This window comes from Heterocephalus glaber, unplaced genomic scaffold (genome assembly GCF_053883595.1).
Source record: "Heterocephalus glaber isolate CG9 unplaced genomic scaffold, H.glaber_assembly_v1.0 deba00000546, whole genome shotgun sequence".
Classification (NCBI taxonomy): Eukaryota; Metazoa; Chordata; class Mammalia; order Rodentia; family Bathyergidae; genus Heterocephalus; species Heterocephalus glaber.
The window spans coordinates 33094651-33166739 of NW_028258147.1; the positions used below are offsets into that span (position 1 = coordinate 33094651).

Consider the following 72089-nt stretch of genomic DNA (forward strand, 5'->3'; position numbering starts at 1 on the left):
ACATATTAATTCCATTCCCTTCTTTCCTTTCCCCTAGCCCTCCCACTTCCCTTTTGCCCCTTTTCTTCCTATTTGACATTATCTATTATACCTTTTAGTCCTTATTTACACTTTCAGTTTCTCACACCAGAGAAACTATTTGGTATTTATACATGTGTGTCATACTTATTTCACTTAAGAGTATCGCCTCAACGTGCATCCATTTAGCAATGAATGTCTCTAATTTCTCATTTTTGATGGCTGAGTAGTACTCCATTTTATTAAAAAACCACATTTTCTTTATCCAGTATCCAGTTGATGGGCATTTGGGCTGTTGCCAAGTTTTAGCTATTACAAATTGTGCTGTTATGAACACGGGTGCACATACATCACTGTGGTATGATTCTTTTAATTCTTTGAGGAAGATCCCCAGCAGTGGAATAGCTGGGTCAAATGGGACTTCCAGTCCTAGTTCTTTGAGGTTTCTCCATGCTGATTTCCACAGTGGTTGCACCAGTCTACACTCCCACCAGCAGTGGAACAGGGTTCCTCTTTCCCCACAGCCCCGCCAACATTTGTTATTGGTTGATTTCATGATAGCAGCCATTCTTTCTGGAGTGAAGTGGAATCTCAGTGTTGTTTTCATTTGCATCTCTCAAATGACCAGTGATGTTGAACATTTTTTCATGTATTTATTTGCTATTTCTACTTCTTTGTCTGAGAACTGTCTGTTCATTTCAGATGCCCATTTTTTGATTGGGTCTTTAAATTTTGGAGGTCTGATCTTTTTAAGTTCTTTATAGATTCGAGATAGTAGACCTTTGTCTGAGGAAGAGCAGGTGAAGAGTTTTTCCCACATTGTGGGTTGTCTCTTCACACTGTTGGTGGTTTCTCTTGCTGTGCAGAAGGTTTTTAGTAAGAAGAGATCCCACTTATTGATTGTTTGTGCTAGTTCATGGGCAACTGAGGTTTTGTTCATAAAGTCTTTTCCTACACCAATGTCTTCAAGAGTTCTACCTAACCTCTGTTCCAGCCAGTTCAGGGTTTCTGTTTTTATATTTAGATCTTTAATCCATTTCGATTTTAGTTGAGTGCATGGTGAGAGATATAGGACTAGTTTTAATCTTTGGCAAGTTGAAACCCAATTTTTCTAGCACCATTTATTAAAGAGGCTATCTTTCCTCTAGTGAAGGTGTTTGGCACCTTTAGCGAAGAAGAGATGGCTGAGTGTGTCTGGAGTTCTTTCTGCATCTTCTACTCTGTTCCACTGGTCCTCAGGTCGGTTTCTTTGACAGTACCATGCTGTTTTTAATCACAGTAGCTTTGTAGTATAGTTTCAAGTTGGGAATTGTGATACCCCCTGTTGTGTCTCTGTTACCTAGAATTGCTTTTGCTATTCTGGGTCTCTTCTTGTTCCAAATGAATTTTTGGATTGTTTTCCCAGGGTCCATGAAGTATGGTGCTGGGATTTCAATTGGAATTGCATTGAATCTATTGAGCAATTTTGGAAGTATGGCCATTTTCACTATGTTGATCCCTCCTACCCAGGAACAGGAGATGTCTTTCGATTTTCTGATATTCACCTCAATCTCTTTTTTCAAAGTGCTATAGTTTTCAGAGTAGAGGTCTTTGATTTCTTTTGTTAGGTTGATTCCTAGGTATTTCAGTTTTTTGTATGCTATAGTGAAAGGAATGGTTTGCCCTATTTCTCTCTCAGTGAGTCTGTTGTTCATGTAGAGGAAAACTATTGATTTTTGTGTGTTGACCTTGTAACCAGCTACTTGACTGAATTTGGTTATTAAGTCTAGAAGACTTTTGGTGGAGTTCTTGGAGTCTTTGATATAGAGTATCATGTCATCTACAAATAATGACAATTTGACTTATTCATTTCCTATCTTTATTCTTTTTATTTCTTTCTCTTGTCTAATTGCTGTGGCTAATGTTTCCAAAACTATATTGAACAGGAGTAGTGATAGTGGACATCCTTGTCTTGTTCCTGATTTTAGTGTGAAGGCTTTCAGTTTTGGACCATTTAGTATGATACTGGCTGTTGGTTTTACATAGATGGCTTTTATCAGATTGAGGTAGAGACCATCTATTCCAATTTTTTGTAGGGTTTTTATCATAAATGCATGTTGGATTTTGTCGAATGCTTTTTCTGCATCTATTGAGATGATCATATGGTTTTTGACCCTGGCTCTGTTGATATAGTGTATTACATTGATTGATTTGCATATGTTAAGCCATTCCTGCATCCCTGGGATGAATCACAGTTGGTCAGGGTGCATGATCTTCTTGATGATCTTCTGCATTCTGTTTGCCAGTATCTTATTAAGGATTTTTGCATCTATGTTCATTAGTGAGATTGGCCTATAGTTCTCCTTTTCGGTTGGGTCTTTCTCTGCTTTGGGGATCAAGGTGATGCTTGCTTCCAGGAATGATTTCTGGAGTATTGTCTCCCTTTCAATTAGGTTGAAGAGTTTAAACAGTAGTGGCAGTAGCTCCTCTCTAAATGTCATAGAATTCAGCAGTGAAACGATCAGGACCCAGGCTTTTCTTGGTTGGCAAGTTTTTAATTGCATTTTCAATTTCATTGATTGATATTGGGTTGTTTAGAATTTTTAGGTCTTCTTCATTCAACTTTGGTAACTCATACGTGTCTAGGAATCTGTCCATTTCTTCTGTGTTGTCCATCTTATTGGCATATAGGTTCTGGAAGTAGGTATTGATGATCGTCTGGATTTCTGCTGGGTCTGTTGTAATTTCACCCTTTTCATTCCTAATTGCATGGATTTGGGCCTTTTCTTTCCTTTTTCTGATAAGGTTCACTAAGGGTTTGTCAATTTTATTGATTCTTTCGAAGAACCAACTCTTGGCTTCATTGATTTTTTGTATTGTTCTCTTAGTCTCCATTGCATTGATTTCTGCCCTGTTCATTATAATTTCCTCCTTTGTATGAGCTTTGGGTTTGTTCTGCTCTTCCCTTTTTAGAAGCTTAAGGTTCAGCATCAGGTTGTTTAATTGGCCTCACTCTGTTTTCCTAATATAGTATTCACTGCTCTGAATTTCCCTCATAAGACTGCTTTCATTGTGTCTCATAGATTCTGATATGTTGTGTTGTCATTGTTATTAATTTGAAGGAACTGTCTGATTTCTTCTTTAATTTCCTCTGTGACCCACTGGTTATTCAGAAGTGTGTTCAATTTCCATGTGTTTGTGAAGTTTTTGAGTTTCTTTTGCTATTGATCTCCAGTTTCATTGCACTATGGTCTGATAATATACAGGGGATAACTTCAATTCCTTCGCACTTACCCAAATATGTTCTATGAGCAAGTATGTGGTCTATTTTGCACAATGACCTGTGTGCAGCTGAAAAGAATGTGTATTCTGATTTTGCAGGGTGAAACATTCTGTAAACATCTGTTAAGTTCATATGTTCAAGAGTTTGATTGAGTTCTAGTATTTCATTTCTTGTTTTTTGTCTAGTTGATCTATTTGTAACAATGGGGTATTGAGGTCCCCCACTACTATTGTATTAGAGCTTATATGCTTTTTCAAGTCCATTAGTATTTGTTTTATATAGCTGAGTGCACTCGTGTTTGGTGTATAGATATTTATGATTGTCATCTCTTCCTCTTGGATTCTTCCCTTTACAAGGATACAGTGTACTTCTTTGTATCTCTTAATCAGTGTGGGTTTGAAAGCGACTTGTCTGCAAAGAGGATAGCTACTCCTGTTTTTTTTCGGGTTCCCATCTCATGAAGTCTTGTTTTCTACCCATTAAATTTCAGTCTATGGGTTTCTTTTTGAATTAAGTGTGTTTCTTGTATGCAGCATATTGTTGGATCTTGCTTCTTGATCCATTCTGTCAGTCTATTTCTTTTGATTGGTGAGTTGAGACATTAACATTGATGGTTATAACTGATATGTATTGACTTCTCATTGTCATGACTTTTTTTTTTGTTTGATCCTCCCTCTTTGCTTTTAATTTCTTGTCATACCCAGTGGATTCATTCTGCTGGGCTTTCTGGAGTTGTGATCCTCATTGTCTTTTCCTAGGACTTCACCTAAAATTTTTTGGAGTGCTGGTTTGGTATTCATGATGTAACTCAGGTGTTCTTTGTCATGAAAGTATCTTATTTCTCCATCCATTTTGAAAGATAGTTTTGCAGGGCACATCAATCTGGGTTGGAGGTTGTTTTCCTTTAGGGTTTGAAACACATCACTCCAAGCTCTTCTTTCCTTGAGGGTTTGCATTGAGAAGTCTGCTGTGATTCTGATGGGCTTTCCTTTGTATGTGATTTGTTTCTTTTCTCTGACTGCTTGTAGAATTTTGTTCTTCTGTTGGGTTTCTGGAATCTTAACAGTTATATGCCTATGTGTAGATATTTTTATCAAGGCTAGTTGGAGTCCTATATGCCTCACTTTTCTGTATGTCAAATTCTTTTCCCCTGCTTTGGACATTTTCTGCTATCATTTCTGAGAACAGGTATTTTTTTATGTCATCTGCACGCTCTCCTGTTTCTTCATTGACTCTAATCAGTCTTATGTTATTTTTCTTTGCATCATCTAGCAGCTGCTGGATTGATTTCTCATGGTCCCTTATAATTTTGAAGTAATTTTTCTTTTCCTGGTCACTAATTGCAATCTTATCTTCTATATCTGAAATTCTATCTTCACATTGGCTTATTCTGCTGCATAGACTTCCAATAGAGTTTTTAATCTCCTGGAAATCTGTTTGCATCTGTTGTATGGAATCCATTTGTTTCCTATGTTGGGATTCCATCATGTTCCTCAGCTCCTCTATTTTTTTTATCTGTATCCTCTCTAGATTTATTTTGCTTTGTTTTTTTGTTTTTGGTACTGGGGATCAAACTCGGGACCTTGCACTTGTGAGGCAGGCGGCAGAACCACTGAGCTAAATCCCTGGCCCCCTCTCTAGATTTATTAATCATGTCTTGTAGTATGGGCACAATCTTTGCTGTTATGTGAAAAGTTATTTCTGGTTTCATTTTTTCCACATCCTCTTTCATTGCTAGTTCAGGGAGTACAGGTGGTTGAGTATCAGACTGTTCCATTGTGTTTCCCTTTGAGGTTGCTGTAGGTGATCTGGAAGTCTGGATCTAAGGCTTGTTTACCTGTCTTCTCATTTTGAAGGGGCGGGGGGGTTCCTGGTGCCCAGTTCACCTCCTCTGTGCTGGGAGCTCTGGCATACCTACCAGGCTGGGAGCCATGGCACATCTACCCAGAAGCCTCCTACACCCTCTGAAATATAATCAATTCTTAACTGCTGCAGGAGGTGCCCTTATCTGAAAGAAATGAAGCTTAGAACAACTGAAGCAGACCAAGTTAATGACACTGACACTTAAAAGAAACAGGACAAATTTTTGGAGCCAAGCGCAGTGGCACATGTCTGAAATCCCAGTTATTTTGGAGACTGAAGTCAGAGGATCACAAGTTTGAGGCCAACCTGGGTACATTAGGGAGACTGTCTCAGAATCAAAAAAGTTTCAGGGTGAAGCTCTGTGGTAGAACACTTTACTAGAATGAGTGACATGGTGAGTTCAGTTGACAGAGAGAGAGGAGAGAGAAGTGAGAAGAGAGGAAGAAGGAAGAGCAGGAATAAAATTTTATGGATGTATTAAATTTTGATTTATATTTTGTTGTACAGATAGAGAATAGAACTATCGAGAAAATATTTGCAAACATTAAAAATATATTAGGATAAAACTGTGGAGTGGAAAGGAAATGTGAGTTCAAGAATCAAAAAGAGGGTGACTCAGTTCTGGGGCCCTCACTCCCCAGAGTGCCTTTATATTTCTTTCTTCTGCAAAAAAACTTTATTTTACTCTGACTTTGAAAGAAAAAGAATAAATAGGAATAATGGAAAATTTCAGATTTATGACTTATCTTCATTTTCTTTATATTCACTGTGGTGCCTATCAACCTGCTTTGACACTTGAACTGTTGTATTTTAAAAATTTAAAATTTACAGCCAGATGTGGTGGTATATGTCCATAATCTCAGCACTCAGTAGGCTGAGGCAGGAGGGTGGCTGTGAGTTTGAGGCCAGGCTGGGCTATCTAGTGAGTACAAAGCCATCCTAAACTACAAAGTGAGACCCTGTCACACACACACAAAAAATAACCAGTTACAATTAGCTCAAAACCACATAATTTACCATTATTCAAATTAAAATGAAAATTTTAGCTGTTATCTTAAAAAATGTGCAAGAAACATATAGTTTTCCAAAATTACTTTAGAAGGGTCATAAAAAAGTTGCTATAGATGAATTTTCTTGTGTGTAGATAAAGAAATATAAAAGAGCCCAGTCGCATGGAAGATGCTGAATCACCCTGCTGCAGACAGGCAGCCACCTGGTTCCACACTACAAAGATGCAGAGGACACCAGACCACCAGACCAAGGTACTGAGTCCGGCTGCTCCCAGTCCACAGGTAGGGGCTGCTGAGCAGCCGTCCCACTGTTCCTGGTCCAGAGGAAGGGGCTCCCAGGTCACCATCCCTCCTGCTGCTCCCAGCCCAGAGGAAAGGGCTTTTGGGCCACCATCCCTCCCAACACTCCTGGCCCAGAGGTAGGGGCTTTTGAGCCGCCATCCCACTGCTCCTGGTCTAGAGGAAGGGGATTCCCAGCCACCATCCCTCCCGCTGCTCCCAGTCCACAGGAAAAGGCTTTTGGGTCACCATCCCTACCCTTGCTCCCAGCCCCTGTCCCACCTCTCCCAGCTCAGAGGAGGTAACCTGTGCAGGCACTAACAGCCCCCTGCCCCAGTCGAAATGAGAAAACATGTAAATAAGTCTCAAAACCAGACTTCCAGATCACATACAGCAACCCCAAAGGGAAATGAGATGGAACACTCTGATACTCAACCACCTGGACCCACTGAACTGGCAACAAAAGGGGATCTGGAAAAAATGAATTCAGAAATAATTTCTCAGATAACAGGAGAAATTGTGCCCCTAGTGCAAGACATGATTAAAAAATCTAGAGAGGAGCTCAGGAACATGATGGAATCCCAACATAAGAAACAAATGGAATCCATAAAACAGATGCAAATAGATTTCCAAAACATGAAAACCTCCATTGAAAGTCTACACAGCAGAATGAGCCAATGTGAGGACAGAATTTCAGCTATAGAAGATAAGATTGCAAATAGTGACCGGGAAAAGAAAAATTGCTTCAGAATTATAAGGGAACATGAGAAATCAATCCAGCAACTGCTAGATGATGCAAAAAAGAATAACATAAGACTGATTGGGCTCAATGAAGAAATAGGAGAGTGCAGATGACATAAAAAATCTCTTCACAGAAATAATGGCAGAAAACTTCCCAAGCAGGGGAAAAGAGCTTGACATACAGATAAGAGAGGCATATAGGACTCCAAAGAGCCTTGATCAAAAAAAATCTACACATCGGCATATAATTGTTAAGATTCCAGAAACCCAACAGAAGAACAAAGTTCTACAAGCAGTCAGAGAAAAAAAACAAATCACATACAAAGGAAAGCCCATCAGAATCACAGCAGACTTCTCAACACAAACCATCAAGGCAAGAAGAGCTTGGACTGACATATTCCAAGCCCTAAAGGAAAACAATCTCCAACCCAGATTGATGTATCCTGCAAAACTATCTTTCAAAATGGATGGAGAAATAAGATACTTTCATGACAAAGAGCACCTTAGGAACTTCGTGAATACCAAACCAGCACTCCAAAGAATTTTACACAATAGCCTAGGAACAGACATTGAGGATCACAACCCCAGGAAGCAAAGCAGAATGAACCCATCTGAATGACAAGAAATTAAATGTAAAGGGGGAGAACCCAACAAAAAGAAAAAGTCATGGCAATGACAAGTCAATACGTTTCAGTTATAACCATCAAAGTTAATGGTCTCAATTCACCAATCAAAAGAAATAGACTGGCAGAATGGGTCAAGAAGCAAAATCTAAAAATATGCTGCATACAAGAAACACACTTAATTCAAAAGGAAACTCATAGACTGAAAGTTAAAGGGTAGAAAACAATACTCCATGTGACAGGAAACAGAAACAAAGCAGGAGTAGCTATCCTCTTGTCAGATCAAGTAGATTTCAAACCAACACTGATTAAGAGAGATGAAAAAGGACACTACATCCTTGTAAAGGGAAGAATCCAAGAGGAAGAGATGACAATCATAAATATCTATGCACCAAACACTAGTGCACCCAACTATATAAAACAAATACTAACAGACATGAAAAGTCATATATGCACTAATACAATTGTAGTGGGGGACCTCAACACCCCACTGTCACAAATAGATAGATCAACTAGACTAAAAATAAGTAATGAAATACTAGAACTCAATCGAACTCTTGAACAAATGAACTTAACAGATGTTTACAGAGTCTTCCACCCCACAAAATCAGAATACACATTCTTCTCAGCTGCACATGGGTCATTCTCCAAAATAGACCACATACTCACACATAGAACATGTTTAAGTAAGTGCAAAGGAATTGAAGTTCTCCCGTGTATATTATCAGACCATAGTGCGATGAAATTGGAGATCCATAACTAAAGAAACTCAAAAAATTTCATAAACATGAAAATTGAACAACACACTTCTGAATAAAAAATGGGTCACAGAGGAAATTAAAGAAGAAATCAGATAGTTCCTTCAATTAAATGACAATGACAATACAACACATCAGAATCTATGGGTCACAATGAAAGCAGTCTTACGAGGGAAATTCATAGCAGTGAATACGCATATTAGGAAAACAGAATGAGCCCAATTAAACAACCTGATACTGCAAATCAAGCTTCTAGAAAAAGAAGAGCAGGACAACCCCAGAGCTCATACAAGGGAGGAAATTATAAAGATCAGAGGAGAAATCAATGCAATGGAGACTAAGAATGATACAAAAATCAATGAAGCCAAGAGTTGGTTCTTCAAAAGAATCAACAAAATTGACAAACCCTTAGCCAACCTTGTCAGAAAAAGGAAAGAAAAGGCCCAAATCCATGCAATTAGGAATGAAAAGGGTGAAATTACAACAGACCCAACAGAAATCCAGAGGATCATCAATACCTACTTCCAGAACCTATACACCAATAAGATGGACAACACAGAAAAAAATGGACAGATTCCTAGATACATATGAATTACCAAAGTTGAACGAAGAATACCTAAAAATTCTAAACAACCCAATATCAACCAATGAAATTGAAAATGTAATTAAAAATTTATCAACTAAGAAAAGCCCAGGCCCCGATGGCTTCACTGCTGAATTCTACAAGACATTTAGACAGGAACTGCTGCCACTACTGTTTAAACTCTTCAATGAAATTGAAAGGGAAGCAATACTCCCAAATTCATTCCTGGAAGCAAGCATCACCTTGATCCGCAAAGCAGAGAAAGACCCAATCAAAAAGGAGAACTATAGGCCAATCTCACTAATGAACATAGATGCAAAAATCCTTAATGAGATACTGGCAAACAGAATGCAGAAGATCATCAAGAAGATCATACACCCTGATCAAGTGGGATTCATCCCAGGGATGCAGGGATGGTTCAATATATGCAAATCAATCAATGTAATACACTATATCAATAGAACCAAGGACGAAAACCATATGATCATGTAACCGTCCCTCAACCCCGGATGAACCTAGCCAATCAGAAATGTACACTTCATGCTTGCTAAACGCTAACCAGTCATGTAACTGCTAAGTGAAAAATCTCCAAACCTTGCTGTAATAGCTATAAAAACCCTGGGGAAAGAGGAACCCTGCTCCACTGCTGGTGGGAGTGTAGACTGGTGCAAGCACTGTGGAAATCAGTATGGAGATACCTCAAAGAACTAGGACTGGAAGTCCCATTTGACCCCGCTATTCCACTGCTGGGGATCTTCCCCAAAGAATTAAAAGAATCATACCACAGTGATATATGTGCGCCTATGTTCATAGCAGCACAGTTTGTGATAGTTAAAACTTTTAAACAGCCCAAATGCCCATCAACTGGAGACTGGATAAAGGAAATGTGGGGTTTTTATAAAATGGAGTACTACTCAACCATAAAAAATGAGAAATTAGAGACATTTATAGCTAAATGGTTGCACATTGAAGCAATACTCTTAAGTGAAATAAATAGGACACACATGGATAAATACTGAATAGTTTCTCTGGTGTGAGAAACTGAAAGTGTAAATAAGGACTAAAATGTATAATAGGTAATGTGAAATAGGGAGAAAAGGGGCAAAGGGAAAGGAAGTGGGATGGTTATGGGAAAGGTAAGAAGGGAATGGAATTAATATGAGAGAATGCAAAAATAGGAACAAAATCTTTGTAAACAGGGAGGAATGGAGGGGTTGAAGGGAGGGCTGGGCAATGGTGAAAAACAAGAACCAAGAGAGATTATGTGAAGTTGCAAATTTCCAATGATGAATGTCATTATACCTAAAATGTACCGATGATTAGAATGAATAATCAATAATGCAAAATAGGTAGAAAAGGTCCAAAGGTGGTAGGGGTAGTGGGAGGAGCAGGGGAAAGGAAAGAAGGGAAAGGAAAAGTGATGAGAAATGGAAAAAATGGAAATAAAGTCTTTGTAAACAGGGAAGGGTGGAAGGGGTGAAGGGAGGGCTAGGAATGGGGAAAAAATAAGAACCAAGATGCATCATGTAAAGGTACAAGTTCCCAATGAGAAATGTAATTGTGTTGTATACCTACAATGTACCAATAAAAGAATTTAAGAAGAAAAAAAAAAGATTAAGGAGGGGATATTGCAGCTTCAACTCCATCTATTTTTTTTCTTATTATAAAATCCTGAAGCAATTATACTAGAATGGTGGATTTATTAAAACTTTATAAAGGTGAGTGGTAGACACATAAATCATCATAGGCTGACCAGTAAATTTATATGATTTCATAATTAAATTATCTAAAATTAAAAGGAAAAATGTAAAAAAAAGAGCAACAATAACAAAATCCAATAATCCAATATATTCTAAATAACAGAGAAAAGAATTTTTAAAACCCAACAGATCATATGAGAAAGAAAAATGGTAAACTAAAAACACAAAATACAATGGTAGGTTATTAAATATGTCTGTAATCATAGTATATGTAAAGAAGTTAAGCTCATATATTCCAAGACAGCCTCAGATTTTTTCTAAGTCATGTACAGCTTACAAGAGACACATTTCAACTGAAATAGTATAGAAAGTGTAAATATGAAGGGACTTAAGAATTATCAGCCAAATTCTTTCTTAAGGAAAGCTACAATAGCAATATTAGCATCACATAAAAGAGAACTGAAGGCAAGATGCAATCATAGCAATAAGGAGAAAAATCATATTAAAAATTTGGGTCATTTCATTAAGAAGATACAACTGTGGCTTTGTGTGCATTGAAAAAGGTTCATCCAAAATCAAAAACCTGACAAAATTACAATGAGACATTGACAAATCAAAATCACAGAGAAAGATTTTATGTCCTTTGTATATGGAGTCAAATAGTTTCTACACTTGATCTTAGCCCAAAGGCCGAGAAGCAATTGGAGTCAAATAATTTCTGCACCCTCAAACCTTTAGATTACAGAAAATTTGGACAAATTAATATTTGGACACTATATATAAATATATATATATATAGAGAGAGAGAGAGAGAGAGAGTTTATATACATAGAGAGAGAAATGTCCAAGAAAAGAGAGTATATGATCTTTCAAGTGCACAAAAAACAAGGACAAAAATCCAAAACAGGGTAATGTTCAAAAGAAGTCTGGACAAATTCCAAATCATCAATACCACTTAGATCACATTCCATTACCACTATAAAATTAAAGTAGAAAAAAATGAAAGAACGCTGTACAAGCACTAACATATGTTTTAATATTTCTTTTAATGTACTGTTAAGAAAAATGAACTTACTCTCAGGTCCTGTCCAGTTCAACTACAATTTGCATAATATGGAGTTAGAGCTGACTTTAGCCACTTCAAATAGTAGCAGTAACACATAAGATCCCCTAGGTGTCAATGTTACTTTATTTCCTCTTGTTTGTCCCATGGTGGCATCAAGAGATAGTTTAAATTCAATGAATTAGATTTCATACCCACTTCCAATGCCACTGTAGGTTTGGTGCACATATCTAATGATGAAAAAAATAATATTTATAGTAAGTACTTTTAATATGCAATACAAATGTAAAACTCAGCACGCAATAATTTCCAAAATCTCTTTCTGCTTATTTTCTATTAATTTTTTTTAGCTTGCTAAGGCAATTTTGTATGATTCTTTAGGCCATTTAAGAGATAGAGGCAACATAGAAAGTATTTCCTATAGCTTTGGAAAAAAATACTAAAGCGCTCTAAATTATTTCTAATTTGTATAGGTAATAAGCTGTTCCTGTTAGAAATACAGCTCTGTGATGTAAGTAATATGACAGAATTGAAAGGAATCTTGAAAAGCCATCTAGTCTAATATCTTTCTTCTTAAAAACTGACAAATGGGAAACTATTGTATTTTTAGACTCCAGGGAAGGAAATCATCAGTCAGGAAGTTCTTCTTCCTGTCTAATCTAAATCCCTCCTGATAAAATTTAATCCTGTTTCCTCCAGCATGAGGCTTCCCAGTGAGGATGAAGAACATCTGCAGAGGGAGAATAACCCTTCATATCCTGGCCCTTATATATACAAGGCTGTCCAAGGACAAAATGGATCTCAACCAGGAAGGTAGATGTTAGCACCTGTGGAGCAAATTAATAACAGCCCAAAGTTATCTTTAAAAGAAACTCCCAACAGAAGCCTGTTGTCAGGAGATCCAACCATGAAGTATAAAGATATGACCTTGAAGGAAAGATACAAATTTTTAAATCCACTCTATTCCACTAGCATTTGGTGTTACTTTAGGGTAGTCTGTTGAATAGAATAATTGAGCGCCTACTGTGGGTGAGGTGCTCTTATTAACCCTTGCCAATCCACACAGCAGGCCTGCAAAGTAGAAACAAATATTTTATTTTTGTTATTGTTGTTGTTGTTGTTGTTGTTGTTGTTATGATTATAGCTCCTTTCCAATTAAGGCAACTGAGGCTCAGGAAATTTAATTAATTTGCCCAAGGGCACACAGCTGGTGGAAAACCAGCCTTCCTTCCTTCTTTCCTTCTCTCCTTCCTTTCTTTCCTTGCACCTGTTTTTCTTTTCTTTTCTTGCTTCCCTTTTCCTCCTTTTCTCTTTCTTATTCTCTTTCCTTCTTTCTTTTTTTACAGAACAACCACACATTCATAGAGAAGAGAAATCAAACATAAATAAATCATATAGAGAATTTAAAATATTGAAGTTTTCACTTACTGTCCCTGCACACCCTCTCTCTGAATGGTAACCACCAATCATAGTCTGATGTGCATTTGTAAAGAAAAGAGAAGGGAAGGAGTGAAGGAAGGGAGAAAAGAAAAGTTATTTCTGAAAAACTGGAAAAATCTACACTGCAATCTGCTCCTTTCTCGAACCATCTCATACAGTCAATGTTTCTTTCTCTAACAGCTGCAGTCTCTGTTAACGTGGATGTGCCATCGCTTGTTATGCATTCTCTCATCCATAGATATTAAACTATTTCCAGTTTATTTTTATTCCCAGCCATGCTGCAGTGAAGTTTTTGCCCACGGATCTTAATGTATTTGGTGTGAATGTTTCTGCGAGACAGGTTTCAACAGGGGGCTTGTTAGGACCAAGGGAAAAGCAGTAAGAATTTTGATAGGCACTGCCAAATTGTTTCCAAAAGTCTCCAGGAAATTACACTCCTGTCACTTATTAGTTTAGCTTTTCTTAACCTTTTACATGAAATGGAAAACATTATTATTTCCACAAGACAGGCAAACAAGAGTGATGAAGAGTCACCAAGGCTTTCACATCTTCATTTAAGGGTACCTTCCATTCCTCTTATCAAAATGTCATAAAATTGATCTTTTTCCTTAGGTGGGAAAAGTGGTATTTATGAGATTTGTTTCTTCTGTGGTTTGGGAAAGGGAGTCAAAGTAATACACACTGATGATTTTAAGGCTTAAGTGTACAATGTAGTTCCATGCTTTTTGGTAAATACAATAGAAGATTCTCTGTGGCCTTTCAAAGTCCCCTTATAAGCTCTTCCAAAAAAATTCCAATTTCCATTACAATTCTCATTAACTTCTTTCTGCAAACATAATTTTGTTTCCTTTGGGTAAGTCCCTACAAGAGTTACTGATTAGATAAGGTCATTTGTATTAATAGGAAATTATCAAACAGTATTCCACATAGATAGTACCCCCATTTGATATCCCATCTAGTTATCCCATGTCTCGCCACCACTTGGCGTGAAATGATATACTATTACAGTTTTAATTTGTGTTTCCCTGATTTCCCAATGATTAGTGATACAGTAATACCTCAGTTCACGAATGCTTCTGTTCGCAAACAAATCAGTTAGTTCACAAACAAAAGCATTCAACAAAATTTTGCTTCAGTTCACAAACTCCACATCAGGTAACAAACACAACTGCAGCTGTTTTCTCCAAACTTGTAAGACAAATTCAATTCATAAACTGAGGTACCACTATATTAATTTATATTCTAACTTTTATTTTTATTATTTCCATGCACGTGATTTAATTTGGTACATTATTCTGTAAATATCAATTATATCAGAGTGGTGTATAGTGTTAAAAATCTGTATCACTGATTTTTCATCTAGTTGTTCTATCTATTGGGAGAGTGGTGTTGAAGTGATGTTGAACTATGACTGGATTTATTTATTTACCTTTTTAATTCTGTCAGTTTTTGCTTTCTATATTTTGAAACTCTACTACTAATTATATACACATTATTATGTCTTCCAGGTGAATTCACCTTTTTATCATTATGAAATGTCTTTAAATTCTAATACTCCTTTGCGTAAAATCCACATTGATCTGATCTTTATACTTAAGGTACAGTTTATAGAATGTATATGGTTGACTCTTGCTTTTTAAATACCATTTGGAGCTGGGCATGGTGGTGCACACTTGTAATACCAGCACTCTGGAAGGCTGAGGCGGGAAGACTGCAAGTTTAAGCCCAGCCCTGGGCAAATTAGAAACTTAACAAGACCTTGTCTCAAAAATAAATAAATAAATAAATAGGCTGTGGATTTAGCTCAGTGTGAAGGTACTGGGTTCAATCTCCAGTACCACAAAAAATAAATAAATAAATACCATCTGTCATGAAATCAACAAACAAAAATCAATAGCATCCCTGTACACCAATAATGAACCCATGGAGAAAGAAATTGAGAAAACGATCCCATTTATAATAGCTTCAAAAAAATAAGTACCCAGTATTCAATCTAACCAAGGATGTAAAAGACCTCCATAATAAAAACTATAGCATCCTGAAGAAAGAGAATGAAGAAGACATTAGAAAATAAAAAGACATTCACTATTCCTGGTTAGACAGAATCAATACTGTTAAAATGGCCATAGTACCAAAACTGATATACAGATTTAATGAAATTCCTGTTAAAATACCAACAGCAATCTTCAGAGAACTGGATAAAGTAGTCCTAAAATTCATATGGAACAAGAAGAGACCTAGATACCAAAAGCAATCCTGAGCAAAAAGACCAAAGTGGGAGGCGTACTATACTATGAAGCTATACTACGAAGCCATAGCAACAAAATCAGCATGGTACTGGTACAAGACACAGATATGAAGACGGATGGAATAGAATGGAAGACAAAGAGACAACTCAATGCAGCTTCAGCCATCCAGTTTTTACCAAAGGGGCCCAAAACATACATGGAATAAAAGATAGGCTCAAATAGTGCTGGGAAAATTAGATATCCACAACAGATGAATGAAACTAGACCCATCTCTCTCACCCTGTATTAAAATCAAATAAAAATGGATCAAAAACCTAAGTTAAAAAAACAAATGCTGAAACTGCTGCATGATAACATAGGGTGAACCCTTGAAACCACGGGCACAGCGTGGACTCCCTGAAGAGAACTCATATAGCGCAAGAAATAATACCAGGCATCAACAAGTGGAATTATATCAAGACAAAAGTTTCTGCACACCAAAAAAAAAAAATTAACACTGAGAAAAGACAACATACAGAATGGGAAATAAATTCTTGTAACTACTCCTTTTTTAACAGAGGACTAATATATAGAATATATAAAAAACTCAAAAAAATTAACCCCCTCAAGTGACCCAATCAAAAAATGGGCAAATGAACTGAACAGACACTTCTCAAAAGAAGTACAAATGGCAATATGGATATGAAAAAAAAATGTTCATCATCTTTAGCCATTAGGGAAATGCAAATCAAAACAACTCTGAAATTCCATATTACTCCAGCCACAAATTCTGGTGAGACTGTGGGCGGGAAAGAACGCTTTGACATTGTTAGTGAGAATGTAAACTTGTACAACCATTGTGGAAATCAGTATGGAGATTTCTTCAAAAACTAAAAATGGATATTCCATATGACTTAGCTATTCATCTTCTGAGTATAGTCCTGAAAGAATTAAAGATGTTATTCTATAGTGATACTTGCATTCCCATGTTAAGAGCAGCACAATTCACAATAGCCAAGCTCTGGAAACAGCCTAGATGCCCATCAACAGGTGAATAAAAAAAACAAAAAACAGATGAATAAATAAAGAAAACAAATATATATATAGTTGTAACACTGATGCTTGTATGTGATGTCTTTTCCCCTCTGATAACTTCTCAGGACTTTGTCTTTGGTTGTTAGAAATTTGTCTAAACTGCTCCAAAATGTGGGGGTTTTTTTTTAATATCTGTATTGTTTGGAATTTGCTGAGCCTCTTGAGTCTATACTTTAATATTTTTCAACAAATTTGGGGAATTTTCTTCTATTATTTAGAGTAAATTTTTTGTTTCACTTTTTTTTCCTCTTCTGAAAATCCAATCATATGTATGTTAAATGTTTGATATTTTCCCACAGGACCCTGAAGCTCTTTTCATACACTTTTTTTTTTTAGTTCTTTTATTAGTACATTTTAGGTATACAATTCATTTACATTGATCATTGGGTGTTTGTACCTGTACGTGATATATCTTGGTTTTTACTTTTTTCCCCATTACCTGTGCACAGGTCATACACTTTTTTTTGTACCGGGGATTGAACTCGGGACCTTGCACTTGCGAGGCAGGCAGCAGAACCAGTAGGCTAAATCCCTGGCTTCTTTTCACACATTTTTTTCACAGAACTTTTTTTCAGATTGAATAGTTTCTATTGCTGTCTTCAAATTCTTTAACCTTTTATACTGCTCTTAACCTCATCCAGTGAATTTTATTTGAAGTATTACTTTTCAGTTCAGTATTTTTATTTCGTTCTTTGTTTATAGTTTCTATTTATTTGCTATAATTCTCCATCTCTCTGCTCATTATGACAGTTTTTTTCCTTTAAGTCATCAAAAAAAAAATCTATATAGCTGCTTCCAACTCATAATGTCTGGGTCATTTGGGGTCTTTTACTCTTTGGTCACATTTTCATGTTTCTTCAAAGATCTAGTAATTTTTTATTGTACACTGGACATTATAGAGAATATACTACATACTCTGGTTTCTAATTTTTCCTCTGAAAATAATGAACTTTTTGTAGCTGGCAGTAAATTACTGGCAGGTCACCATTAGGGTGTACATTTCATTTTTTGTCATTAGTCTTAAGGTAGAGTACTTAAATCTGATATCTAGTCTTCATATAAAAGGTGAACTTTCTTGAAAAATTACCATATCCTTGGCACCTAGCAAGGCTCCAACTCTAATCACTAAGGTGCAGAGTACAGGAGCAAAAATGTCTTCTCTGTTCTTTTAGTCTTCCAGTTGTATTTTTCCACTGGTTGACTTGCAGTTTCCCCTGAACATGAGTATTTCAGTGTTCACTCAAGGATTTGACAGAGTGTGAGTATATTTGGGGCCTACCTATCCTGTTTGTGAGCCTCTATCCAACATTTTTATCACTCAACTTCCTACCACTATGTTAGCCCCAAACACCTTCTGGTGGTTCCTCAGGCCAGTATGACTTTTGTGGCTTCTTCCTTGAATACTACCTGTCTGTGTTAGGCCTCTATACAGCATCTTTGGAAAATCTATGAACACATTGATCTTATCCAGTGTGGTTCCTTATTTTAAAAATCAAATTCCTTCCATTGTTTTCCTACTTTGATAGCTCTTCAGTATGTTTAAATTGCTGTCTTTTAATATTTGTAACTGTTATTTGCAGGAAGGTTTCTCTAGTACAAGTTCCTCCTTCATGACCAGAATAAGAGCATGTGCTGGCAACCTTTGCATTCAGTTTTACTTAGATGGGAAATTTTACCTTATAGCAGTTTGAAATTTGAGGATGAACTTTTCATTCCTGAATTATAGGTTTCCATGTTTAGACTATCATTGCTTTCCTAAAATGTATGTGCTTCAAAGAAGAAACAAATGAGACAATCTCAGAGGAAATGCCATATCTGTTGTTTCATTTAATATTTGTAATACATAATGTAGAGGCATAGGACCTCAGCCTTCTAAACGTCTTAACTGAAAGATAGGAGTTTACTGTCTATGTGGAATTCCAATTTTGCAAATAGTTTCTTGAAGACCTCCGATGGTTGTTTATGTAAATAAGGGAAGACTGTTTTAATTTATCTTAAATGAATACACTGGACAAATCAAGGGAAAGAGAGCCAGGTAAAAGAATATAGTGTGCCTAGAAATATTGGGTGCTTATTTTGAGGCTATGGTTTAGAGATTCCTGGTTGGAATGGTCTATACCATAAGAGTTCCGGGTGGGTGCCATGCCACACAGGAAACAATTGCAGGCTGCCCCTTGGAGTAAGCCAGAGAGCTAACAAATTCAGTGTGCATTGTAATGCTTCATCAACATGCCTTCTCCAGGGCCTGCCCTCTCTGCTGGGTCACTGACCTTTATAAGTGCACAGTCATGGCCACTGCCTGACAGGCATGAAAAGAAGACAGACAATGGACAAGAAGGAGACATGCACAGAGGGGGAAAATGCCCTCATTCAAGGGATTTACTGGTCAAGGATGTCATGTCCTATGTCCAATTCCAGAATGCATGTGGTGGTGTTTAAACTATGCATATTGGGCTGAATAAATATAAAGAATGATTATTATCAACATGTGAACACAAAAATACTCCTGAGAAACATGATCAGTTTTGCAGCAACACAGAACTATACAGAAATTGTTTCTTACTATAAAAATGTTAACCAACTTTTAAAAGCTTTAGATCATTAAAATTGATTAGAGTGTCATACAGCCTGATTTCAAAGGCATTCCATACTCCAGAGATAGCACCACAAAGTAGCTTGCAAGTAGGGGAAAATTTTTAACTTGGGTCCTAAATTTGTCAAAAGTAACTGTGCAATCTTTGGCCACTTGCTGCAAACCATCAAGCTCCCAATTCTCCATCTGTACATCAAGTAAGGGCTGTCTTGGTACAATGACCCAATTTTCCTGATATTTTGAGATTTCTGTGTTAGTTATTGTCTCTGTTTCCTCAGATGATTTGTATAGCTTCTTCTTCAAGAAGTTTAGAAAAATATGTTAAAGTAACCATTTCTAGAATGAACTCCTGGAATTCCCAAGTTCAATAAGAGTGAATTATTTTACATATTGGAATTCCATGTACATTTTTATTTCTTTTTATTTTGTTTTTAAAAGGAGTCCATTCCAAGTGGAAAAGCATTTGTAAACCTATACTCAAGGATGTTCCTCCAATACTCTATGATTCTTACAATAAAAAGCAATGCATAAATTTTTACCTTTTATTGATAAGCATTTTCTAGAAGCTCCTTAAGAGTGATATTAAATTATATATTTCTTGTATTGATTCTTGAATGCCATACTATTCTAGTAGAAGAATAATGTATGGCAGATGCATCTGGAAAGACACAGCTGTTCTGAGAACACCACTCTGAAATGGAAGCACTGTCCTAGAATTCATACACACATCTCCACTACTTTAGAGATCATCACACAGAGTGGTTTGTCACACTGGATTGGTCCACATTTCATAGTCTCTAATTTTTATACACTTCCTCTGCTTAAGGCAGCCCAAGGGCATCTGAGTCAGGAATGGTATCTTATCTGGCATTCCACCCCAAAGTGCCTAACAACTCCTCTTGTTTCTTGAAGAACTTCTCCTGATTAGCAGTGGTTTAGGGAAAGTAACACTAGCGGAACCCAGCATAATTATGTGCATATGTAAGCCTGTAGAGAGAATAATCATAGGATGCATCTCAAAGCCAAATAAAAGTGATTTCTACTATTGATCATTGAAAAGTAATCCTTCCCACTACTCCCTTCTGCAAATATAAGGCAGCATGTATAAATAATATGCAAATGGTTCCTAAATCCAAAGTATGTCTAATACTGACGTTAGCTTTTACTCAAGAATTTATGCCCGTCAGTGGTAAAAATAAGTGCCTCTTCACCAAAAAGAAAAAAGTAAAGAAATTATTCTCACTTTGCAAAAGTAATTAATTCTGGAGAGAGTAATGTCAACATTCATTTTAATGAGTAGACAATTGTCCTTCCCTGCTAAGGAGACTGGACCCTCATATGGGAATACATTAATGCCTGCTTGGGTGCTAATGTGAACATCCTCTCCCCTTTCTGGGAAAGAAGAAGGATTCTTCCCTGTTAGATCCTCCTAGTTGGAATCACTGTTCCTGGGGCTTCGTGAGAAAACCAGAAGAGTGAGCATCATGTTTAATATATTTTACTCCTCAAACACAAATGTGCTAGACTACCCTCTAGGAGCTTTTGTTCTGTCACACAAAAACACAGTCATTCACACAGCCTAAAGTTGCAGACAATCATATGCTGAACACTTGGCATAGCTAGGCTTTTAGTTACATTTTTAGTTTGTTCTTAATTTCCTTGTTCCTTTTGAAACATTTTTTTTTTTTGCTGCAGGAGAGACAGAGAGCCACATTTAAATTTAATAGAGACAACTGTTGGACAGAATGTTAAGGGAAGTGAGTGTATTCACCCCACCCACTCCATCAGAGGCCGCTTCCTGTGTGAGGTGGGATTTGAATCATATTAATTTGTCCCAGACCACACCAAAATTAAGCTGTTCATGTCTGAAACATTCCATGAATTCAGTTGCGAGGAGGAATTTGTTCAGCCATGTTATGGATTCATATTTCTCTCCTCTCCCAAGAAGGTCTGGGTGTCCTTATAAGGGAGAATGCCTCTGTTTCCCACAGTGTGCAGAGCTAAATAAATACTCTCTCACAGTCAATGCAGAGGTAACTTTTTTTTAATGGATTAAAAAAAAAAAGCTGTTCTGAGAGTCCATCACTGCTTCAGCATGCCCATTCAGAGAGGACGCTTTTGTCTCTCTCTCAGTGGGAGCTGCCATTTTAATGGGGCCTCCAGCGGGGCCTAGTTTGAGGTTGTGAAGTAGGCCTAGAAGAATTGTGGAATTTTTTTATTTAGATTTTGCTTAATTTAACCATACTGGCTTTCAAATGAACTGAAATGTAAAAGTGAATCCACAGTAAATATCCCTCAGAAGCTGCAACCAGATAATTTCAGCGATTCCTCATTTCTGAAGTTCTCTCATGTGAAAACCAATCCCTTGAAGTTCTAATAGACATTACAAGCTCTCTACTCTCGACCCCCAATCTATTTTCAAAGGCATAAACCAGCAGAATTCATTCATTCTTGGAAATATGCATACATATACACAGACACAAGCATGTACTTCTAAATACTAGATGAAAAAAATTGCTTTCAGCTGATGGGTGATGCCAAATCAGGATTGGCATGGCTTTGTGGTAATTCTGGGGTTTCCCTTTCGCCTGACTCATGCACCAAGGTACAGGGAGTGCCCCCTACCACAGAGCCTCAGGAGTGCCAAAGCTACTCCCCACGCCCTTCACCCACAGTGGGTTCCAACCCCCTCTGCACACTTTCCAGATAAAACTGTGGCTCCCACGAATAAGGCTGGAACCAAATAGGCTCACGGGCTGCTATACCCTGGCCCTGGCACCAGACCTGTTTTGCTCTGGCCCGCCTGTCAGCCCTTGCAGCCACACACTGGCTGTTCCTGGCAGCTGCATGCCCAGATGCCAACCACTGGAATGTGTTTTGCTTTCCCGCGCCTCTGAGGGGATGGCCTCAGGCAAAGGCTCTTCCCTGGCCTCTCTGGCTAAGGAACAAGGAGTAGGCAGCTGGGGAAGCAATCATGCTTCCAAGACCCTTTACCTGCACTAATCCAGCAGAGTATGCATGCCCTGAGCCCCGCTTTCGCTGCCCGAGTAGAAGATAAAGGTCTCTTTGCCTAGATCATTAGTTTTATAAATGGCTGACTTGTGGGCCTCTGTGTGTGTGTGTGTATGTGTGTGTGTGGGTGTGTATGTGTGTGTATACTTATACCTGAAGGCATTCACTCTTCACAGGTATACATTCTTAACAGGAGACAAGAATGGAAATGATGGAATTATGCATTTCTGGAAAAGGCAAATATTTGGGAATGTACAATTTTGTTCAAACATATCTATGCAAGATTCCACTGCATGTATTTGGAGATTTACATAAAGATACTCTACAGTAAGAAAGCCCGCCTTGATTGAGCTGAGGGGTGGGGGACAAAATTGCCCCCATAAAATAATTGAATTTCAAATTAGTGTTTCCCAGTAAGTGTGCTATCTGGGATGAGAACAAATTTAGGAAAACCCAAGTCAGTTTTAGAGCTGCACATCTTAAGGTCTTTCAGGTGATGGGTGATTTATGTTTGTTTGTAATACAAAGTTTTGATTCATCATATTTTTTTCCTTAAGTTCTTTTATTGGTACATTTTAGGTATACAATACATTTACATTTATCATTGAGTGCTTGTACCTTTACATGATATATCTTGGTTCTTATTTTTTTCCCATTTACTGTCCTCCCTTCACCTCCTCCACCCTTCCCTATTTGCAAAGACTTTGTTTCCATTTTTTCTTTTTCTCATAATATTTCCTTTCCCTTCTTTCCTTTCCCCTACGCCTCCCACTTCCCCTACCACTTTGGACCTTTTCTTCCAATTTCAAATTATCAATTATTCATTTTAATCCTTATTTACACTTTCAGTTTCTCACACCAGAGAAACTATTTAGTATTTACAACAGTGTGTCCTATTTATTTCACTTAAGAGTATGGCCTCAATATGCATCCATTTAGCTATAAATGACTCTAGTTTCTCATTCTTTATGACTGAGTAGTACTTCATTTTATAAAAAAAAAAACACATCTTCTTTATCCAGTTTCCAGTTGATGGGCACTTGGGCTGTTTCCAAGCTTTAGCTATTACAAACTGTGCTGCTATAAACATGGGTGCACATATATTGCTGTGGTATGATTCTTTTAATTCTTTGGGGAAGATACCCAGCAGGGGAATAGCTGGGTCAAATGGGACTTCCAGCCCTAGTTCTTTGAGGTATCTCCATACTGATTTCCACAGTGGTTGCACCAGCCTGCACTCCCACCAACAAAGGGGAAGGGTTCCTTTCTCCCCACACCCCCGGCCAACATTTGTTATTGGTTGATTTCATGATAGCAGCCATTCTTTCTGGGGTGAGGTGGAATCTCAGTGTCCTTTTCGTATGCATCTCTCCAGTGACCAGTAATGTTCAACATTTTTTCATATGTTTATTTGCTGATTTTATTTCTTTGCCTGAGAAATGTCTGTTCATTTCAGATGCCCATTTTTGAATTGGGTCTTTAAACTGTGGAGGGTCTTTTTTTTTTAAGTTCTTTGTATATTCTAGATAGTAGTTCTTTGTCTGAGGTACAGCTGCTAAAAATTTTTTCCCACATTGTGGGTTGTCTGTTAGCTCTGTTGGTGGTTTCTCTTGCAGTTCAAAAGCTTTTTAATAAGATGAGATCCCAGTTGTTGATTCTTTGTGCTAGTTCCCGTGCTACCGAGGTTTTGTTCATAAAGTCTTTTCCTATGCCAATATCTTCAGGAGTTCTACCTAACTTACCTTCCAGTAAGTTTAGTGTTTCTGTTTTAATATTTAGATCTTTAATCCACTTTGATCTTAGATTAGTGCATGGTGGGGCCGGGGATTTAGCTCAGTGGTTCTGCCACCTGCCTTGCAAGCACAGGAACCTGAGTTCGATCCCTGGTACCAAAAAAAAAAAAAGTTTAGTGCATGGTGATAGATATGGGTCTAGTTTTAATCTCTGGCAGGTTGAAATCCAGTTTTTCCAATGCCATTTATTTATTTTATTTATTTCTTTTTAAATTCTTTTTTTATATATATTTTTATTTAAATATATATATAAATATATTTTTATGTATTTAAATATATATATTTATTGGTACATTTTAGGTATAAAATTCATTTACATTTATCATTGGGTGTTTGTACCAGAACATGATACATCTTAGTTTTTATTTTTTCTCCCATTACCTGTGCACCCTTCACTCCCTGAACCCTTCCCTATCTACACAGAGTTTGATTCCATTTTTCTTTTCTCATAATTTTTTTCTTTCCCTTCTTCCCTTTCCCCTTTCCCTTCCACCATCCCCAAACCCTTGGACCTTTTCTTATTTCAAATTATCAATTATTCATTTTAATCATTTTCATCCTTATTTACACTTTCAATTTCTCACACTAGAGAAACTATTCTGTATTTACACATGTGTGTCCTATTTATTTCACTTAAGAGTATGGCCTCAATATGCATCCATTTAGCTATAAATGTCTCTAGTTTTTCATTATTTATGGCTGAGTAGTACTCCATTTTATAAAAAAAAAAAAAATCTTCTTTATCCAGTTTCCAGTCAATGGGCATTTGGGCTGTTTCCAAGCTTTAGCTATTACAAATTGTGCTGCTATAAACATAGGTGCACATATATCGCTGTGATATGATTCTTTTAATTCTTTGGAGAAGATTCCCAGTAGGGGAATAGCTGGATCAAATGGGACCTGTAGTCCTTCCAACACCATTTATTAAAGAGGCTATCTTTCCTCCAGTGAGGATGGTTGGCTCCTTTGTCAAAGATGAGGTGGCTATGTCTGAAGTTGTTTCTGAGTCTTCTAATCTATTCCACTGATCCTCAGATCTGTTTCTTTTCCAGTACCATGCTGATTTTACCACAGTAGCTTTATAGTATATTTTCAAGTTGGGGATTGTGATACCCCTAGCCATGCCTCTGTTGCCTAGAATTGCTTTTGCTATTCTAGGTCTCTTCTGGTTCCAAATGAACTTTTGTATTGTTTTCTCCAGTTCTGTGAAATATATTGTTGGAATTTCAATTGGCATTGCATTAAATCTATATAGCAGTTTTAGAAGTATGGCCATTTTCACTATATTGGTTCTTCCAACCCAGTAGCAAGGGATGTCTTTCCATTTTCTTATATCCTCTTCGATCTCTTTTTTCAGAGTGCTATAGTTTTCAGTATAGAGGTCTTTTGCTTCTTTTGTTAGATAGATTCCTAGATATTTCATTTTTTGGGATGTTATTGTGAAAGGAATTGTTTCCTAATTTCTCCCTCAGTGAGTCTGTTATTTGTGTATAAGAAGGCTATTGTTTTTTATTTTTTTATTTTTTTTTTTTTTTGAACTGCAGATCAAACTCAGGACCTTGCTCTTGCATGGCAGGTGCCGGAACCACTAAGCTAAATCCCCAGCCCAAGGCTATTGTTTTTTGAGTGTTGACCTTGTATCCAGCTACTCTACTGAATCTGTCAATTAAGTCTATAAGTCTTTAGGCAGAGTTTTTTTGGATCTTTTATGTAGAGTATCATATCATCAGCAAATAATAACTGTTTAAATTCTTCCTTTCCTATCTTCACTCCTTTTATTTCTTTCTCTTGTCTAATTGCTGTGGCTAATGTGTCCAGAACTATATTGAATAGGAGTAGTGATAGTGGACATTCTTTTCTTGTTCCTGATTTTAGCTTGAAGGTTTTCAGGTTTTGACCATTTAGTATGATGTTGGCTGTTGCTTTTTCATAGATAGCCTTAATCAGGTTGAGATAAAAACCTTCTATTCCATTTTTCTGTAGGGTTTTTATCATGAATGGGTATTGGATTTTGCCAAATGCTTTTTCTGCATCAAATGAGATGATCATATGGTTTTAGTCCTTGTCTCTGTTAATATAGTGTATTACATTTATTGATTTACATATGTTGAAACATCCTGTCATCTCTAGGATAAATCTGACTTGGTCAGGGTGTATGATCTTCTTGATGACACTCTGTATTCTGTTTGCCAGTATCTTGTTGAGGATTTTTGCATCTATGTCCATTAGGGAGATTGACCTGTAGTTCTTTTTTTGGGTTGGGTCTTTCCCTGGTTTTGCAATCAAAGTAACATTTGCTTCAAGGAAAGAATTTGGAAGTATTGCTTTCCTTTCAATTTCATTGAAGAGTTTAAAGAGTAATGACAATAGTTCTCTAAATGTCTTGTAGAATTCAGCAGTGAAGGCATAAGGACCTGGGATTTTCTTTGTAGGCAAATTTTTAATTATGCTTTCAATTTCACTGATTGTAATTGGACTGTTTTGAATTTTTATATCTTCTTCATTTAACTGTGGCAATTCATATGTAGCTAGGAATCTATCCATTTCTTCTGCATTTTCCATTTTACTAGAGTACAGGTTCTCAAAGTAGGTATTGATGATCTTCTGGATTTCTCCTGGATCTGTCGTGACTTCACCTTTTTTGTTCTTAATTGCATGGATTAGAGGCTTTTCTTCCCTTTTTTGATAAGTTTGGCTAAGGGTTTATCGATTTTATTTATTTTTTCAAAAAACCAACTCTTCAATTCATTGATTTTTTTGTATTGTTCTCATAGTCTCCATTGCACTGATTTCTGCTCTGATCTTTATAATATCCTCTCTTGTATGAGCTTTGAGTTTGTCATGCTTTTCTTTTTCTAGGAACTTGAGGTTCAGCATTAGGTTGTTTATTTGAGCTCTCTCTGTTTTCCTAATATAGGCATTCACTGCTATGAATTTCCCTTGTAGAACTGCTTTCATTGTGTCCCATAGATTCCTGTATGTTGTACTGGCATTGTCATTTACTTGTAGAAACTGTCTAACTTCTTCTTTAATTTCTTCTGTGACCCATTGGTTGTTCAGGAGGGTGTTATTCAATTTCCATGTGCTTGTGGGGGTTTTGCAGTTTCTTACACTATTGAGCTTCAATTTTATTGCACTATGGTCTTATAATATACAGGGTGTAACTTCAATTCTTTTGCATTTTCTTAGACATGACCTATGACCTAGCATGTGTTCTATTTTGGAGAATGACCCGTATGCAGTGAAAGAGAATGTATATTCTGATTTTGAGGGGTGGAACACTCTGTAGACATCTATTAAGTTCATTTGTTCAAAAGTTTGGTTCAGTTCTAGAATTTCATTGTTGATTTTTTGTCTAGATGATCTGTCTATTTGTGATAGTGAGGTATTGAGGTCCCCCACTACAATTGAATTAGTGCTTATTTGGTTTTTTATGTCCACTAGTATTTGTTTTGTATAGTTGGGGGCATCCGTATTTGGTGCATATATATTTAGGATTGTCATCTCTTCCTCTTGGATTGTTCCCTTCACAAGGATGTAGTGACCATCTTTTTCTCTCTTAATTAGTTTTGGTTTGAAATCTATTTTGTCTGCAAATAAGATTGCTACTCCTGCTTTTCTCTGGGTTCCTGTGGCATGGAGAACTGTTTTCTATCCTTTTACTTTCAGTCTATGAATGTCTTTTTGAATTAGTGTGTTTCTTGTATACAACATATTGTTGTATTTTGCTTCTTAATCCATTCTGCCAGTCTATTTCTTTTGATCGGTGAATTGAGGCCATTAACATTGATGGTTATAATTAATAAATATTGACTCATCCTTGTCATGATATTTTACTGTTGTTGGCTCTTTTATTTTTATTTTTTTCCCATTACGTTTATTGGCACATTTTTGGTATAAAATACCATTGCATTCATCATTGGGATCTTGTACCTTCACATGAGTATCTTGGTTCTTATTTTTTCTCCCCTTCTCTTGCCCTCCCTTCACCCCCTCCACCCTTCCCTATTTGCAAAGACCTTGTTTCCATTTTTTTTCCTCTTCTCATATTTTTTCCTTTCCCTTTTTTCCCTTCCCCTACCCCTCCCAATTCCCCTGCTCTTTTAGACCTTTTCTTCCTGTTACACAATATCAGTTATACATTTTTTAAATTGCAATATTAAGATCTAGGAGACATTACCACAGATTTTACAGAATTTAAAAGCATATAGAAAGCATATTACAAAAATCATTTTTGAAATAAATCTGACAACTTCTGAGAAGTAACTTAGAAGACAAATTAATGAAACTAACTCTGGAGGAAATATAAAATTTGAATAGCACCTATTAAAGAAAGTATATTCCTAGCTTGAAAACCTACCTATATGACAACAGCAGGCTCATATACATTTTAACTGATAAATTATACCAAACAATTAAAGCAGAAAAAGAAAGAACACTTCTCCCCTCATTTTAGGAACTCAATATTGTGCTAATCCTAAAACTGGATAAAGATAATAGAAGAAAAAAGTATGAACATAGATAGAAATTTGTTTAACAAAACAAACTTTTGGAAGTTGGCTCTTTTATTTTTTATTTTTCTCCCCTTTCCCTTTAGTTTCTTGCCTTGCCTTGTGGCTTCCCTCTGTTGGGCTTCATGGAGTTGTGAACTTCATCGTCTTTTTCTACATATTGTTTAGAATTGTTTGGAGTGTTGGTTTGGTGTTCATGAAGTTTCTCAGGTATTCTTTGTTGTGGAAGTATCTAATTTCCCCATCAATTTTGAGGATAATTTTGAAGGATGTAACAGTCTAGGTTGGAAGTTATTTTCTTTTAGGGCTTGAAATACTTCCCTCCAGGCTCTTCTTGACTTGAGGGTTTATGTTGAGAAGTCTGCTGTGATTCTGATGGGCTTTCCTTTGTATATGATTTGTTTCTTTTCTCTAACTGCTTGTAGGATTTTGTTCTTCTGTTGCATTTCTGGGAACTTGACTATTATATGTCTAGGTGTAGATTTTTTTTTGATCATGGCTAATTGGAATTTTATATGCCTCACTTATCTGTATGTTCAATTCCCTATCTCTGGAAAGTTTTCTACTATTACTTCTGTGAACAGTTTTTTATGTCAATTGTACTTTCTCCTGTTTTGGTGTGAACTCCTATCTATCTTATGTTATTTTTTTTTGCATCATCTAGTAGCTGCTGGATTGATTTCTTGTGGTCCCTTACTCTTTTGAAGAAATCTCTGTTTTCCTGGTCACTAACCATAATCCTGTCTTCTATATCTGATATTCTATCTTCACATTCGCTCAATCTGCAGTTAATACTTTCAGTGGAGTTTTTTATCTCCAGGATATCTGTTTGAATCTGTTTCATGGATTCCATTTCTTTCTTATGTTGAGTGATCATGGTTTCCATTTCTTTCTTATGGTGGGCATTCATGGCTCCCAGCATGGTTCTGAGCTCATCTATTTTTTTTTTTAATCTGTTTCTGTTCTAGAGCCTCTAATTATGTCTTCCACTCCACTCACCATCTGTGCAGTTATCTGGGAAATTATTTCTGTTTTGAATTTTTCTAAAGCCTCATTCATATGTTTTGCTACTTCCTGTGCTGTAAGTTCAGGGTGTCCAGGTGGTTGATTGTCATATTTTTCCACCTTGTTTCCCCCAGAATTTGCCTTTGGTGAGCCAGAAGTCTGTGTTTGTGTCCTGTCGAGGTGTCTTCTCATTTTTAATTCTGATGTTTGTGCTTTTTTTTTGCTTTAATTCCTGTGCTGATACTCCAATATTTCTTATTTTGAGTATCTTTATTACTGGTGTTTAGAGCCCCTATTGAGGGATTGCTTCTAAGAGATATCTTCCAGGTATAGCTGGACTTTTTGTTTGTTTGTTTGTTTGTTGTTTTGGGGTTTTTTCTGGTACTGGAGATCGAACTCGGGTCCTTGTGCTTACAGGGCAGGTGGCAGAACCACTGAGCTACATCCCTGGCCCTATAGCTGGACTTTTTAGGCTTTGAGTCTCTAATGATTCTTAGGCAATCTTCTTTTCAGTATACCAGGGAGGACAACTGATTAGATCAATCACAACACCTTAGCCCAATTGACACAATCAGCATCAAACACAGCTTAGAAAATGACAATTTGTGGTAACAGTTAATTTATCACCTTTATCTGAGGGAGCTAGATCAAAATCTAGGACCAGCCCAAAACATGTTTGTAGTTACAAGACCTTTCAATATGGCAAATTTACCCTTCAGGGTAAGGATTTAGCAGGGGTTGGGGAGGGAGGGATAGAGAGATAGAGGGAGAGGAAAAGGTTAGAGATGAAGCTAGAGGACATGGGAAGATCATGCAAATTGTGGGGATCTGTTGAAGACAGGAGAAGACACAGAGAAAGAACAGAGACAAGTACAGAACAAACTGAGAATAATAAGGAAGCTAGAAATTGTATTTACCTTCCTATAAAAGTGACATTCAAGAGGACAGAGAAAAAATTCAGGATGGGACAGGAACAGGAACAAAGAGGGAGAGAAATATAGACCCAGAAGGGATAGAGAGAGAAAAAGAAAAACAAACAAACAAAATATATATAAAACAAAACAAGCAAACAAAAAAAGGTCTCCCTCAGGATATGTCTCTGCTGTCCTGGTAGGCAATGTGGGCAGCAGTGTGTGGGTCTAAGTCGATTAGTCTCAGCAAGCCAGCTGTAGTCTACTGAGATTCAGGCTGATTTCTGGTTGCAAGGTCCAAGTTGAGGTCCCTGACCTCCTGAAGGATTAAACTCTGCAAGGTTCTACTGCAGGTTCCAGCTGTCCTCCCCCCTATTCAAGTCTGGGTTTCTATGGGAGGTGCTGATCCCACCAACTTACCAACCAGATAGTCCAGTGTGCTTTAATTGAAGAGTTTTTCTTCACTTTCCCAGTGGGCTTCAATTTTCATTGAGAAGCATCAGAAAAGCCCTCTCAGTTGTTCACTTCTGCTCTATCTTCTGGGGCTTGTATTCATGGCCTTTATGTTCCCCCTGGCACCTCTGCTGTGTGGATTCAGATGCCACATGCTGCGCAGCCTCTGCACTGTGTGGTCTCCGGCCAGGTGTGGACACGTGGGCTGCTGGCTTCTGTGTGACTGAGGGTCTCTGGCGGGGTACCTCAATTCATCATATTTTATAAAATCTGGTATCAATTCCTTGATGGCTAATCAAAGCATTGATTCTGACTTGGTTATTGAAGGGAGTTATTCTTGTGTTTGTTGCAATGGCAAATTGGACCAAAAGTTCTACCACCCCCTACCCCCCATCCCATGGCTCTTGAAATGTAGAAGTGTAAGACAACCCACCAGCAATAGGCTGGGTAGGGCTGGGGGTGGAGTTCAGTGGTGGAGTGCTTGCCTAGCATGCCTGAGATGGTGAGATCAATCCCTAGGACAAAAACAAAGAAAGAAAAGCTTGGATGATGATTTAAAAAATCATTTTGCCTCTCTCTACCTTTTCTATGCTTCAGAAAGAAGGTGACAAGAGTCACCTGGCAGACCCAAGAGTCTAGAAAACATATGAGCCTGGCATGAAATGTTAGGGACTGCAGATCCTGTTTAACACAGGCATTTTGGGAGGGCATGTAAAAGTGAACATCACTTATAAAGCACAATCTGGACAGCAGATATATTCTATCCCTCAAAACCTGGTTTAAATTATAAATATCTTTATTACCTTCTTGTAGTAAAAAAGAAAACAATATGGAAATGTTTAAAAATTTAAAATGAGAATTACCATTATTCCTACTCTCTAGAAATAATTCCTAACAAATCTGATGAGTATCCTATAGTCCATTAATACACAGATATAATATAAACTATTAACATGTATCATGTGTGTGTATGCAAACATGGCTTATGATCTTTCAGAATCGCCTAGGCTGGGCTCCAACTTGTGTTCCTCCTGCCTCAGCCACCTAGAATGTTTACACACATGCCCCATTTGCTCAGCTAAAGTCATTTTAAAGTACAATATATTCAATTTACAATGGTTTATGTGGACATAACCCTATCTTACAAACATCATGGATCACCTGTATATAATATGTATATACAAAATATATATATATGTGTGTATATATATGTATATATATATTTAATATGTATCTAGAATTTAAATGTATGGTGGTTTATTTAGTTCTTCCTGTACTTATGGTCATTTAAGTTATTCCAAAACTTCAGTAATACAATTAATGCTAAATAAATATCCCTTCATATACATTATAAATTTTAAGTACATATTTAAATACAATTCCATTTGCTTTTATGGAAACTGAAATTATCAACTAGGCAGGGAAAGTCAGCAAGAAATGAAGTGTAGGTGTTGCACAAAGTATAATGCTGCAAGTTACAAGTCAAGTTGAAATAGGCTTATTGAAACAGAAAGCCAACTCATTAGAAGTTGCATTTGGGTGTGTAATTTTTTTCAAAGTCCTGATGTTCTGTTTGTCCTCACAATGTGTTCTTTTAGATAACATACTTGTGGATATGTCCAACTTTCTCCAACATTGTAATAAAATTGAGCATGGAGTTGAATACACCATTTAACCTTGAAATATTGATGAGAAGCATAGGAATAATCATGTGGCTCTCTATAGCTAATAAAGTCTTCATAATTGTAATGTTTAATAAATCTTAATTTTGTTAACATAAAGACAGCCATCTTTTTTGTTCCACAGATGCAAAAAACTTTTTACTTCTAAATTTCTGAACACCAATGCAAATAATCTAATTTTCATTTCTCTGTCATTTTTCCCAGTTACTTTTGTAGACACAATTGCTTTTTGTATCCATTCATTTATATACTATATGAAGTAAATTTTGAAATAACCCAGAGCCTTTGCACTGAACTACATTCCCAGCTCTTTTAATTTTTTTTTTTTTAATTTTGAGACAAGGTCTTGCTAAATCACTAAGTTGGCCAGGCCTTTTTGTCTTGCTAAGTCTCCAGCTTGTTTTCCTGCCTTGGCCTCACAGAGTGCTAGAATAACATGCATGTGCCATCCCTCCCAGCATATTCTCTATTTTTAAATGATGCAATACTTGGAAAAACTAAAGCTCAGTACAACATTGGTGATCTATTTATTTCCTTCTGGGAGATTCCATCTTTATCCCATTTCCATGGTTTCACCTCTTATTAGCACAGCCGTAAATAATAAGTAATAATAAAGACATTTCTAATGTACTGAAATAGCAAATTGGAAAAAATAAGAGGTAGGATTCCATAATGTGATTTATATGGATTACAAGAGAACAATATGTTAATTGTAAGATAGAAGAGATTTTAGTCTGTTGAAGAAAAATGAGAAAATTTTCTTTTGGTTGCTTGGGTGCCTAAAAGTCATGAAATATCTTTACAGTTTTAAATAAAATCATAACTAAAATTGATCCCGATGGTGTGCTGATGGTAGGCTACCTAGACATGGAGTTATTGCATAATCATATCGCATCTTCCCTTCAGGTCATGCAGATTCAGGGTGTGATACCTAGCTAATAGGTCAAACTGTGAACCAGTGTTTCACTCCAGTCACTTAAAGAATGAACATTGGTTAAGAATAGTAACATTAATAGGTGTTCAAAACTAATTTTAAATTTTCATGTTGAATTTTCACATAAATATCTTTATTTCAATATCCATTTAACACAAGAGAAACTGAGATGGTGGTGAAATAGCGTATCTTAGGTCAATTAAATGAAATATTCTGATCCTCAAAACTGGGGACACTGTGCACTCATTCAAAAACATCTATTCATTGGCCACAACGTGACTGTTACTAGGCAGCAAGTATAGACACCTAAACAATTAGTTACATAGAAACCAAAGACATCCAAGAATTTGAAACAATGAAGGTTTTCCAAATTTAGATCTCCAACTTTAAGAATAGCTCTTTAGAAAGCTACTCACTCTGCAAAATTATTAGTTGGGCACAACTTTCACCTTTCTTGCTGTTTTAATCACACACCTTTTCTTTAGTCCACACAGAGTATCAGGTATAAAAATACCTGTGTCCTTTTCTCTTCTCAATTGAATGGTAGATTTATAACTTATTTTGTTTCATAAAAATTTCAAGAGCCATACAAAAATGTTTTCAATACAGCAGCATAAATTAAACTAAAACAAAAAAGACAAATTGTTAAGGACTTATGCAGAAGCCTAACTTAAATCAACATAAATCCTCCAGTTTGGATGTTGAATGTCATTCCTCACATACACCATAATATTTTGCCCCTGGCCCCAAAAGATTCATATATATCTTTTTATGTAAAATGCATTTAGTCCATCTCTAAGAGTTGGCAAAATTTTAACAGTTTTAGCATTGCTGAAAAGTCCAAGTTCAAAGTCTCCTCCAAGCCTTAAGGCAAATGCTTAACTGTGAGTCCCTGTAAAAATAAAAAAGAAAGTTAAACACTTCCAACATACAATGGCACAGGGTAAACATTCCCATTCCAAAAGGAAGGAATAGGGATTAGAAAGAAATGGACCAAAGCAAGACTGAAACCCAGCAGGGCAAACATTAAATCCTGTAGTTCTTCGTTCAGAACCTGAGGCAAAGATGTGAGCTCCAAACAGCTTGGATGGCCTGCTGTTACATCACTGCAGGTTGTAAGCCTCCTGACTTCCCTCTTGGGGTGGTTTTGCTCACTGCCTGCAGCCTTCCTTGGCAGAAATTTCATATTCCTGGCAACTCCAATTTCTTGGGGTCTCCACTATACTTTTTTCTTTACTCTCACAGCTTTATTCATTGCCCTCTCAGGGGCACACTATCTGCCCTCCAAGATCCCACAACTCTTGCATTCTATATGCCTGCAAAGCTAGCACCATGTGGATGATGCCAAGGTCTGCTACTATCTCAAGAAGTATCCAGGTCCCCTTAGATCATGGCTGCAGAAGCTTCTGAGTGCCTGGATGGCTGAACTCTGGGAAACATTTTTTTTTCATCCCAGAAAGAGCAGAGTGCCCTGGGCTCTCTTCTCAAAGCAGTCTTTTACTTTTGCAGGGCAAAGGGTGGGGTTTTGCTGTTTCCTGGTATTTCTTCAAGCCATCTCTCTTATTCTCCTAATGTAAAGTACTTGGCTTCTTTTTAATCTTTTCAGCAACCTCATTCTCAAAGGCACCAACTTTGTAGACTCTTGCTTTCTGGGGAAACTGAAAACTTTAAAAAGGGGCTTTTTGCTTTTATTTGTCAGTGTACTTCTCCCTATAAGCAGCAAGTAGTGCCCACACTACAGCCTGAACATTTGGGCTGGCTTGAAATTTCCTCCTTCAGATCAATTAGTCTGTCACTCTTAATCTGTCTTCTGCAAAGTCACAGGATGTGAGCAAAATGTAGACAAACTTTCTGCCACAGTGTAATACTGGCTTGGACTCCAACTGCCAATAAAGTCCTTGTTCTCAAGAAACTTCTTGAGCCTAGCATTTACCATCTGCCCTTTTATCACCATTTTGGCCTTCTGAGTTCTGACCAGATTCTCCCATTGAACTCAGCTTAGAGCATTCTAGAGCTTCCCTAGTGAGCAACTTCAAACCTTTCCAAACTCCTCCTGCCAACCTGCTGTTACAGCTTCTAAACTACGTGGTCAGGTAGTCACAGCAATGAACCCACTCATGGTACCAAAATCTGCCTTAGTCACTTTCCTTATCACTGGGAGAAAATACCCGACATTCACAACTTAAAGGAAGAGAGGCTAATTTTAGCTCATGTTTTTAGTCCATAGTTGGCCAGCTTTCAGGCAGGAAGCCATGATGGAAGGTTCTAGCATAGGAAAACTGCTCATGTCATGGGAGCCAGGAGGCAGAGAAGGGAGAAGCTAAGGAGGGAGACAGACCCTTCCAGGTCACATCCCCAGTGACCCACCTGCTAACAGCAAATCAGATATAGTGTACCCATAATTCAATCACATTCCAAAAGCCTCACCTCTGAGTACATGAGATTTTGAGGCATACCATCTTGCCACAGTCTTTGTTTTGCTCTGCTTATCAGTTTCATTCTCCTTCCTATAAACTGATTTTTTCCACATGGCAGGAAACATGATTACAACAACTAGGGTTTACAGTCTATGCCTTCAGTCATAGGAGAGCGACTAACTCAACTCTCTGGGTATCTGCCCTCTTGTTATAAGGAAGGCTCTAGGTGGCTTTCCTTGAATAAGGGACTGCTATGGTTGAGATATGGTTTGTTTTCAAAAGTTCACATGTAGGTTTGAGCCCCAGTATGGCAGTTTTGAGGTGGAATCTTAAAGTCCTGGAGCCCAGGGGATGGCATTGAGATCACAGGAACTTCACTCTCATGGATGGAGCAATTCTGTCTCTCAGGAATGAGTCAGATCTCAGGACTGAATTAGTTCTCACAAGAGTGGGTTGTCATGTTGTCATAAATCAAGGCCACTTTGTTCTTGGCTCCTTCTGAACATAGTTGTTCCCCTTTCTGATTCTGTATCATGTAAATACAGCCAGAGAAAGGCTCTTACCATACTCCAGACCCATATGTTTGGGCTTTCTAGTCACCAGAAATGTGAGCTAAATAAATATATATATTTAAAGTCAAGAACTTATTTTATTTGTTTTAAAATGAACATTGAGGATTCCCCATTACCCACCACCCTACAAAACTTTTGAATGTGGAATGTTCAATAGCCTATCCATTTTAGTAGGTTACAAAACTAGCAAAAACTCCAGTTGTCTAATGATGAATAATTTTGATTTTTGTTTAAGTAGCTGAGTACCTACTGGACAATTTCCTTAGCTAAAGGCTAAAAGTAAAATTTTAATTTCTGCACAGAAAATGCCATTAACTTAGTAGCCTTTGCTTAATAGATGGGATTAATTCTCCATAAAGTCAAAGTGGAATGGGACAACAAGCAGCATTAAGTTCACAGGCACACAGAACTAGTGCTCAAACTGCTAGCACAAATTCCAACATAGTACATATGGCTAAGTCACTACTAAACCATCCATCTCCAAACTTGAGACTCTCCCTATGCATCTACGGGAAGAAATCACCACTTTGAGCATAAATGCCTCCACAAGAAAAGCAGAATTCAATTAGGGTTGAATTAGACAAATGATAACTGAATCACATAAGCTGCTAGCTGTTGAACACGTGTTTCGAGATACAACTTTTATACACATTTTATTTGTTTTGCTAATACCATCAGAACTGAAGCTACTGACTCATTTCCCTAAAGCAGGGAAATAAATCTAAAACAGATACTGGTACTTCTCAAAAGATAGCAATTTAAAAGCGTGGTAGCAGGCATTTGATATCTTTTTAAAGAACTTAAGCTGCAGGAAAAACATGTGACCAAGAGTGTTATGATTATCCATTAGAGACTTTCATCAATATATGTACCAATTTAGGTGACAATACAACAAAATCCAAGGATTAGTGATGACAATGTACATGTCGTAAGGAATGATATTTGGTATTTTTTATACATTATCCAGCATCAAGTATTTTGTTGCAGAAATACAAAATAGACTAAGACAGTCACCAATATCTGATATAAATATCAACACCTATATCTACAATCAAAGCATGAAAAGAAATTATAATTGGCTCAACTTAGATTATGTACCTTCTGCTATGCTGTATAGTTTGGATGTAGAATTTCCCACGAAAGACCCCCTGTTAAAGACTTCATCCTCAGGTTGGTGATACTAGTAGGAGGTGGTGGAAACATTAAGAGGTAGGGCCTAGTGGGAGATCTTTGGATAATAGGAGGCATCCCCTTAAAAATCATTGTGGGACCCCAGCCTTTTTCTCTTTTTCATTTTCTAGCCATGATGTGAGCAGCTTTGCTCCATGCACTCCCCACCATGATTCACTGCCTTGCCATAGGACCAAAAGCAATGGGGCCCATAAACCACGGACTGAACCCTCCAAAACTGTGAGCCAAAATAAACCTTTTCTCTTTTTAATTTTTAAAAATTTTATTGTAGTAAAAGATGCATTGCCTTATCCTCCCTCAAAATACTCCCCATCACTTAGAACACACTTATCCCATTGTTCTTGCCACTTTCTGAAACAGTTCTGGAACTCCTCTTTTCTGAATGTCTTCATGATCAAAAATGTGGTGAATTCTGCTGCTGAGTGCCATCCAATGGAAAGGCAGACTGGTAAAACAGTTAGTGTGTCCTCATCCACCTTATTCACTGAATTGGCACCATGCTACTTCTGGCTCTTCTTCAAAGTCAAAATGACCATGAAAGGGAAACATTTTGAAACAATTCAGGATATTGAGGCAACCATGACAGCACAACCAGATACTCATATTTTCAAAAGCAGTAAAGAGTTGGCCTCTTCTATCTCATGTTCCTTACCTGCTTGGGCAGGTGAAGTATTCCTTTCTCATCACTGCTGTAAGACATTACCACACATCTAACAATGGGAATCTATTTCTGTACAGTTCTGGACCCAGAGGTCCTAGTATCAAGATTTCAGCGGGGCTGCTGTTCTCCTAGAGGCTTTGGGGGGACCTTTTCCTTGTTGTCAGAGCCCTTCATCCCACAACCTGAGTGGGCTGAGGGCCAGGCCAGGGGGTAAGGTATGATACAAACATCCATGAGGCATGCATGTGGCAGACTGGGAAATGAAAGGCCCGCAGAGTTGATCAAGAGGAGGAAAGAGCAAAATGGGAAATTTAGGAGACTTAGCAATGGCTGCAATACAAGGGCATAAATGGGAAACAGAACGGAAGCAAGGATGTTACAACTGGAAGGTGGCACTGTTTGCTGGGGCACATGAGGTGGGTGGAAGAGGTCAGTCCAGTTCTGGAGCACCACATCTGAGGCTCCTGGGAATGGTCTCCTGGACAGAAACCAGAAGTTGGATCGTGATAGGCAGGACTTAGGGATGGACAGGCAGAGTCCTTTACTCTTTATAAATTGATTATCTTGAGTATTTGTTACAGTAACAGAAAGTACTTATCCATGCACCAATGAGATGTAGATAAGGAACAGGACAACTATTAAACAAAATAGTTACTTTCAAAAAGCCAATCAATGTAAGATTTACAAAAAGAAGCTGATGGTGCTGAAAAGACGATATCAAAGCTATGCACAATTATAAGTCAAATAAATTAATGATAGCAATGCAATTAAAGCCAGGAGTGAGGTGGCCATATGCTTCTCAGGCAGAACATATCATTAATTCAACCACCTGTCTAGGGTGGGGATAGGAAGAACTCACCTCCACACTGCCTCCTCCTACATGGTGGTTATGACTCCAGCATAAGCTAAGGCAGCACTTTAGGCAGGCACTCAGTGGGGGCCATGTAAAATTGAGAAGTCAGTAATGTCCACATCTCTACAGTGCAAACAGTTGAGCTAGCCCAGCAGAACTGAATCTCTCCAACCCATCTTGACTCCAAATGCTCTAAAACTATTACTCAGCCCACAAGGCCAGGAGAGGGCTAAAATGCCTCCTGAAGAGTTCCCATCAGCTTCTGACAGAAAAGAGCCACCTCATCAAATCTGAGTCCTAAGCAACCCTCCTTAGGCACTTCATCTCTCAGCCTCTCTTATGGATGCCCATGGATTACAGTTGTCTCAGAAACTGCCAAATTTACTTCTAAAATGGGCTTAGTGAAAGTGATAAACCCTCACCTGACCAAACTCCAAACAATCAGATAATTGAAATGATCAGAATTGTTTTTGTTGTGATATCACTAATTTATCTTAATTTTAAATCATCTATATTAGATCAGTGATGGCAAAACTTTTAGAGCTTTCAATGATAACAAATAGCATGTCATAAGTTTGCCACCACTGCACTAGACATTATATATAACCCAATATATTTCAATGATTTAAAATTGATGAATGAGTTACTTCATATATGTATAGCACATATCACAAGTATTATATTTTTATATGTTATTACTATATATACTTTACTACACATTCACAAATAGGCTTTCTGCTCTCTGACAGATTCCTTGAGGATAGAAACCATGTTTACCTTATTTATTGCTCTATTGAAAGTTCTTAGCACTGTGCATGCCACATAGTAGGTGCTCAATAAATGTTAGCTGAACAAATACTCTTTTGTAAAAATCAACAATAGAATTATAGTGTATAGTCAAGTGTGGTATCAAAATCTATAGCTATACAACACAATTTTCAAGATCTTTATCTCTAAATTGCTTGGATTTTTACTGAAACGTGTATTAATTGTATTTTAAAATAGAGATATTTTTTAAACCATTTACCCTTCTTCACTTTACAGAAGTAGTTAAAAATGACAGTACAATAATCCTTGATTGTGTAAAAGAACCACTTTAAAAATGATCTTTGCTAGATGTGTTAAGGTACAGGTGCTTGTTTAGAAATGATTTCTAATAATAAAAGAAAAAAGAAAATGCCTCAATCCAGCATGAAGACATCCACTCTCTGCCTTTCACTGAGACATAACAGCATGCAGAGTCTCTCTCCTTCTGGCCTGGCTCACTTTCAGGAAGAGATTGAGCTAAGTACCAAATTCTTCTTCATATGCCACCTTGCTGCACCCAAAGGACCAAGGACATCTTAAGCAAATCAAAATGCAAGAGCCTGGGGAAATTGCACAGAGAAATGAACAAACCAAACACCAACAGTGAGCTAGATTTGTTACACTCACCTCATCCCCTTGACCCTAGGTAAAAGTTAAAGTTTGCAGTTCTTACAGGCAAGCTGCCTTGTCTCAACTCCATTATTTCTCTCTCTCTCTTTCTCTCTCTCCCTCCCTCCCTCCCTTCCTCCCTCCCTTTCTCTCTCCTTCTCTCCAACCCCCCCTTCTTCCTACAATTATCAGACATTGATCTGCATTTTAAGCTGCCCTGTAATGCCTGGTTCCATCCTTATGAATAGAACTAATCGCTAAATAACCTAAGTCTTTGTCTAGAGACTTAGTCTTTTTTACCTCCTTTGAGAGGCAACCTCCACCAATTAAAGCTTTGGAATTGTCCCATGAAAAGGACATTAGCTCTCTTAACGTGAAATTATGGTTAGAAGGATTTCAACCTACCTGTTCCTTTAGACTTCCTGGCTTAAACTACAGAACAAATAATTCCTCTTCTTACAGCTCATGAGTGACAAGGCACATATTACTTTAGGAGATGAATCAATAATTCATTTAAGAATTATTAAGCTCTAATAGCTAATATTTAATAACACTCACTATATGCTGAATGGCTTACAAGGATTATCACATTTGACACTCCCTACATGATTATGAAACTTGCTCAGTGTCGCAGGGCTAGGATTTGGCAATGTATTTACTCCTTTTAGTTTATGTGAGTCTGGATATGAAATACGGGGTTTCAGTGAGCTACTGCCATAGGAGGTCTCTGACCTCTGATGCCTCCTCTCTTCCCACCATAACAGTCTTGAAGCATCCTAACAACATATCCAGTATAAAAGCAAATGGCTCCTGTGGGAGCCTTCAGTGAACTAGTAACCAGGTCCCAAAGGGTTAGGCAGAGTCTCTTCCTCATTCCTTTGAGTATCAGAGTTTCTTACCCCTCCTGTATTATTCTTCCCTTCACTCTTTCCCCACCTTTTTGTTCAGTTTTTTTCTCGAAGACCAGGGATCAGATCATGCAAAGGGTTTTGGTTTGGTTTGGTTTGGTTTGGTTTGGTTTGGTTTGGCTTGGTACCAGGGATTGAACTCACCTTGTGCTTGTGAGGCAGGCGCCGGAACCACTGAGCTAAATCCCCAGCCCCCATGTAAAGGTTTTGTAGTTTGATCATACAAAGGTGATGCAAAGTTCCTTCAAGACCAGGCTAATTGCTCCATGAAAATACCTAATTCAAAGTTTTTCAGATTCTCAAAGAATAAACTATAAGAAATTTTCAAAGAAAAGGCAAAATCCAAGCTTCTAGGACTGTCATCCATAGAGACCTGTGTGCCACCACTTGGTCTAGTGGGTAGAGCTCTGGGCTGCTGGTCCAAAGACTTGGTCTTCTCCTACCAGGCAACTGAACCTGGGCCACTCTCTTAACCACTCAGCACCTTGTAAAATGAGCATAAAACCCACCTCATAGAGTGATAACAAGGATGAAGCAGAATTAAAAAGAGAACATCTCTGGAAATCTGCCTTCCACAACTCAGTATTATAGAGGAACTCGGTGTTTATGAGTTCTTCATTTAAAAAACAAAATCGAATTTGGAAAATAAACTATCTATTGTATATGATTCAGTAGCTTTGTCAAAGTTTTGAAGCTTTTGTTTAATTTACAAGAAAGTTTTATTTTTATTTACTCCAATGTTAGGTGAACTGTGGGTCTATGCAAAGTAGCTGGCAAAGGTTTTTATGTTTTGTTTTGTTTATTTATATATTTATTGGTACATTTTAGGTATACATTTACATTTATCATTGGGTGTTTGTACCTGTACATGATGTATCTTAGTTCTTATTTTTTCTCCCATTACCTGTGCACCCTTCACCCCCTCCACCCTTCCCTATTTACACAGACTTTGATTCCATTTTTTCCTTTCTCATAATTTTTCCTTTCCCTTCTTCCCTTTCCCCTTCAAAGGTTTGAATAATTTTGTATCTTTTAATAATTAATTGTTAGGTTTTTGTATATTCTAGTCTATTAATAGAAGAAAAATAAATTGCATTTTTCTGATTACAAAAGAAGAGAATTTTTCAATAAAATTCTTAAGAAAATTGCTAATTTCCATTTTTTCCAGGATACCTATTTGTATGGACTGACTCTAGTTCTGAGTCAGATATAAAGGCAAGTTTTACCCACTCCTTTAAGGAGTTGGTCTGCCATCTTGAATCTCAATCAAGAGACCATCTGAAATTAGAGCTGCTTGTATATGATTATTTTCAACCTGTTAGAATGATCTTTGACTTGGAAATTAATTTCTTTATTCTTTTAATTTACTATAAACCATAATTCCCCCAAATCTCCTCACACTCCAAAAACTAATTCTCTCAGCCATCATTCCCACAAACTATAAAATAATATGTAGTGATTTGTGAGTACAAAGATGCCTAAAGTTTACTTTCCACCCAGTCCATATAGCCACCACTACATGGAATCCATTACTAGCAGTTTTTAGTTTGTTAGATTCAAAGTTCCATAAGTGCGGAGACCATATCAGCTTCTCATCTGAATGTGTAGAGAATGCTTAATGTCTTGCCTGACACACAATAGGTATTCCATAAAAGTCTATTAAATGAATTAAAAACTTTTAGGTCATGATTCAATAATGCAAACACCTCTAGCAGTGATATCCATCCCGTTTAACAGACTCAAAGTAATTTAAATGTCACTATGTGTCAAAACCATGTTAGACTCTCCCCCCATAATGTACCCATGAGTGGCCAGTGGGATGGTGCTCCTGTCCTCTAATGTCCAGGGGCTACAATCAACAAAGAACCTATAGCAAAATCATGAAGATATTGGACAGAACTCTCTTTTGATCCCAACAAGGTCTTCTGTGAATAAACAGATAAAATTTCAAAATTGCTTCAGATCCTGTTTGGAAATAGTTAAAAGAGCTAGATGACTTGAATGACTACTCAAAACATGACCCCTCCCCTAAGTTTTGTATTGCCAGGAAAATGGAATTTTATGCTAACAAAAGTGAAATTCAAAGCCAGGCATGGTTGTGCATGTCTGTAATCCCAGCACACTGGGAGGCTAATAAGACAGGAGGATTGCAAGTTTGAACCTACCTTGGGCAACTTAGTGACTTAGTGAGACCCTGTCTCAAAATGAAAATTTTTTTAAATGGGCTGGAGATGTAGCTTAGTGTGAAGGCCCTAAGTTCAATCCTTAGTACTAAAAAAAAAATTAAGAATCCTAGATGCATTCACAACCTGATGATGGATGGATGACGCATGCTGTTATGGCTTAGATCTGGAATGCACCCCAAAACTTTCCTATGCTCAGAAGCAGAGCTTTTGGAAGGCGATTGGATCATGGGCCACTATATGCATCAGTAGATTCACACACTAATGAGTTCAGTACCTGAGTGCTAGGAGGTGGGGCCTGGTCAGAAAAAGCAGATCACTGGGAGTGTGGCCTGGAAGGGTTATGTTCCTTCCTGGCTCCTCCCATGGTTCTCTGTTTCCTAACCCCCATGACATGAGCAGCTTTCCTCTGCAAGACCCTTCCATGCCGGCCAACTATGAACTGAAACCTCTAAAATCCATGAGCCAAAATAAACCTCTCCCAGCCTGCTGCAGACAGACAGGTCTGCAGATGCCCTACTGAGGTCACAAGTTGCTCGGAGCATGCCGAATCAGCCTGCGCCCCGGCAGCAATCCACTGGACACACCCCCACCCCCACCCCCACCCCCACCCCCTCCTCTGGCCTCTTCTCTGTGCAGCCACCTGGTTCCACACTACAAAGACGTAGAGGACACCGGACCGCCAGACCACACTACTGGGTAAGTTGGAGTCATCTTCACCTCCCATCAGGACTGGGTCTATCTTCAGGGGAAGGGCAGATGGAACCTGCAATACAACTCTGCAGAGTTCAACCCTACAGGAGAACAGGGAGCTCAACTTGGGACTTGCACCCAGAAATCTGCCTGAATCTCATGGGTCTGGGACTAGCTTGCTGAGACTCATTGACTTATATCTGCACACTGCTACCCACATTGTCTATTGTGACAGCAGAGACATATCCTGAAAGAGGCCCTACACTTTCGTTGGGTTTTTTTATTCCCAAAATTAATATTATTAGTTTGTTTTTTCTCTTTTCTTTTCTTTTGCTCCACTTATCTTTAATGTTTTTCCTACTCTTTGCAAATATTTGTTTTTCTCTCCTTTTTTTCTTTTCTTTTCTTCTTTCTTTTCTCTTTCCTTTGTCTCTCTCTTTCACTCTCTTGCTCTCCCACATTGTTCATCTTCCCTTTCTGTCCCTGTTTTGGTCCTCATTCGGAGCTCTTCTTTATTTTACTATCATCCTCTTTTTCCTTCTCACCTGTGTCCTCTGGCCACACTGCTAACCTTCCCCTATCCTTCTTCCCATCTGTCCCTCCCTCCCCAGCCCCTTCTAACTCCCCATCCCAAAGGGTGAAGTTGTTATATTGAAGAGTTTATTCACTATATGTTGGGTTGGTCCTAGATCTTGATTTAATTCACACAGCTAAAGGTGATAGATTAATAACTACCACAAAATGTCATTTTCAAAGATGTACTTGATGCAGTGGTGTTGCTGATTGTATCACTTGGGCTAAGGTGTCGTTACTGATCTAGTCAACAAACCTTCTTAGTATAAGGAAAATGAGATAGCCTTAGAGTCATTAGGGACTCAAAACTTAAAGAACAGCTATATCTGGGAGACACCTCTGAGAAGCAATCATTCCATAAGGGTTCTAATTACAAACGACAAAGATACCTTCAATAAGCAATTTCAAACTATCAAGCCAGGAGTTAAACCAAGGACAGTACCAAAAACAAAAATGAGAAGACATTTAAGCAAGGCACAAACTCAGACTTCCACCCCACCAAGGGTAAATTCTGGGGGAAATGAGATGGAAAAGTCCCATGACCAACCACCTGGGTACCCGGAACTGATAGCACAGGAAGTAAAAGAACAGATGAATGAGGCTCTAGAAAAATTTAAAGCAGAAATAATCTTCCAGGTATCTACAGAGATGGTGAGCAGAGTGAAAGACATGATTAGAGGAGCTAGAACAGAAACAGACAAAAAAAATAGATGAGCTCAGAAACATGCTGGAAGCCATGAATACTCAGCATAAGAAAGAAATGGAAACTATGATCACCCAACATAAGAAAGAAATGGAATCCATGAAACAGATTCAAACAGATATCCTGGAGATAAAAAAAACTCCACTGAAAGTATCCACAGTCGATTAAGGGAATCTGAAGATTGAATATCAGATATAGAAGACAGAATCACGATTAGAGACCATGAAAATAGAGATTTCTTAAAAAGAGTAAGGGACTACGAGAAATCAATCCAACAACTGCTAGACAATGCAAAGAAGAAAACATAAGACTGATAGGAGTCCATGAAAAAACAGGAGAAAGTACAATTGACATAAAAAACTGTTAACAGAAGTAATAGTAGAAAACTTCCCAGACAGAGGTAGAGAATTGGACATACAGATAAGTGAGGCATATAGAACTCCAACTAGCCATGATCAAATAAAATCTACATCTAGATATATAATAGTCAAGATCCCAGAAACCCAACAGAAAAACCAAATCCTACAAGCAGTTAGAGAAAAGAAACAAATCACATGCAAAGGAAAGCCCATCAGAATCACAGGAGATTTCTCAACACAAACCCTCAAATCAAGGAGAGCCTGGAGTGAAGTATTTCAAGCCCTAAAAGAAAATAACTTCCAACCTAGACTGTTGTATCCTGCAAAATTATCTTTCAAAATCAATGGGGAAATTAGATACTTCCATGACAACAAACACCTGAGAAATTTCATGAACACCAAACCAGCACTACAAGCAATTCTAAACAATATCCTAGAAAAAAGCAATGAAGGCCACAAGTCCATGAGGCCCAACAGAGCAAAGCCACCAGGCAAGGTAAGACACTAAAGGGAAAGGGGGAAAAAAATAAAAAATAAAAGAGTCAACAAAAGTAAAACAGCATGACAAGGATAAATCAATATCTATCGATTATAACCCTCAATGTTAATAGCCTCAATTCACCAATCAAAAGAAATAGACTGGCAGAATGGATTAAAAAGGAAAATGCAACAATATGCTGTATCCAAGAAACACACCTAACTCAAAAAGAAACTCATAGACTGAAAGTGAAAGGATGGAAAACAGTTCTACACGCCACAGGAACCCAGAAGAAAGCAGGGGTAGCAATCTTATTTGCAGACAAAGTAGATTTCAAACCAAAGCTAATTAAGAGACACAAAGATGGTCACTACATCCTTGTGAAGGGAATAATCCAAGAGGAAGAGATGACAATCCTAAATATATATGCACCAAATATGAATGTCCCCAACTATACAAAACAAATATTAATGGACATGAAAAACCAAATAAACACTAACACAATTGTAGTAGGGGACCTCAATACCTCACTATCACAAACAGACAGATCATCTAGATAAAAATTAACAATGAAATTCTAGAACTGAACCAAGCTATGGAACAAATGGACTTAATAGTTGTTTACAGAGTGTTCCACCCCACAAAATCGGAATACGCATTCTTTTTGGCTGCACACGGGTCCTTCTCCAGAATAGACCACATGCTAGCTCACAGGACATGTCTAAGTAAATGTAAAAGAATTGAAGTTGCCCCCTGTATATTATCAGACCATAGTGCAATAAAATTGGAGATCAATAACATAAGAAATCGCAAAACCCCAACAAACACATGGAAACTGAATAACACCCTCTTGAACAACCAATGGGTCACAGAAGAAATTAAACAGTTTCTACAAGTAAATGAAAATGCCAGAACAACATACAGGAATCTATGGGACACAATGAAAGCAGTTCTACATGGGAAATTCATAGCAGTGAATGCCCATGTTAGGAAAACAGAGAAAATTCAGATAAATAACCTAATGCAGAACCTCAAGCTCCTAGAAAAAGAAGAGCATAACAAATCCAAAGCTTGTACAAGAGAGGAAATTATAAAGATCAAGGCAGAAATCAATGCAATGGAGACTGAGAGAACAATACAAAAAAATCAATGAATCAAAGAGTTGTTTTTTTGAAAGAATAAATAAAAGCGATAAACCCTTAGCCAACCTTACCAAAAAAAGGAAAGAAAAGGCACAAATACATGCAATTAAGAATGAAAAAGGTGAAGTCACAACAGATCCAACAGAAATCCAGAGGATCATCAATACCTACTTCGAGAACCTCTACTCCAATAAAATGGAAAATACAGAAGAAATGGGCAGATTCCTAGATACATACAAATTGCCAAAGTTAAATGAAGAAGATATAGAAATTCTAAACACCCCAATTATAATGAGTGAAATTGAAAATGTAATAAAATATCTACCAACAAAGAAAAGCCTAGGTCCGGATGGCTTCACTGTTGAATTTTACAAGACATTTAAAGAAGAACTAATACCGTTACTCTTTAAACTCATCAAGGAAATTGAAAGGGAAGCAATAATTCCAAATTCATTCTTGGAAGCAAGTGTGACTTTGATTCCAAAACCAGGGAAAGACCCAACCCAAAAAGAGAACTACAGGCCAATCTCCTTAATGAACATAGATGCAAATATCCTCAACAAGATACTGGCAAACAGAATACAGAGGGTCATCAAGAAGTTCATACACTCTGACCAAGTCAGATTTATCCCAGTGATGCAAGAATGGTTCAGCATTCATAAATCAATAAATGTAATACACTATATTAACAGAGTCAAGGACAAAAACCATATGATCATCTCAGTAGATGCAGAAAAAGCATTTGACAAAGTCCAGCACCCATTCATGATAAAAATGCTACAGAAAATTGGAATAGAAGGTCTTTATCTTAACCTGATTAAGGCTATCTATGAAAAACCAACAGCCAACATCACACTAAATGGTCAAAAACTGAAAACTTTCATGCTAAAATCAGGAACAAGACAAGGATGTCCCCTATCACCACTCCTGTTCAATATTGTTCTGGAAACATTAACCACAGTAATTAGAAAAGAGAAAGAAATAAAAGGAATAAAGATAGGGAAACAAGAAGTTAAACTGTCATTATTTGCTGAGGATATGATACTTTACATAGAAGACCCAAAAAACTCCGCCAGAAGACTTCTAGACTTAACTGACTGATTCAGTAGAGTAGCTGGATATAAGGTCAACACTCAGAAAACAATAGCCTTCTTGTACACAAATAATAGACTCACTGAGAGAGAAATTAGGGAAACATTTCCATTTACAGTAGCATCCAAAAAATGAAATATCTAGGAATCAACCTAACAAAGGAAGCAAAAGACCTCTACACTGAAAACTACAGCACTCTGAAAAAAGAGATCAAAGAGGATACAAGAAAATGGAAAGACATCCCTTTCTCCTGGGTAGGAAGAACCAATATAGTGAAAATGGCCATGCTTCCAAAACTACTGTACAGATTCAATGCAATGCCAATAGAAATTCCAACAATATACTTCACAGAACTAGAGAAAAGAATCCAAAAATTCATTTAGAATCATAAGAGACTTAGAATAACTAAAGCAATTCTACACAACAGAGACATGGCTGGGGATATCACAATCCCCAACTTGAAAATATACTATAAAGCTACTGTGATAAAATCAGCATGGTACTGGCAAAGGAACAGACCTGAGGATCAGTGGAATAGATTAGAAGATCCAGAAACAACTCCAGATATGCTCAGCCACCTCATCTTTGACAAAGGAGCCAACCACCATCATTGGAGGAAAGATAACCTATTTCATAAATGGTGTTGGTAAAACTGGATCTCAACCTGCCAAAGATTAAAACTAGACCCACACCTATTGCCATGCACTAAACTAAGATCGAAGTGGATTAAAGATATAAATATTAAGACAGAAACAGCAAACTTGCTGGAAAATAAGTTAGGTAGAACTCTTGAAGACATTGGCATAGGAAAAGACTTTATGAACAAATCCTCAGCAGCACGGGAACTAGCCGAATCAGCAAGTGGGATCTCACCTTATTAAAAAGCTTCTGCACTGCAAAAGAAACCACCAACAGAGCTAACAGACAACCTACAATATGGGAAAAAAATTTTAGCAGCTGTACCTCAGACAAAGGACTACTATCTAGAATATATAAAGAACTGAAAAAAAATCAGACCTCCCAAATTCAAAGACCCATTTCAAAAATGAGCATCTGAAATGAACAGACATTTCTCATTCAAAGAGGTAAAAGCAGCAAACAAATATATGAAAAAATGTTCAACATCACTGGTCATTCAAGAGATGCAGATGCAAACAACACTGAGATTCCACCTCACCCCAGAAAGAATGGCTGCTATCAAGAAATCAACCAATAACAAATGCTGGTGGGGGTGTGGGGAGAAAGGAACCCTTCTCCATTGTTGGAGGGAGTGCAGACTCATGCAACCACTGTGGAAGTCAGTATGGAGATACCTCAAAGAACTAGGACTAGAGGTCCCATATGACCCAGCTATTCCCCTGCTGGGTATCTTCCCAAAAGAATTAAAAGAATCATACCACAGTGATATATGTGCACCCATGTTCATAGCAGCACAGTTTGTAATAGCTAAAGCTTGGAAGCAGTCCAAGTGCCCATCAACTGGAAACTGGATAAAGAAAATGTGTTTTTTTTATAAAATGGAGTACTACTCAGCCATAAAGAATGAAAAACTAGAGTCATTTATAGCTAAATGGATGCATATTGAGGCCATCCTCTTAAGTGAAATAAATAGGACACACATGTAAATACTGAATAGTTTCACTAGTGTGAGAAACTGATAGTGTAAATGAGGATTAAAATGATTAAAATAAATAATTGATAATTTGAAATAGGAAGAAAGGTCCAAAGATGAAGGAGTGAAGGGAGGGGAAGGGGAAAGGAAAACAGGGAAAGGAAAATCTATGAGAAAAGAAAAAAAATGGAAATGAAATCTATGTAAATAGGGAAGGGGCGAGGGGTGAAAGGCGCACAGGTAATGGGGAAAAAAATAAGAACCACGATGCATCATGTACAGGTACACACACCCAATGATAAATGTAAATGAATTGTATACCTAAAGTGTACCAATAAAATGTACCAATAAAATTAATTTTTTTTAAAAACACAAGATAAACCTCTTCTCCTTTAAGTTAGGCATTTTATCCTACTGACAAGAAAGTGACTGAGACAGATGCATTGATTTTTCTCCTGGTCTGACCTTTCTCACTCTTGCACACTGTTTACTATAGTATCAGCCCATCCTCAGGAGTCCCATTCCCATTCCTCTGCCCTGCCTCTCTCAAGTGAGGACAGTCACTAGAGAAAAGCCCTTTGCACACTGAAGCTTAGTGAAAGCAGACAGTGAGTAACTGAGACCCTCCACATAAATAGGAAAAAAGGGGGAATGTGTAGTTTACATGATACATGCTTCTAGGGTAAAGGACAGTATATTACAAATACAAATGACACTTTTAGAACAGCACGTTGTGTATATTATAATTCCTAACATTGTAAAACAATGTTAGGGGTTCCTCAAAGAGAAAAGGGACCATCTGTTGGTTCATGACATGAAGCAGATGGAAGAGCATCTGAGAAGAGCTGAAATATTTTTCTTCCCAATATTGCCATCCACTTGATCATCACTTGCCTAGCCTAAGAAAGGAAGGGTGCTTTCTTTTTTTTCTTTTTTGGGGGGAAGGGTGCTTTCTTATGCCAATAAGATACAGTACTTCAGGGCACCACAGAAATGGTGGAGTCCCTCAGAATTCATTCCAGTCACTGAGCACCATTTATGCTCTGAGTGCACCGCCACCTCATGGTTGTCAAATGCAACCTTCCATTCTTCCCAGGGCACAGTGACTATGAGAACCAAGCTTTGTCCCTCCTAGTTGTTCTCTGATGTCACTATTTCCATTATTATTCGGTACAAGATTTATTTTAAAGTTTTTTTAAGTCTTCAAGTGGAAAGAACCAAATAAAACAAGCTGGATATGATGGCACATGCCCATAATTCCAGCACTCTGGAAAGCTGAAGTAGAAGGATCACAAATTCAAGCCTTGCCTGGGCAACTTAGTTTCTTAGCTAGACCCTGTCTCAAAATTAAAAAGAAAAGAAAATTTTAAGGGCTGGATATGCAGCTCAGTGCAAAGGCCCTGGGTTTGATCCCAAGTCCCAATAGATCGATTAGATAGATATAGATAGATAGATAGATAGATAGATAGATAGATAGATAGATTGCAAATAACCTCACTCTTTTATCAAAAGAAACTTCAACATGCTCCACAGTCATTACAATGCTCACTGAAATTCAAGAACTGGCCCCCAGCATATTCCACTTTACTACATATATAGAAGAAAATCCTTTATAAACACTGTGTTACTAAGTTCTTCATGTAACCTTAGAGGTTGAGATGAATAAATCAGGATATCTGTTGTTTTGTTTGTGAGGTTTGGTTTTGTCTTCTGAGAAGGAGTTGAAAGATGGGCAAATAATTCAAGATAAAATCATACGTGATAAAAGTCTAAAGAAGTGAGTTATACATATGCTCCAGAGGGAGATTACTATGGTAGGATTTACACATTTTTACAACCTGAGTTAAGCCTGTTCTATGGCGTTTCCCAATTAGAATCTATGAGGGAAGGATTACTTTGTTAGGAAATCAAAGCAAAACAGCTTCCAAAGTATCATATGTCCTTTCCCTCAGACATATATACAAAAAAACGCTTTAGACAAAGGCACCCAGTGGACACTGTATAGTTCAGCATATCTTCAGTAAAGCCTCTCTGGACTAAATCAGCTCATAGCAGTTTGAAATGAAGTGCCCAATCATCAGAACAGCTGCATTTTAAGTAAAATATCTTGATTTCGTCAACCAACCAATTATTCAGACTGACTTCTCAGTGTGTCACACAAACAGACAAAGTCCATTTAAAAGTATTAAGAATCTACTAGAAGCCAACAAACAAATGAATTCTACTTCAAAAATGGTTCATATGTGATAACAATATCCTTTGTTCAGGTTTGCAAACTTAATCAACTCTTTTAACTTTTTTTTTTAACTTTTGTGTCACAACTAGCCTCAGAAGCCCCCTGAAGCTGACCTGGCCCTGCCTGTTTCAGATCCCCAGAATTCAGACCTCTGATTTTCCCTGTACCAAATGGTCTCAGCAGCCAACTGCAAAGTCAAAAGTTTTGTGTTGCTCTTTTCCAGAAGGCTCCTGGAAAGTTGAATGATTGCCCAGGTAACCCAACCCCATGGTGAGTCTGCTTGGGACAAAGATCCTCAAGACACAGGCTATAGCTAAGGCAGATCTAGTCCCTTCTTTGCTGTCATTTGAAGTAATTGTAACCTAATACAGAAATCCTTGCGAAGGACCCTATGGTCAGGCTTCACCAATTCCATAAAATGCCTGAGTTGTGCATTTCCCTAAGCAGATTGTCTACAGTGTTCTACAGTTTCTCACACAGTCGGTGATAATAAGGATTCTGACATTCTCGTCTAAAGAGTGAAGGCAGTAGAGTTAGAATCCACCCCTTAGGTCTCTTGACTCACATTATACCTTAAAAATTCACATCTTTGTGTCTTGTGTACTACTTATGTATTGAGGAACAAAATAAGGTTAAGTAGTAGAGATTTGTCACAGTGGTGTAAATAAATTAAGGATTTATTCTTTCTTGTAAAAGAAACATGTGAAAAGGCAAATCCAGTGTCTTTGTGCAGCCAATGAGCTGTCAGTAGAGGCACAAGGTTCTTCTGTCAGGCCACTCCGCCATGCTTAACACCTAGCTTTGTATTTTAGGATGACAGGAAAGCTGCTATCTGTCTGCTTTTCTTTTAAGGAACCTTCTAAGATGGTTCCACCATACAATTTTACTTTACATTGTACTAGTCAGAACTTATCCAAAAGGGAAAGTAAAAACTAAAACCTTAAAAAGCAACTTACTGCTCCCTCTATCCTCTAAAACAATGACAGCAAACCTTTTAGAGATGAGAGCCCCAACTGTACCCCAGAACCCAGCTATTTATCACAAAGTGCCAACACTGCAATTAAACCAGAATACTGAGGTTTTAGTTTAGAAAAACAACTCCTATATTAACATCTTTTTTCTTAAAAGAAAAACAACATGCATGCCATAGGTTCACCATCACTGCTCTAAAAGAAAATCAGATTTTGGTCATGAAAGACACATTCAGTAGGCATACAGAAGTCTGCTATGTCTTTTTATGAAAAGAGGTGTTAATAAAGTTGTTTTCTGCATAGGGTTCCTTGAGTATTCTACCTGTTGCAACATAACCACCTCCTATTGCTCTGTTCATCTCAGTCCTTGAGAAAAAAAAAGTGGGAAAAGAAAGTATCTCTGTCATCAGATAATTTCTTCACTTTTCTTCCCATGCATAGCTACACTCAGCCTTCCTCAGATTTTCCCTGAGCTGTCCTGGTGAGCTAAGTTCACTTTATTCAAGCCCAGTTGGGCCTCAGCTTATAGCTCTGTATCTCTTTCTGTATTCTGCTTCACTTACTATGATTTACACAGTGAATCCGATGGGCTGTTTTCCTGTCTTTTTGTAAGAAAAACACTCAGAACCCCATTTGTCTTTCTTCCCTGTGAGGGCTTCTGATTTATTACCCAGAATGAGTTCTCAAGACGACACCAGTCAGTCCAGGAGCACAGGCATCTGCGTTCTCTGGGGGTCAGGTGGGAGAGAAGCACCTTAAGTCCATATATTGCTGTGTCCCTGGGCATATTCCTTCTGTTTGCCATGCCACTGCTTTCCCATGAGTAAAAGGGCACGGATCATGGCGACTCCGAACGTGGAGCGATCCAGCTCTTGCACCTGGAAGGTGGCATTTTCATCCCTTCAGAACACAGAGATCATCCCAGTTGAGGGCAGGCCGCCCCAAAAGAAGGGCTTTGGGTCCCGTGGGAAGAGGCCAGGCCCCAATCCACTGGGCAGAGGACAGGCAGCATTCTGACCTCAGTGGATGCTTGGCTGTGTCCTCTCAGCCAAAAGGCTGAGGGCTGTAGTCTGAGCCCTGAGCTGCCTGGGAGGTGCAGTCAGAGGAGGAAATGGCACCCCTGGGGATATATGTGATCATCTTCAGGACAAACTGGGAACAGCTTCTTCCATCCAGAGTGTTTTTTCTATTTGGTTTTCTTCCTTGAGAACTCTGTGTGTCGGGGTCACAACTGCTGTGTGGAAGGGGCTCTTTAAAAACAATCAAGCTGCGAGTCCCTGGATGCTGCTGGCTGGGCCGTCTCTCTCCTCTGCCTGCCAGAGAATACAAGCCTGCCTCACTTCCTGTGGAGCTAGTCGGGGCAGAACATCTTTCCTCTGGATCCTCTTCTCAGCAGCAGCCACAGCAGTAAATCTTCAGAGAGGCCTCATTAGGCAAGTTCCTTTCCGAACTCCCTCCACCCTCCAGACCTCTTGCCGCTCTAGGATGTTTTTATTTTTGCCTCCTCAACTTGTGTTTTCCTCACCCCAGCACCCAGGCCTCCTTACCCTGCTTTCACTTTCCTTGATAGACTCTTTCCTTGGACTCTATCCAAAGGGTGTGTTCATGCAATCAAAAACTTCCCTTTGTGTTTTATCGAATCAGTGAACATATCAGATAAGGGCCAGCAAAGGAAGGGAGGGAGGGAGGGAGGGAGGGAGGGAGGGAGGGAGGATAGCAAGGAGGGAGAGAAAGAGGGAGGGGTCTCCTGGGCTGGGCTGGCTAGGGGTAGGGGAGCAGGAGGCACAGGAAGGAGGCAGAAAGGAAAGCTGTACATTAGCATTTAGGGTCCAGGAGGTGCTGCATACACGGACACATGGGTGTTGGAGTGACCTCCCTCCATCCCTTTCCAGCCCCTTCTCAGGAGGCTGCATGGCTTTCCAATGCATAGCAAAAGACGGTCTACAACTTGAAAAGAACACAGAGATCAAATCAGACACAAGATACAGAGAGACACAGACACCAGAGCATTCAATAGTTAATTTTTAGCAAACCCAAATTGCATTTCCATCATGTGCAAGCAGTCAGCTGCTATTGTAGGTCACCAAGATACAACACATTATTTCTACAGTTTGTGGAAAACATTAGGCAGCTGTAATAAAGTCAATGGTATTTCCTTCCTTACTGAAACATGACTTCAGTAAATCCCCATTTAAATTTTTTTCCCTTTCCAAACATTTCGCTCCATCTGCACGATAAGTCAATAAAACAAATTAAAAGTTAAAATGCCTAATGAAATTTTATCAGGCATGAAATGGCATTTAAACCGGAGTTGTCACCCGGGCTTAGCTGGGTGAAAACTGACCCAGACTTGGGGGGTTATAAAAAGCAGGGGGAGGGTAACAGCAAATTTCAGTGGCCTTTATGTCTTGCAGCCACTGAAGGAAAAAAAAAATCATTCCAAAGAAGCATTCCATGAAACAGAGGCTCTGCGCAGCTCAGATTTTTACAGGAGATATATCACTTCTGTAAACCTCCACACTGTTTTAGGCCACCATTCTTCCTTTATTCACTTGTTTGCACTGACATGCTTATTTCAAAATCAACCTTCATCTGTGTACCTCTTCAGGAGCCTAGGAAAAGCAGCAGGTAGAAAGGCTGAGAATGTGGCCGATGAAGTGGCCTTTGATGGGAAGGGCAGGAGACTTAATTCTTTATCTCTCTTTAAGAAGGGAATCAGATGCTCCATGCAGACCCAGAAAGACTTAAATAAATGGACACAACATTGTTTTAAAAATCTTTCTTCGTTGTTTAAATTTTTATTTTCATGAATGACTTACTGCATCATCCTTGGGTTATAATAGATGTCTCATTTTCTTGAGAACCTGAAAAGAAAAGGAGTCATTCAATGATTATGTGGATATTTCTGAGTGTCATCATCTTAAACCTCTAAATTTCTAAACCCTAAACCCCAGAATCTACCCTCCCACAGGTCACCACTGAAATCAAGGGGCTATGTCCACGAAGGGACAGTGGAGTCACACCTTCTAACTGGAAAGCATATTCAGAACTTCTGGACATTTCCAGGGTTTGTAACCAGAGAGGTGCTTTTCACAGCACTTGGCCTAAGAGGGGCCTTGCTACTGTCCAATCTGCAGGGCACAAGGAGGGGCTCTGCCGTTCTGAGCAGTCCCTCCTTATCCCATTTTGTTTTCTGTCTTCTCAGTTACACGTGGTCAACTGTGATCTGAAAACATTAAATGGGAAATTCTAGAAATAAACAATTGCTGAGTTTTATAATTTTTATTACAGTATATCATTATACTTGTTGCCCAAGACAGGACAGAATTGGAAGAGTTCATGGTGTTGCAGGCAGGAAGCAATGAGACTTCTTTCTTCTTTCCCTTTTTATTCCGTTCAGGGTAGGAGCCTATTGGTTGGTACCACCCACACTCAGATTGGGTGTTTCCTCTTCAGTATATCGATCATCTATACACAGAACTGTCCTAAACCAATTAGTGGACAAATCCAGTATCACACACCCATGATCCAGTACCACACCCATGATTTAGTCACTCCCAAAAGCCCTGCCTATTACTGCATGAGACTTTGGGGGTTCATCTCAATATAAGCCATAACAACATCTCCTGAGGATAGGGGCAGGACTGCTGGACTGCATCTTGTTCATTTGTAGTGGCTCTGAAAATCAGCATAAGATGGTATTTTTTTCATACTATTTTCCCTCCCATTGTTCATTAAAATCGCTGAGGAGTCCAGAGCCCAACCAACTTAGATGCAAGTTCTTGCTTCCATCCAGCAACTGGCTATCAGGTAGGTAGGAAAGGATGTATGTAGGTGCAGGCAGCATCGCAGCACTGCAAGCATGGACAGATCTTATCAGTGTCTACCCAATCTTGATGCTATTCAAATTCCCTTAATTAAATTCCTTTAATTCAGTCAAGGTGGTACAACTTGCAAGTATTGCACAGGTATCAGTACCTCCCAGACAGGCTTTTTTAAATCAATTTTTTAAAAAGCTGGGTCTGCAAGTTCAGGAAAGGACATGCTCAATTTCATTAAATTCTGACTTTCTGTAATAACAAGCAATTTACGCTAACTTTTTAAACTTTTACCTCCTCCCATATTAACACCATTAATTCTCTCATGTTAGAGATGCTATGCACTCAAACACACAAAATTCTTTCCACAAAGTATTTGTTGATAATATTTGAGGGGACAGTTGACTGGAAAGAAAAATATTTGTAAATATTTGCAGCAGGTACACACAACTTCAAGAGTGCAACACTGGTGATTTACAGATACACATCAGTCTCCAATGTTTAAAAGCTCATCCACCAAGCCCCAACCAAGGAAAACTATTGCCTATCTGCACCGGAGCACACATGTGCAGAATGCTTGAGCAGTTGTGATCTACAGGGTCAGTCAAAGAGGGAGACAGACAAGGGAAATACAGACTTAGGGAAATGCCTTTTGGACAGACACATCGCTAAAACTATAATGCAACATGGTAGAATCAGCAATCAAGCTGGATATGCACTGAAAACAAAAGGATAATGCTTTGCTGTTGTGCCTCTTTGAAAATACTGCTAGTCCCAGAGCAGCTTTCTTGATCACATCACCCACAGGTAGAAACCTCACTAGAAACAGCAGTGGGCCAGTTGCTTACATAATATGGAGGCTTTCATTAAGAAAAATGTAGAAACAATGCATACAAAATTAGGTATGGAGTGAAGATCTATTGAGAAGGGACCTATGCAAAGGAGTGGCCCTGAGGTTTAAGCTACATAAGCTTCCAAAACATCTACCACTGGTAACAGTTCTCTTTTTCTACAGAATGAATGCTGTGTGAGTACATACTGTTCAGGTCACTTGTACAGTTCTCAGACTAAGAAATGGGCTGTGACTCTGTAGTGAGAAGGCCTGTTATGGTTTTGCAAAGATTCACGTCATGTTAACATTTCCATATCATAAGGCTAACTCTTGACCATAGTATTTCCAATGGACAGGTGGACACTTGGTCTTGAATTTGAGCCCCAGTAGACACCACAACCTCAGATTATACCTTTTAGAGGAGCATGCAGATCTGGGCTGTGTAGTGCTGGATCAGAGCCCCTGCGCATACAGAGATAATCAGACTTTTTAAACTAGAATCTTCTACAAGCTTCTGTATTCTTTTCTGTTTTCCCTGCTTCTAACTTTTACATCAAGAATTACAGTGTGGGGCCAGGGATTTAGGTCAGTGGTTCTGGCACCTGCCTTGCAAGCGCAAGGTCCCAAGTTCAATCCCTGGTACCAAAAAAAAAAAAAAAAAAAAAGAATTACAGTGTGATCTGCATGTTCAATTCTACTGGCACAATTTACTGTCAATGGGTAAAATGAATCGATTCAAAATTAAAGTCTACTTCAAACAATTTAGAGATTCAAATTGGTTATTTTAAGCTTCGAGGTAGATCAGTCTGATTTAGAAACAATGTAAATGCAAATGCCAATTTAATAATCATTAAGAAAAATGTTATGTATGTTGTCAGAAAAAACTGGTGGTCCTTCATGCTGACCCCCAACCTCATTAAAGAGGATAAAAACAATGATAGAAAACAGTTTTTGAGGCAAGTCCCTGTCAAATCAAATCTCTTCATTCATGGTAGACACAGTCTAATTGTATTAGTACTAACTTTTATAATTCAGATTAAATCTTTGGAATATTGGATCCAATATGCCTTTGTTCATTCTCAGATGAACTGTGTTTTACTGATTGATTCCAGAAGAACACAGTTGTCTCTGAACCATTAAATTCTGCTGTATTTTTGTAACCCTCAGTATTGGCCGTTAAAGAATGAATTCCTCTTAATCCTATAGAAGTACAAAAACTTTGATATTACAACTGCCTATTTATATCACTATTCTAGCCAGAGGCCTCTTAATTAGAAAGTTACAAATATGCTCTTTATATTTCAAAATTAGATTAAAATTAGATTTTTAAAAATTAGATTAAAAGTGCCCCAATTTTTAGAGAGGGATCTGGGTGGACACGAGTAGAACAGTTAATCATCTTTCAACACAAAGCTGGTTTCCTGGAAGTTTAGCCCTAAAAATAAGTGTGGATGGTGGTCATAACAATGGTATCAAAATAACCATCTGTTCTCAAAGCAATTGAAATTTTATCCCAGATTGGATATAACACACATGCAACATACAGCAGGAATTATAAAATTGTTGAAGTTGCCATGGTGGTCACCAGTTAAGAAATTCAAAGTCTATATATTTCCATGAGCCTAAGCAATTTTTATTGAGAATTTTATGTACATCTGAAATATACATAGAGCTTTCTTGAGGAACTTCAAACCCATGTTATATGTATATATCCATTTTTTATCTCTCATATACTTGGACACCATGCACACAAACGCACACACACACCTAACACACACAAGTGATTGGTCATTTCCAGCTATTTAACTGTCTGCCACAAAGCCAAGAACTTCTGAGTCACTCAGGAGGCAAATCATTTCTGAAAGTTTAACAGAAAAAAGAAAATATGAACTCATAGGAGAAGCCTCTGAGCCCCATACAGAACCCACATGCACTTACTTTTCTCTCAATCCCAGAAAGCTTGATTATCTCATTTCTAATATAGCTGTTCCATAATCTTATTATCTCTTTGAAAAATAAAAACCATATCAACAGCACAGGAGCAAGGCAATTAAGTGAACACAGGAAGTAAAAAGCACAATAACTTGGACCATCTAGTGCAGGGGCAATCAACACCATATTTTCAATAGTTACCAGGTGAGATTTGTTTATGTCCAGCATATGCCATTGTAAAGACACAGAAGTGTGCAATTCATTTCAGAAAAAAACAAGTTTTTAAGCTGATATATTTTGTTCTATTCTTTCAGTAATATTGCCAACAAAATGAGTTATCATGTAAAGATACTTGTCACTCATGATTAAGCTTGTAATTTTATTTCTCTGTAGTTTGGGAGAAAAAATTAATCATTATAGAATTAAGTGTGACATAAGACACACTTCTTCCAATGTGAAAATACTCTAGCAAATGAATTGTTCTTTGTTCAAGAAATCCCTTTGTTGTCTGAGGGAAGAGTTCTCGCATTTAAAAACAAGGATAGAACTTTGTTCTCAGCATAAATCCCCTTGATTTGTGATTTGATTAGTTCCCTCGACTAATGATTTTAATGCTTCATTTCCATGAACTTAATTGGTGAAAGTGATTCTACTTTCCCTGGAATTCCCAAGACTTCAAAAGGCAAGCTCTTGGACCGGGGATTTAGCTCAGTGGTTCCGGCGCCTGCCTTGCAAGCGCAAGGTCCTGAGTTCAATCCCCGGTACCAAAAAAAAAAAAAAAAGCAAGCTCTTTGCCATTTCAAATGCAACCTGTACAACCTGTTTACAGAGCCAATGAACTGAGGACCCAAGAATCCAGAAACTATGGGAAAACAAGATAACTTGACAGTCTGAAAAGTAGAGCTGTTCGGCCACACTGTCCTCTTGCCTCCCACTGGGACCTGGGATTAGTGGCCTCCACGGCAAACTGTACACATCACAGATATGAAGTGATCCGATAACAGGGTTCATCTGCAAAAGGACATGAAAGCAAAAATTTACAATGAAATCTTGGATAGTTAAGGTTTAGTAGCAACTGATGTAAATTCCCAAATGAAGCAAAGGAATGTTTCCAGAATGTGCACAAGTATTCAAGTACTTAAGTATAAAAAGACATATTCCCTTACAGTATTTCCAAATTTGAACACTCTATAAAGAGTGTAGTGAAAGTTGGGAGGTCCTCTACCATCTGATCTCAAGATTTAGCATAAAGCTACAGTAATTAAGTCAATGTGGTATTCACATAAGGACCAACACAGAAGAGCGAGGAATAGATCCACACATACATAGTCCAGTGGTTTTCAGATGCCCACGTTATTCAAGGGGGAAAATAGATATTTTTAATAAATGGTACTGAAAAATAGGTTTCCGTATGTAAAAATTATGAACTTTTGACTTCATACAGAAAAATGAACTCACAATGGCTTAAAAATTAAGCATAAGGGCTAAAAGTTTAAAACTTCTAGAATAAACAGAGAAAAATCTTAATTACTTTGGGTTAGCAAAGGTTTCTTAAGACTCAGAAATCATGAGTCATAAAAGGAAATATTGATGAGTTGGCATGAAATTTAAAATTTGCATTCTCTGAAAGGTAATGTAAAGAAAATGAAAAACCAAAAGAGCTTTCAAAACTCATAAGGAAGTACACTGCCCAATTAAAAAAAAAAAGACAAAAGATTTAAATAGGCAATTCTCCACAATATTCACCAGATGGCAAACAGATGAATATCATTAGTCATTAGTCAATAAGGAAATATCATTAGTCCTTAAGGAAATGCAGATTGAGACCATCATGTGATACTATTAAGCACTCCTCAGAGAAGTTGGAGTTTAAAAGAATGACAATAGCAAATGTTAATGTTAATGATATAGATTACCTGAAATTGTCCTTCAGTGCTAGTAGAAACATAGAGCACAACCACATTGAAGTTTACCTGTTAAACATTAAACATAAACTCACCTTACAAGGTAGCAATTCCACCTTCGGGTATTTACCTAAGAGAAATAAAAACACATATCTACACAAGAACCTATATGCAAGTGTTTCTCACAGCTTTACTCGTGGTCACCAAAAGTTAGAAGTAAACGTTTGACACCTGGTAGATAGACAAAGAAGTTGTGGGTACATTCATATACTAGGAAAAAGTACTCCATGACAGAAAGTAACAAACTAGTGAAATACAGCACAGTGGGTGAATCTCAGCACGTGTCCAGTGAAAGGAGCCTGACACCTCTACCCCATCCCCTGCATCAGCCCTGCCTGGTCGCCCTGGGGACCCTGAGCTATGTGCAGCTGGCATAGCAGAGTGTCAGGAGGGGACAGCATATCCAGACTCTCGGGCGTCCCTCTGACAGAGGAGGACCCAGTCCCGACTGCTGTGGACACAGACCTGGTGAAGCCAGCTGAGCCTGTGGCTTGGTCATGAAAGTCCGTCCTTCAGAGGTCTCTGCTATGCAGACGGAACAGTGCCCGGCAGGACTGGCACCAAGGAGACCTCTGCTGTGTGTCCCCATCTGTCCCAGGGATGTGAGATGAGCCCTGGGTGGAATACCCTGGGAAAGTCCAGTCTTCAAAACAAAGGAAACTTCAATTTGTGTGTTCATAAGAAAATGCCATGCTGTGTCTATCAGACGTGAATTGGGGAAATTGGCAAATCTTAGAGCATAATTGTTAGATAGTGTGTGGACTAAGATATTTTTAATGTTAAATAAAAATTGTGCTAAAATCAGTCTTAATAAGCATCAGCTGTGTGGTATACTTTATAAGTTATGGTATCCTTATATAAGTTTTATGTTATATTTTATAAGTTTTATAAGTTATGGTATATTTTATACATTTTATAAGTTAAGTTGTGGTATACTTTATAAGTTTATGAGTTTATAAGTTATGAAGTACAAATTTTCTGGGTTCAAAAATACCCATTTTCTCAGAAGGGTATAGAAATATCACATATAACAGAGGATAATGCATAATTATTAAAAAAAAAAAAAAAAGAAAGAAAGCCTGACCCAGAAGGCTCTCCACTGTGATTCTCCCCTCCTCATCTTTGCCATTTTAACATAATTACCACTGCAGGGGAACATTAAGGCCCATTGCAGAATACAAACTTTTTGTGTGCATTTTCAGTTTGTTTAAACTCGTAGCACTTTGTATTTTTTGTTTTCTTCTCCACTGAATTACTTATCATTGAAAGTGAAAAAATTTCTCTTGAAAATCAGCCAGCTTTGTTACCAGCAGATGTGCAGTGCTGGAAAGATAGCTCCTGGTAACACTTGGCCACTTCAAAAAAACCTCTCCATATTTCAGAAATGCCCAGAATCCCACCTTCTTTCTGAGTCTGATCCCAGTAAGGAACAAGACTGGGGACACGACTGGTTTGGAAGAAAGGAATTTGAAAATTGAGACAGGAGATGACAGCTGCTACCAGACTGGAATTTTACCAGTAAGAAGAGAAAGACCTGCGGATGTAGTTCCCATTATATGTCACCCCACCAAATTATCAGTGTATTATCTGTTTCTAGTTAATGTTTTGTGGAACTTAATACATTTCTATAATGCATTTCAATAGTCTTTCTTCAAAGTAGGAATATGTGAAAATGAAAGTTTCCACTCAGAATCAGCCATACACTAATTACAAAGATAATACAACTTCCTTCTCTAAATTATTTTGAGAATTAAGTAAGATGATAGCTCATGTTGAAGCTCATATAATACTGGGCACTCAATATGTGTTCATCACATTTTGATTTCCCTTCTCTTTCTTTATACAAAGGAGAATACTTCTAGAACTGGAAAGACCTCAGGTTATGTTGTCCAAAATTTTAATTTTACAAATGAGAAAACCAGGTTCAATGAGATAAAGTGAATTGCTCAGACTCACTGCATCAGAGTTAGAAGTCCAATTTCCATTTCCTCAGTATCCTTTTCCAAGTGCACCTGCTTTCAACTGTGGTGTTTCAAGTGGCTGAGTCTGAGGGAGAATTTAGGGTTGCAAACTCATGCTTCTGGATCTGTGTTTATTTTAACTATTTCCAATTGTGTTTTGTTTGTATGTTTTTTGTTTTTTGTTTGTTTTGGGTTTTTTTACTTCAGGAATGGGAGGCAATGGGAAGCCCTGCTCTTCAAAGACTAGGATTGGCAGATTTAACAAATAAAATACAGGGTGGGAAATTAGATTTGAATTCACATCAACAAGATATTCTTCTTTAGTCTCGTGCAATATCTGAAACATACTTATTCTGGCAACTTCTCTGTCAACCCTATTAGTAATCAAACCATGCTTAGTTCCTAAGCAAATAATCCCAAGCAAAATACCAGTAACAAAATGATCACCATCCCCATAACTAATCTTGTTGTCCTGGCCATTTTTGCCCTGACCATTGTTCCTCACCTACATTCTGACTACCTTTTTTTGGAGGGGGTGGTACTGGGGATCTAACTCAAGGCAGGCGCTGGAACCACTGAGCTAAATCCCCGGCCCATTCACCTACATTCTGAATAACTGCAACAAACCTCTGTGGCCAAGGCTGGAATGCATGAAGATGGTGATGGGAAGGAAAAGATTGGTGTCGCACCAAGAAACATCGGAGGACACATTTGGCCAAAGAGAAAGTATAGAATTCCATGTGGAACCGATGGAAGTTCAAATCCCCCTCTCTCCTACTAGCTGTGTGGCTGAATGACTTGGGGCCAGTTATTGAAAGTACCTCCACTTGCCCAACTTCAGTTTCAGCTTTTTCCTTCACACACAGAAAAAGGCTTTGTGAAGACCACATTTAATAGGAAGAAAGCACTGATCACTTTCTAGAATGTAATAACTACAGTCTTACAAATTATCATTTCTTAAACTCCACTCACCTGTTTTGTATGCTTTTTACATATTTGATATAGTTCCCAATACACATTGTCTAGACAAAAGAGCAGACTGGTGAGGGTTTCTAAATGCCAAAATGCAGAGCTTGGGTGCTGAATTTTATCCCACAGTTATGAGAGAACTATTTTTATCTGCACAATGTTTCAGCCTCGGAGTCAGGCAACTTCCAAGTTCTCCCTGAAAAACCAACTGGGTTGTCACATAGCATATTATTCCCTGTATAATCACCAGTACAAGTCAAACTCATCTGCTTTCTCCAAGCTTCTTCTTCAGCTCCAACTTTGATGGAGTGGGAAATAAGAAGTTATATACCTCTTCCCACTTACCTTCTTTGTGGTATGTGGGACATGGACAGGTATCAGACACAACCCCCAAAATAACTTGCTCCACCACAAAGTTACTAGTGGAATACCCTTGTCCAAAACAATCAACCCTTTGAATTGTCTGTACAACACGTTTCACATCACCTAAGCCAGTAGGTTTTTTAGAATTAAAAGCCTCCAGAATGGCACCTTTTTATAGTTGCTCCTCAGTGTCTGTGTTTTTGTTCTGATGTCTTTAGAACATAACATTGAAATTTCATGACTCGTAGGTCCCTGGGGTGTTCTTCCTCACATCTATTAGAAAAGTCTTGTCATTCCGTTTTGGGGAGACTTTCCAAAATTAAGGAACAGTTGTTCCAAACAACTTGATTTAGAAAATGGTTTTACCAGATATTTTAGACAGTTGATATCTGAGTGACTCAGATTCTCTTACTCACCCTTACCCTTCACACTGTGCAGGCTAGAAGGGTCACCAGTTCCCTTGCTCCTGCCTTTAGGACTTGCAGATGTGTGCTATCTGCCCCTGCTGTTTGGTCAACTTCAAATGCTTCTAATCTTTTTATAACCAGTTCTGTTGGCTGTTATCTGGGTTCCTTGTAGTGCCTTGTCTATTGTACAGTTCTAACAGATCTCCACCCTCTTCCCTGGCAATTAGAAGGGCAATATAATTATTCAACAATATGCTAGAGTCTTCTATTGGATAAGCTTTTTAATTGGACATTTTCACACTTTGCATTATGTGTGTGAAAACAATTACCAGATTTTTTTCTGAAAAAAATAATTTTTCCACAATTTTGTGAACTAAATACCAAATAAAGTCCCAGAGCACCCTTCCACCTTTAATACACCCTGCACTTTCTTTCCTTTCCATGCTCAGAGAGATAAAGATTGTTTCCTTCAACTTGGAAAGATTAATTATACCTATGATTGTCTTTTGTGTACTGTTTTAGTTATTTTTCTCATATAATTTTACCACACTTCTTATTCTTGTCCTTACCTGTGTGGCTCTATAGTAACTGAAATCACGAATTCCATATTTACTGGGAAAAGCAACGGACTTAAAAGGTAAATCTTCATCCAGCCCCAGTGACTTTGCCAAGGCAGGTCACAGCTCCGAGCTTCAGAATCCTTATCTTTAAATGTCAAAAAGACACCTACTCCCTTTGGTCCCATGCCCTGTACACCTCCACCTCTGAAATGCCCATCATTACACCCACGGGACTGCCCATATCCCGGGGCATCCAGCACCGAACATTTTTTACTGTATTTCAATGTTTGACCATTAGTTTTTGCCAACTGACTTCTCATATGCTTTCTTACTGGCTCTAAGTAACTTAGTTATCATCCAACATAAAGAACTTCAGTCATTTTTGAATTTTAGGGTTAGATCTGCTAACCTAACTATAGTTAGACCTATTATCTATGTAACTTAAATATTATTTATGCAATTTTTTCTAAGCCCTGAAAATATAATTTAAAAGTGAATTTGTACCTTTCTTGTTCAACTTGTAACACTGTCTCAAAACTTTTTTCTTAGAAAAAAAGATATGAGGTGATAGGGATTAGTTATAAACCACACTGGTAATCCTCCTTCTGTGCAGAACAAATTAGGAGGCCTACAACTAGATGTATTATGGACACAGGAAAAAATAAATTCCAAATGAGAGTTTTAAGGGCCTCTCAATCATTCTTAACACTTTTCAGTTCTCCTCTTCTCAGAGCCCAAGTCTCTTCTTGGTTGACTTTTCAAGTACATTTGATTCCCTATAGCAATAGAGCTTAGGATTTCCAGGAAACTGCCCTGGGGTCTAGGCAGGAGTCTTAAGATAGGAGTTACCTACAACTTGGGTCCAAATCCTTGCATTATCATAGACCTACAGCCCGGGTGAGGGCCACTGAACCACAGTGACAGGCAGAAAGTAGCTGCGAAACTGGGACTGACCACAAGCCACACCCAGTTCTGCACTAACAGCCTCCTCCCTAGACCCAACAGTATGTGGGTGGAAACACGAAGAAGGGGGCAGCTCAACCTGGAAGATGAGTGTCAGTTAAAATTGAGAAGAGGCTAGCTGCGCCTTTTGGGGTGGTTTCCTTTCAATGTAAGCATATCACAGGTCACACCCTGAAAACTGAAAGGGTGATACTCTGTGTTCTCTCCAGCCCTATTTCCTTGCCTGGGTTCAGGCTCCCAGTGTCACTGGACTACCCTAAAGCTCTACAGTTGTTGGCATCCTGTCTTCAGCTTCATTCTTTTGCACTTCACCTTCCACATAATGGTAACAGTATCTCTCCCCAAAACTCTATAATCTGCACAGGATTCCCCTCTAAAGAGCTCTTCGCTCACTCATGATCATCCTCAGAACAGACAGAGGTCTTTCCCATCACCTACCCAGTGTCTTCCATAACCTCGATCCTTCTTATTTACCTTGCTTCCTTCCTTGCTCTTCTTGCCCCTCTTGCATTGTAAACTTCAGCAGTGCTTAATGTCCAACATATCTGAACACAAAGACAACTCCAAGCTTCTAAAGTACTCTCTTCTCAGCCCCTCACCTGTTTGTTCTTTGGTTACTTCACATTCAACCTATCTGATAAAGGTACAGATGGGTAGATAAAACTCACATGCAATCTTTAAGGCTCAATTCATAAAAAGTTAATAGGAAAATGGTATTTTGTTGCAATTGTATTTGCAACACTATCATTACTGATTACATCCAAGTCTTTTTAAAAATAATTTAATCCTTAAATTTTACCTATTTTTTGTTTGTTTGTTTGTTTTTGAGGCAGGGTCTCCCTTTGTAGTTCAGGCTGGCCCTGAACTCACAATGTTCCCTAGGCTGGCCTCAAACTCATGGTGATCCTCCTGCCTCAGCCTCCCGAGTGCTAGGATTACAGACGTGTGCCGCCATGCCCAGTTTTTACAGAATTTTGAAAAGTAATATATAAAACATTTGTCTAGGAAGAACCATTTGCTTGTCTTATATGTGACAAAAGATTTTGTCCCAACTTTCTGTCTTTTGATACCCTGTTTCAGTGGATAGAATTTTACTTCAATTTGAAGAATTTGCCTGTGGCTAAATTCTGTTAAAATGCTACTGTTGATATCAAATGCTTTGAATTAGTGATTTTGACAAATTGAGAATTATTTGCTAACTTTACTGTTCACAATGACTAAGATATGAAATTCACCTGGGTCTGTTAGTGGATGAATGGATAAAGAAAGTGTGGTGTTTGTACATAGTGGAATAGGATTCACCCCTCAAAGGGAAGGCTCTCCTACCATTTGCAGCAACATGGATGGAAGTGTTAAGTGAAATAATGCCAGATGCAGAAAGACAAATCCCAAAGGTCTCTTTCATATGTGGAAAGTTAGAAAAAAAAAACTGATCTCAAAGTAGAAGAGAGTAAAATAGTAAACTACAGGGGAGAGGAAAGGGAGGGCAGGTACCAAAACACAGGTAGAAGGAGGAAGTTATAATATTTTCCAGCACAATAGGATGACTATAGTTTACAATAACCTATTATGTGGTTTATAAAGAATTAGAGGAAAAGAGCTTGAAGGTTTTAAACACAAAGAAAGATAAGGAGATAGAAACACTAATGCCCTGATTTCATCAATATATATTGCATACATGTATTGAATTATCACATTTTATCCCATCATTCTATACAATTATTACACGTTAATTTTTAAAAGTTAAATTAAAAAATTAACAATTTTTAAAGGAATATCTCGCTAACTTTTAATAAATGCATACAAAACACTTAGCAAGGACAACAATAAACCCAGTTTGTAAGTCACAGACTTCAGCATAGAATAAATGTTCAATAAAACATCACTCCATGGAATGACAAACAGAAAGCCAGAATCCAAACGATGAAGTTACAACCTTTCTATTTGCCTCTAGGTCCCTTCTTTGTGTTTTTAATGGTTTTAGAGTCGTCAGATAAATGATACCTCCCACAAGAAAACTAAGCAAGTAGCATTTTATCTCCATTCACAGTCTCTCTCAGAAGATGTCTATCCCATCTGAAAGTGACCTCAACAGAACCAATCAAACCCAAGTGTTCTCCATTCTAGAAGAACACAAGGAAGAACTAAGCTGAACCTTATCTGGACTCATCAATTCAATAATGTGGCCACTGCCTTGTTCTTTTGATTGTACTTGCTCAAAAACTGCTGAAGTCTTCACCTACTAGCTCTGTAACAGTTCTGGCCTTTTTGGCATTTACATACCCGGTAAATCCTGGGCTAGTTTAGAACTTCTAGGACCATTTGCACTATCAATTCATGGCTGAGGTCCAGACCAAGGTGGAAAGAAAGTAAAATATTAGTCACTGGCTTCAGTTTTCTGATATATAATTCAAATACTGGACAATCTACCCATTTAAAAATGTACAGTTCCATGATTTTTAGTATTTATAGATAGGTAAAACTACCATTGCAGTCAATATTAGGATATTTTCATCATCTCAAAAGAAAATCCTAAACTCCTTATCTATCGTTCCCTTATTCCTCCATCCTGTCTTGCTCCCTACTCAAAATCTTAAGCAATGAATTTACTCTTTATCTCTATAGGTTTTTCTATTCTGGACTTTCATATAACTACAATCACATATATATGATCTTTCACATGTGGATTCTTGCACTTGGCATGCTTTTAAGGTTCATCTATATTGGGACATGTATCAGTACTTTATTCCTTTTTACGGGTGAATATTCCATGGCATGGATATACTACATTTTGTTCATCTTTTCATCAGATGATAGATATTTGGGTTGTTTTCATGTTTCACTACTATGAAGAATGCTGCTGTGAATATTAGGTACAGTATTTCTTGCTACTAGGATAGATGCATTTTCTAACAAAGCAGACTGCTTTTCATGCTAAATAAAAAATTGTTTCAGACATACATTATGGAAAATAATTATCTTGATAGGTCCTTGGTGGCTATTAAGTCAGACAACAAATATTAGTCATTATCATTTGTTGAGTAATGTCCTAGACATAAGAGAACCAAACATACATATAGGTAGGTTTTCAAGCTAGGAATATACTTTCTTTAATAGGTGCTATTCAAATTTTATATTTCCTCCAGAGTTAGTTTCATTAATTTGTCTTCTAAGTTACTTCTTAGAAGTTGTCAAATTTATTTCAAAAAAGATTTTTGTAATATGCTTTCTATATCCTTTTAAATTCTGTAAAATCTGTGGTAATGGCTCCTAGATCTTAATGTTGTAATTCAAAAAATGTATAACTGATATTGTGTAACAGGAAGAAAAGGTCTAAAACAGCAGGGGAATTGGGAGGGGTAGGAGAAGGGAAAAAAGGGAAAGGAAAAAATATGAGAAGAGGAAAAAAATGGAAACAAGGTCTTTGCAAATAGGGAAGGGTGGAGGGGGTGAAGGGAGGGCAAGTGAAGGGGAAAAAAATAAGAACCAAGTGATTCATGTAATGGTACAAGATCCCAATGATGAATGTAACTGTATTTTATACCTAAAATGTACCAATAAAGTTAATGGCGAAAAAAAAAAGAGAACGAGACATAGTCCTTACACTTGAGAAACTTATATTCTAGTGTGGAGACAGACAATAATTTTGATGATGATACTGCAGACCAATGATACTTGGGACATTATGGTAGTACAGAAAAGAAATGCAGTCACTTCTGTGTCCCAAGTCCCCATGGATACCTGTAAGTGAGAATAGCACTGAATCCTATGCACAATAAGCACCATGATTCCAAGATGGTACTGGGAAAGTACTATATTATATAATATTGCTTCATGTCCTGGGAAGAATGGAGCAGAGTAGCCCGAGATTTCATCACACTACTTAGAATGGCATGCAATTTAAAACTTGTGGATCATTTATTTCTGCAATTTTCAATTTAATATTTTTTGGACTGTGATTGACCTTAAGTGACTGAAAATACAGAGAACAAAACCATGGATAATGGGGGGCTACTGGGCGAAGGAGGACAAAGGTGGGAGATATAGGTAAGAGGGAACCAATTGCTTAACGGCAATGATTTGTAATAAGAAATGAACCTAGCAAGGGAGGCAGAGGCTACATGATGGAATGCCTTGCATGTGATGATGAGGAATTTGGATTTTATTCTGAAGACCATAAATGGCCAATAAAAATGAAACCACAGAATAAGATTTCAGTTTTCAAAAATCAGCCTGAGACAATCAGAATGACAGATTAGAAAAGGCAACACTGAATACCAAAAGACTATTACAGTAGTACAAGCAAGAAGTTATTGAAGCCCAAATGAAGGCAATAACAGAGAGAATGAACAGAAAAAGAAGTGTTTTGTCAATATTTAGAGACTAGAACTCTCAATGCTGGGAGTCCAGTTGAACGTAGAACAAGTATAGGGAATACAGCTGAGTGGGTAGTTGGCAATACCTGAAGATGACTCCATTTTTGTCCTTGGAAACTTAATGATTGTGAAGTTAATCCTTGAGATGGGAAATAAAAGAGGACAAGGTAGCCAGAAAGACTGAAAAAATCAAATTCTATTTTTTACAAGCCAAACTTAGATGTCCATTCATCAGTCAGAGATGTCTAATTAGTCACCAAATACAGAGATTTTTTAATCCACATTCTTTTTCCAGGTTGAAGACACATGTTAAGAATTAAAACTTAT

At 37.9% G+C, this 72089-nt stretch overlaps 1 non-coding gene across 1 annotated transcript; it reads right to left on the reverse strand.

Moving 5' to 3' along the window:
- Nucleotides 1-11346: 11346 nt before the first annotated feature.
- LOC147829669 (U2 spliceosomal RNA) lies at nucleotides 11347-11539 on the reverse strand. The gene has a single exon (XR_015448820.1). It is a non-coding gene; the product is annotated as a U2 spliceosomal RNA (small nuclear RNA).
- Between the last annotated feature and the right edge of the window lie 60550 nt (nucleotides 11540-72089).